Raw genomic sequence first — 72,089 nt, 5'->3', positions numbered from 1 at the left:
ATATTTTATTACCAAAATTTTATTTAATATTTACTTTTGTAGTACTAAACTCTTTGCAGGAACTCAAAGATCAGTGAAGTTTCCAAAATTAACCAACATTTCAAGAAGGAATTTCATTAGTGAGATTATTTGATTTAGTGAATCTTTTGTCATAGACCCAACCTTTGCAAAGTTGAGTATAAATTCCTACCTTCCCTGATGTGAAAAATCTGAGTCCTTCAACATTATATCAGATGTTTCTAGTTTGCATTGTGTAAGTGGTCCTGGAAAATTTCAAGTCAAGCATTTTTAAGGGAATCGTTTAAAATGTAATAGGGAACTTAGAAATAAAATCACCAGTAAATTCCTTATGATATGGACAAGGCTCTATGTCACACGTTTTATAGAATCGATATTTCTTGTGTCAGATTTTTGTGAAGAGGGATGGAAATGATCGCAAGACTGAGTTTTTTTCCTTAATATTATAAATGAGGTTACAAGACACTGTTCTTAAATATCATATGTCTTCCTTTCAATTGTTAAGAACCATTTCTAAAGATCTAACACAAGAGCAGATGAGCCACACTGGCTGGATTTGGGGATAATTGGATTTTCTTTTCTCTTCACAAAAATTATGCATGCCTGGAAAGAAAGAATGGTAAGAATAAACTTCAACCTACTAATTCAGCCTACTAATTACCATCAGCTAGTGTCTGGCTTTTGAAATCTGATTTAAGAAAAAAAAAAATGAAATGAAACCACAGGCTTGGCTGATAGAAAACTGTATTATGTTTAAGCAGTGATGGGGGAAGCCCAGCCTTAAGCAGGCTAGACTTTGGACCAAACCCAACTGATGTTTCCCATCCTTGTTTATTTTGTTACTTGACATGATTCAACTCATTAAGGATTTCAAAGGTCCAAGGGAAAGTCCTTCTACTTTGCCAAGGGCACCCTTAGTTGGAATTCCATTATCTTCCATGATCCAAGACAGGGATTTCCTCCTACTCAGTTCTGAGTAATTATGTGTAAGCAAACCCTTGGTGTTCTAGCAGTGACTGTGCTGAGTTGATGGCTCACCATGAATCATTCATGTGGCAGGCATCTTCAGTGAGAGGGTAAGGAGGGATAACATTGATTTGCAGTGTTTAGATGAAGTATGGCTTTCTCATTCATCTCATTTGTTTCATCAGAGTTGACGCTTATTCTTATAAACCATACCCTTTCCTAAAATGATTACAGGAAGAGAGAACAAGCAGATTCAATCAGTCCTTCCTGCTCTACTGAGTCTAATTTAGATTACACCTTAGGAAATGCTGCTTCCTACTTTCAGAAATCAGGAATTAGTGTTCTCTCTCTCTCTCTTTCCTCTTCCTGTCCTCTCTCCACTCCTCCTTTCCCAACCAGTGAAACAAAATTGTTTTAAATTAGGAAGTGGTATTTTTTTTAAAGTCTGCATTTTCTATTTCAAAAATTTAAAGCTTACCTCTTTTTTCTTTGGGGACGGGTGCAATAGATTTCTCTGAGACTGTGATAAAAGAACCTCCTTCCAGAATAATTCATAACCACATATTCACAACTGACATACACCTTTTGGAGGGCTGCAGTCTGAGGTCATCTATGGAGCCTTCCATCATGCCCCTTCCCTCCTTCCCACGCCAACGATGTCAAGTTACACCACTGCTCTAACCGTCCCAGTAACGTATCCAACCAAGATTTTCAGGCAATGGGAGCTGAGACCATTTATTCTTCTCAATTTTTTGGTAACATATCCTGTCTGGGCAAGTAACAAGGTTCAAGGAGAACAGCTCAAAGGAGAACCTGGTAGGGTTCAGGATTCTGGGCCCTCCGTGATTCTTAAGTGACTCTCAAAGCTTTTTAAGAGCTTCAGATATAAAATAACAATACATCATAGAAATTCCCCTGGCAAATCCTCCGGCCTTTCCCATTCCTTTTTAAAGCAGCTTTATTGAGATATAATTCACATACCACACCATTTATCCATATAAAGTGTTCATTGCTATTCAGAGCTACAACCATCACCACAATCAATTTTCTAAATTTTTCATCAGCCCAAAATGAAACCCGGTACCCACTGGCGGTCACTCCCCATTTCCCCCCCACCCCTCCCAAAGCCCAAGGGAGTAGACCAATCTACCTTTTGTCTCTATGGACTTGTCTGCTCCAAATGAGACGTCAAATACGAATTGCCCACTGTGTTACCCTTAGTCAGGACTGTTGCCCCAGGTGACCATAAAACTGCTCACTTGAATTAAACAGTTCATCATTTGATTGTCTAATGGGAGCAAAGCATTATTTTAGGTATGCACAAGTTTCAAAGGTGAGTTTTCAACCTAGTTATGGGAATTATTCTAAAAAGAAGTGATCGATGTTATGAGAGCAGTACACAAGGGATACTGAATGTGTTGCTCTCCAAAGCTGGCAGGCCCCATCCTCACCTCTAAAAGCCAGTGTTCACCAGGAACTACCCCAGACATGGGTTCCTATTTATGGTCAACTTCCGGAACCATTCACTGGAATTCCAAGCAGTTTCTGATTTCCTCAGATACTGATCCCCAGAATTCTTTTTTGTTTGCAGACTCACAATATTCTCTTGGGTCTTGTGATGGAGATGGGGAGTGTCTTCCTGCTTCCTTCGTGGCTTTCTGGTCATGCTGTTTCTTAAGTTCCTTCTCAGCTACGTGCCTTTGCATATGCTGTTCCCCTTCCTTACTCTTCTCGCCTCTGACTTCCTGACTTCCCACCAGCCATCCTGCAAGCCTAGGCTTAAAATGGTACTTCTTAGTCTGATTAGGTCAGCTTCAGCCTTTAGGAAAGCCTTGTGCTCACCCTTCATCTCTCTTAGCACAGTTATCATTTCAATTATTTCTATGATTATTTGTTAAATATCGATTTCTCCCACTAAAACATAATGCTGGTAATCACATAATTTCACAATCGTATTTCTAGAACCTAGAACAGTGCCTGGAATAGATTATACTCTAATATATATTTGTGACTAAATGGAGGGCAGGATATGATCAGAACTGCTATATCTATCTGTATCTATACCTATATCTAAGGCAGTTATATATACATATGTATTAGATTAATATATGAGGACAAGAGACAACCAATGCCCTAAAACAAGCAACAAAAAGAGACTTAACATGCTATACAGAAATTATCCATTTATTTCTATTTCCACTATTGAATAACAAGTTTCTCAAGGCCAGCAATGTATGTATTTAAATGTCTGACACATATTAATCACTTATTTTTGCAATCTGCATAGCAGTTTACGTCTTAAGAAAGTATGTTGGCCCTTTGTCTTAATCTGTTTGCCCTCTAAACTCTCTGTCTTTGGTCTTCTCCACAGCTGGTAGTTCCCAGGCCCACTGACTTGAAGACTACCTGTAGGCTGATGACTCAGCAGCCTGTAGTCTGATGACTCACCAGACTGGAACTCTATCCCTCATTTCACTCCTAAGCACCTATGGTAACATCTCAAAGGTAAGAGAATCGTTGGTTCTCTCTTTCCTCTAACCCTCCAAAGCCGTTTGCTCCATTTCAGAAAATGGTATTACCATCCTTCTAAGTGCTCAAGATAAAATCCTTGATACTTGTCTTTCTACCATGCCCCATGTCTAAACTGTAAGTCAGCTCTTAAAAGACATACCTAGAATCCATTTATCATTCTGTGTACTTAAAAGACATACCTGAGATCCATTAGAGTATTTATTTTAGTTATGATCACTATCTGAAATTATTTATTTACTTGTTTTCTAGTTTTTGACCATCTCCCGTCACTAGACCAACAGCTTCTTGAGGCAATGGATCTTGTTTTCTTTTCACTATTCTTACCCTAGCGCTCAGAACAGGCCCTGCACCCTAGCGAATACTTGTTGAATGGTTGAGTGAATGAATGGATGGAAAATTAACATTTTGGGGAGTAAGCTGAACTGAATGAGAGAAGCAATGGCAGTGGGGGAAGTAATAGCATATCCTTGGAAAAGAATTGGTGAGGGGAAAAACCAAAGGAAAAAAGGTAAAAATGAAATAAGAAGATCCATTCTAGATGCTAAATGTTAACAGGTTTGGGTTGTGCACCCCTTTGTGAATATTATGGTATCACTCGGCATATAATTTCCAGGTATTCTCTAGATACTCTGAATCTCATCCAAGTTGCTATCGGAAGGGGTCATGAAGGCCTGAGTAAAAATTTCTAGAGATTGATCAGTGATAGCCTTATCTTCCCAGAGAACATTTCATTCTGAAGGTCAGCTTCCATCTAATATTGCCACTTTTTTGACAGTGCAACCATTGTATCAAACTCCCCATTACAATGGGCAGAAGTGAGAGTACACAGTCGGGACTGTGTTAGTTGTGCAAGATTTTAGGTTAGGCAAAGCCACGCAGGGCAAAATACAAAGCCAAAGAATTGCCCCAAGAATCCTTTTTCTGCAGCGGAGTTCCTCCAGATATAGCCAGCTCCTCTAAGATCTAGCCTTAATCTTAACTAAAGTTACTGAAATTTCTCAGGATCCACACTGTGTTCATAGCTTCCAGCGAGAAGTAAATTACTATCAAAGTCTGTGGGGATACAGGGTCTTTAAAAGGGATCCATTGGGCAAATGCAATTTTTCCATTGGATTCATCCAAAGAATAAGGAAAAGTGTGTCTTCATAGCCACTTAGCTTGTACACAGCAAATATGTAGTGTGTGAAGCCATTGGCGGCGTCGAACCTCCTACCAGCCAGGTTACACTGGAATAGTGTCACATTTTACTAAGACTCCCTAGAAAACTTTACTTGACTGTACTGCCTCGCTTTCATGGGACAGTGTCCAGGATAAGCAGGGAAATATTTTCCCCCCTATTTTATCTGAGTTTGCTCAAGGAACTGAAATCATCATGTCTTGAGCCACATGCCATGTGCAAGGCCTCCGACTGGCACACAGAAAACTCTAAGGAATCGTCACTCAGTGACTCTTGCCATTTGCAAGCCTGTGAAATTCAGGTGCCCACAGGAAGGAGTGGAGAGGTTTTTCCAACCTTACCGTATCAGCCGTCTCACTACAAGAACCTTCTGTTTTGGCTGGAGTCCTTCTATCAGACTCAGGCTGTTCTTTACAGCCAAGTGTGAGTTTAACGTGTCTGATTTACTTTCTATAAGTGCTTGTCTCATTCACAGGCTCCTCTCCTCATATCCAATGGCTTGAATGCTTTGTATTCATGCTAGGTTTTCAGAGGAGGTGGGATAGTTGGACACTGGAGGACATAAATTCTAGAAGTTTAACTTCAGAGTAGAAATTAATGATAATAAAGAGAACCACAGGCACTAGTGTTCAGCAGAGAAAATCAGACAAGTAGGATCAATAATGTAAGGCTGTGGGAGATGATTCAACAATAAGGTGGGTATGGGATGGGCAGTAATAGTATTTGAAATTTTCTGGTGAATTAAGCAAAGGTTTTGGTAACTATCTTTTTCTCCTCTTTGTGAGATGTAGGTTGCTGTAAGCTATAGTACTGTGGCAAAAAAAAACTTGGTGGAGAGCAAAACAGTTTTAAAATTTTTCTTAGAACCCAACCCACTGGAATTATGAAAGCAGCCTCAGTAAGTAAGATAGACGTGCATGCCTCCAGTTACAGAGGTGTAGGGAAAGGAGTGACTTCAGTTACTGGAAAATCGTATTTGCATTGGACAACACGATTATTTGAATTGGATGGTGCAGGGAGAGGTGCATCTTAACTTTATCAAACACATTACAGATGTAATTTTTAATTCATCTGCTCAAGGCCATTTTGTTTGTATATACAGGATGACTGGTAATATTTTTTAAACACGTTTTTAAAATTACCTTTAAGCTCCTTAAGTATTCTAAGAACATTCTTAAGCTCCTTAAGAATTCCAAGAATAATTTGTTTGCAAGTCAAAGACTGACACCTGCTAATTCCATCATTGATTTTTTTTTAATAAATTAAGAATACATAGCCTTCGATGGAAGCATGCCCTGCTACTCTTTTCTCGGGTACATAAAAAGAATCAGAGGGGCTTCCCTGGTGGCGCAGTGGTTGAGAGTCCGCCTGCTGATGCAGGGGACACAGGTTCGTGCCCCGGTCCGGGAAGATCCCACATGCCGCGGAGCGGCTGGGCCCGTGAGCCATGGCCGCTGAGCCTGCGCGTCCGGAGCCTGTGCTCCGCGACGGGAGAGGCCGCAACAGTGAGAGGCCCGCGTACCGCCAAAAAAAAAAAAAAAAAAAAAGAATCAGAGAAACCCATTTGATAAAATATTGTTTCCCCTCACAGAGAGTAAAAGGCTGGGCAGTGTCCATCTAACACACAAGGTAGTTTTCCTTTTAAGGCGACATCCTCTGGGATGTAAAAATTATTGTTTAGGTGACTTAGATGGTGATTTTTGAAAATTACTCAGTTACAGGTAAATGAGTCATCGTCCTCCAAATAAATCAAGCTCCGTGTTTTACGGGCTTGCTTCTCAGAGTTCCCTTTGTCTTCCATTTTTATCCGCTAGAAGGAGAGTGAGTTGTGCTCACTGATGGGGGCTAGCCGACCCTTCCTTCTGCAGCGCACGAACCTGCAGGAAGGCTGCACGCTTCCCTCCCAGGCGCATCACGCTCCAGTCCCCGAGGAGGGTGTGCTGGAGGTTTGAGCGCGGGGGTGGCAGGGGAGGCGTTTCCCTTCTATTTTGGTTTCTCCTACTGACTGACTGCTCAGCTGTTCATGAGTCACCCTAACCTCAAAATCTGTCATTAAAACAGAAATAATGATACCTATTTTCTGTGCCTTATATGAATTGCATGAAGATGTTATTCATATTTCTGAAATACATGTGAGAATTAGTCAAGGTTAGATATTAGGAAAAGTACAATGGGGTTGTTCTCAAGCCACAATGAAGATGCTTTATTCGCTTAGACTTTGAGAATTCTCTGTGCTGAAAAATGGAAAAAGATCCTAATATGGATTAAATTTGACGAAATATTTATGTGACAAACTGGATCAAGAATATATGTGATTTGAATAACATATGGCATTATAACTTACTTATTAAAATGTTCATTAAATAAAATTTTATCAAGCATCCTGGCACTAAATCAGACATTAGGGATACCTTATGACACAGAACCTCTCCTAAAAAGACCACGTACTGGAAATAAGACAGTAAATGACTCTGGGTAATGGCACGTGTAAATGTGGTGGTATTTGGGATATTTTTCACATTAATGTCATCAAAACTAGTGATTCTTAAAGCACTGGTTAGGAGCTTCAGAGAGCATTCACCTTAATAGTTGACATTTATCTAAAGAGTTTACATTTATCTTAAATATGTTTTTCTACAGTATAACTTACCTTACTTAGTTATTCTTTTTCTACACTTGTGAGTTGAATGTTTAATTTCTTTTTTATTCATTCATACGTAGAAATAAAAATATTAAAGAACATGAATTTGTCTCTGGACAGCATTTTGTCCACATTCCATATAATGTTTTTACTATTTAGTGCTGTCAGTATTATGTAATAAATGCTCTATAATAATAATTTTTATTAGGTGATCCTATTAAAATTCCAAAATAATAATCAGCCTACGCTTCAAGTTTTGCTCTCAGTATTCAGCGAGCTTACATAAGCAGATTTGTTTGTGTAGCCGTTTCTTTTGCCTTTGTCATAAAGTCCAAGTTCCTCATATGGACTGCTGTATATTTTACCTCTGAACTAGGAATAGTATTTTATAGATGCTCTATTGAGTTCTTCCTAGTCCACCCACACACAGGCTTCTACCGTTTAAACAGTCTTTACAACAGGCTTCTACAAACAGATTTCTGCCAGACTGAACAGTCCTTAGGACAGGTCCCTCCAAACAATAATAACAGGTTTATTTATTTGGGTTTGGGGAAGAGAAAAGAAATAGAACCAAATACCTACCCTTCATTCTCCCTTCCAGAGTCCAAAGGAGGATACCCCCATGTATTGGCATTCTCCTCCATGGGATGGATGGGAGAATTCTGAATGTGATATTATTGGCCTTTCTTGGCCCAGAGCTCAGTTTTGCAGTTCCCCCCATTTCCTGTCCCCGGGAGAGATGAAAGAGTAGCATTGAGTCTCCGTGCAGCACATCCAAACGCTGTGGCTGGAATCCCAAACTCTTAGCCTCAGTCCTTTTATCACACTGCCCCGCTCCTCCCAGCAAAGCGGGCTCATCACTGATCCCTCTCTCTTAACCTTGTCCCATGAGGTATGGGGGCTTTTCTCTTAGAGCTTTTTTTTCTCTACCAAAGATCTAGTTGTAGAGAAGTGAAATTCTAATTATTATTGCCACAACTGTTTTATCTCGTTTAGGAGAAGAAAATGTAATAAATGGAATTATTCTTCTAGCTAGATCTTACTGACCAATATATGAAGTTATTTTTGATTCTTGCTGTATTTTAGGTCAAAACATCCTTGCCGTATGAACTCTGAACACACTAAGTAGGATGTTTCTCTTTCTTTGGCCCTGGGACAGACTTCATCATAACATTTTGTGCACAAATCCACATATACAGGTGGACATTTTCTTTTCTTTTTTCATTCCTCAAAGTAAGATGAAGGATTTTTCTTTTAATCTGCACAAGAACATGATTGAAATTAAATTTCTTAAAAATTACCTAATTGGGGCTTCCCTGGTGGCGCAGTGGTTGAGAGTCCGCCTGCCGATGCAGGGGACGCGGGTTCGTGCCCCGGTCTGGGAGGATCCCACGTGCCGCGGAGCAGCTGGGCCCGTGAGCCATGGCCGCTGGGCCTGTGCGTCTGGAGCCTGTGCTCCGCAACGAGAGAGGCCACAGCAGAGAGGCCCGCGTACCACAAAAAAAAAAATTAGATAATTGTCTCCTTCTATTTCATAAAATTTTGCACACTCCTTGGAGCACTCTTTTTTTTCCACTTCACAGCTTCTTCGTTCCCATCATACAAAATGATCCTAAATGATGCTAAAAGTCTCAGATTGCTTCCTAACCCCCATTCCTCTACCCCCCCAATTAAATCCATCAATATATTCAGCTGAATTATAAATGTTGGAACAATCCTTTTGTTATTGAGGGAAATTGAAAGAGCAGTATTTTAGTAGCTCTGATTAATCAACATTAAATGAACCTCGTTTACCCTTGTCTTGACTTGGCTTCTGACCTGTTCCAGTGACAAAGTGCCCCCCCTTTGTCACCAATAGCTGAATATCAGACATATTGACCCATCGCTGAGTATTTACCTGGATAACCTACTCATCCTTTCCAGTTATCATCGTTTCACTTGTCCATTCTCTTATGTACTGTCAGCCCTCCATATTGGTGGTTGGTTGAATCTGATGCAGAACTCACAGATACAGAGGGCTGACTGTACTATGCCATTTTATGTAAGGGACTTGGGCATCTGCAGATGGTATCGACGGGGGTCCTGGACCCAATACCAAAGGATAACTGTGTTGGCATCCTATCTACTATCTCTTCATTAGTTCGATGGTTGTTTCTCCCTGTCTACTCAGTCTTCCTAAGGCAAACTGTCATCCTGCCCAACTCTCTGCCCCTCACCTGCCTCCATTTTCTCCATTATCATGTTCTCACTGACTTTCTCCTGAGATATCACTTGTGTACCCCCTTTAGAGCCTCCCTTACATCGAGGATCTGTCTGAAATGTCATCTATTACCTGCCACCGTACTATTTTACTAGTAGGAATATTGGAAACTACTCTGAATATTTATCAGATGTTTTTAACATAACCCTAACTTTGATGGACTACTTCTAAGGGTCCGTTAGAAGGGAAAGCCAAACCACAGAGGAATAAGTAAGTTCATAAAGATTCTCAGTGTCCTTATTTATAATAGGAAAATAATTAGACAATTCCAGCAACAAAGGAATGTTTAAATAAAGAATAATAAATTGTATGATGGACATTAATGCAAAAGAGAGAGTGCTGTAATAATATGGAAACATCTTTACACTAAATTAAATTATCTAATTTAAATAAAGTTAATTTACTATAACTTAGTGGTAACTTTAAAAAAAAGCAGAATTTATTGTGTAGAATGTGATGATCATTAAGTTTTTAATTTTTTTTTAACTTATGCATGGAAGCCAAGACTAGAACAAAAAGAAGCAATAATATAAACATGGCTGCTTGACTTTCTGTCACACTAATAATCTTCTTTTAATTTTTCTGCATCTTCTAAATTTTCTCTAATGATTGGTGTGAAAAGCAGCTTCTAAGATGACCTCGATCCTTCCTACCTCTGGAATGTACAGCTTTCTATAATCCCCTCTTCCTGAATGTGGGCAGGACTTGTCTCTAAGCAATAGAATATAGCCAAGATGATGGGTTGTCACTTTCATAAGATCACAAAAGATTTTGACTTCTGTCTTGCTAGCAGACTTTCTCTGTCACCTTGTTGACTTTCATGCTTTGATGAGCAAGCTACTATGTGGGAGAAGCCCATTGTGCCAGGAACTGAGAACAGCTTCCAGTCAGCAGCCCGTGAGGGACAGGGGGCCTCAGGCCAAATATTGTAAGGAAACAAAGGCTACCACACCACTGACTGAGGTTCACAGTGGATCCTCCCTCAGTCGAGCCTTCAGATGAGATCCTGGGCTGAGGCTTTGATTGGAGCCTTGTTAGAGGACATGAAACAGGGGACCCAGCTAGGCTGTTTCCAGATTCCCACCCCACCCCTGAAAAACTGAGATAATAAATGTGTGTTATTTTAAGCTGCTAAGTTTTGGAGTAATTTGCTACATAGTAATAAATGACTAGCACATGAAAGTATTATTTTAATAAACATAGCAGTAAATGTCTTTTTAAAAAGGACATTCAAATAAAAAATGAATTTGAGATGCTAAAGGACTTTGTGAATGTTTCCTGTACAATTACCCTTAGAAGCTGACCGTTTGCCCTAGGCAAGAGGGAAATGGAAAGGGTGCAGGTGTCATCACTGCATAGCACAGAATATTTGCACAAGCTCACAGGGGGAAGGGTCACCGTGAAAACTTCAGCATTTGGGTTTTTATCCTTCTGCACTCCTAGAAGACTGAGTGATCTGGAAAAAAGAGCATTCATCCTGGAATTAGAAACCTGCTTATAAAAGTAGTTACTTTGAATATATTTGGGAGAAATCTTCAATTTTCTGTAATGGTTTACCCCCCAGGAAAGAAGAAAAAGGAGGTACTGTGACACTGAAGGTTTCTTTTCTCCACCTCATAAGACATAATGGAATTAAAAGGCTTTAAAGCTGACCATGTGATATTATCTGTACAGATAATATCAGATAACAGGCTGTACAGAGCAGCCTGTCAAGAATGGTGACCTTCTACTCTCTACCTCTGGGGCCTCACCCCTGGAGGACCACCTGAGAACTACCTTCAGGAACTACTCCCTGAAAGTAATAGTGGTAGAACGGGCAAGGAATGTTCATCCTTGACCGCTGACTACTTTAGCCAGGAGAGAAGACATTATAGTGGGGGAAGGAGTAAGAAATTGCATCCAAGTGAGCATTCTATATGGCTTTGTATGTCAGAATTTTCCAGAGCCAGGCATTCTCAGCTTTTGAAACTATATGTGTAATTATGTATGTGTTAAGGTTGAGCAGGCATTCAAAGAGGAGGGAGAAAACTCATAAGTGGCTGAGTGGACCTAAGCACAGAAAGGGGGATGGGGCTCTGGTCCTTCTGTGTATTAATTCTCCTCCTTCTTCCTCCCATTCCTGGCCCTACCCTACCCTGAGTAAGTTTCTCCTTCCAGCAGAGCATTGACCCCTCACTGGAGCTGTATCCACTCCAATGTCCATCACCACTCCGCTTCCTAGTGGAGAACTCATTCTCAATCATACCATCATTTGGCTACAACTCTTGAAGCACAAACATATGGACCCTCCAGTAGAAGGGAAACAGCAAATATACCTCTTTCTAGAGATATGATTTGCGTTCTGGAGACACAGTTTGTTCTAACATACAAGGCAGATGGGAAATACATACTTAGTGCCTGCCTGAGTCACCGACATTTAGATGTTTGCTCTCAGCAGTTGTCACACTATAGCAAAAATGCGTCACGTTGCAGGAGTGTGTGAGGAGCAGTTGAGGATTAATAATCAGACACTCTCAGAGCCCCACAATGGATTAAAACCAAAAATCAGAGATATAATCTCATTTCTACAAACATTGCTTATAAATGATGTGTTAATTTTTTTCCCCCCTCCTCTGGTTGACTTTGTAGTAGTCAGCTTAGGCTACCATAACAGAATACTATAGACTGGGTTGTTTAAATAATAGATATTTATTTTCTTACATTTTTGGAGGCTGGAACTTTTAGATCAGAGTACCAATATGGTTGGTTTATGTTGAGAGTTTGAGAACTCTCTTTCTGGCTACCTTCTCACTGTGTCCTCACATGGTGGAGAGGGAGGGAGGGAGGGAGGGAGAGAGAGAGAGAGAGAGAGAGAGAGAGAGAGAGAGAGAGAGAGTTGTGGGGGGGGAGGAAGGTTGGGGGGCTTGCGGGAGGGGGCAAGCTTTCTGGTGTCTCTTCTGGTAAAGGCACTAATCCCATTATGAGGGCCCCACCCTCATGACCTCATCCAACTCTAATTACCACCCAAAAGGCTCCATCACCAAATACCATCGCTGGGGGTTAAGGCTTCATCACATGAATTTTGGGAGCACAAAAACATTCAGTCCATAGCAGATTTATCGTCCCCTCTGTATTTTTTCCATACCAACTTTTAACTACCTGTTTTCTAGACAGTAAAGTTCAAGCTGTTCTTTGTAGAGTATCTCCTATGTGTCACAGAATTTTGACATTTAAAGAATGATTTCTGGTAGTTGTGATTGCATTCAAACTTTTAGTTTGTAGGAACGCAGAAGCAAAAAAAAAAAAAAAGTAGATTGTATAGCATTAAACCTTTAAAATAATATCTTTAAAAAATAATACTGATAAAAAATGCTGCAATGCAGGCAGGGATCATGTATTCAAATATAGTTTTAAGGGTTAATAAAATGTATTTGGCACAGAGCAACATCAAACTGTAAAGCTACACTCTCTTAAAAATCCCAGTTACCTTATATACGAACATTTACGCTGAGTGGCCTGAAATAAGGTCATTATACCCTGATGCTTTCACAACCTTCTCCTTTTCTTTATAACAAGTGCTCACTATTATGGGAAGAATGCCTGCCTTTTCTTTGCAGCTTTGCAGAGCTTTAAGGAAGCAGGGTTTTTAATCACACTCTTTTCTTGCTTGCACTTCTGACTTCTCTGAGTTGGCAAGAGAATTTTAAGTTCATCTCCGAGATAGCATCACTCTTTAACCTTGGACAGTTTAAAAGTCTCTACCAGGGCATTTCTAGGCATTTTATTGCTTCATTCCTTTATTCTCATGTCAAGGATAAGTGGACTTGAGCCAACAAACAAAATTAGAGCAGAGCCCTTACTCTATTTCCAGATCAGCTAAACCAATTAATACAATTTAATTAAAACTTATTTTCTTTCCTCTCTGCAGAAGGGGCTCAGAGAGCAGCTGTTGCAACTGGGTTTTCAGAATGTGGTTCCAGCTTCATTTAACTCTTAAGGGACATTTTCCGAGTGAGACGTTACAGGCATGTGACACTACTAATTGATTTCACTTTAAATTTCCCGTGTAATACCTCTTCAAACTATATATGTTCTTCATCAAAAAGGGGAAAGTTTATTTCATTCCTACTTTTTTCCCCCTTGGGATTGAATGCTTTAGTAGTACTTGTGCCTACAGTGAGCTACTCATAGTTGGCAGGTCTCAACCAATTCATTTGAACAAATGTAAAAGACACCTGCAACAATGAGAAAAGTCCTCTATCACAACACAGGATGTATTTTTTTTATTGAAGTATAGTTGATTTACAGTGTTGCGTTAGTTTCAGGTGTATAGCACAGCGATTCAGTTATATGCTCGCGCACGCATACACAGACACACACACACACACACACTCTCTTTTTCATATTCTTTTCCCTTATAGGTTATTACAAAATATTGAGTATAGTTTCCTGTGCTATACAGTAGGTCCTTGTTGGTTATCTATTTCATATACAGGAGTGTATATATGTTAATCCCAAACTCCTAATTTATCCCCCCACCTGGATGTATTTTTACCTTGAATGGAGTGAAAGTTTGTAACAGTAATAGTTCCCACTTTCCCCCTGTAATATTTACCTCGAGCATTCCTACAAGTTATATGTATGATATTGATAAAACAGTCTCTGATTCATTGGGATGTAAGAGAAATCCAGCAAGAGCTTCCCTCTTCCCTTGGATCCCCACATTTACCTTGGGTTTCTAGAGGTCCATCCTGGAGTTCAGCCTGAATTCTGGGGACAGAGTTCAATTCCCTTCTCAAAAGTACACAGTTGTAACTTACTTTATTGCTCTTCTCTTCCACTCCTTTTTATGCCTCCTTAGACCATGAAATCTTTATTGAGGCTAGGGCAGAAACAGTTGCTTTTATTTTGTATCAGTTAGAACTGAGTTTGATTGCAAGTAACAGAAACTCCAACAGAGGTTTAAGGGGCTTATATTGCTCATGGAAGTCTGGGGAGGAGTAGACTAAGCTGATACAGTAGCCAAGACCACCACATGGGACGCAGGCTTTCCTTTTTTCTTATCCGCCAAACCTAATGGATAGCCTTCAACCTTATGAATATAGAACAGTTCTAACAATTCACTCACCCCATCTACGTTCCAAGAAGGAACAAGGGAAAGGAAACAGACAAAAGCCTTATGCCAGCAAAGTCTGTCTTACTTTTTCCTGGAAGCCCCTTTTAGTGATTTCTTCATACTTCTTTTGGACTTCAGGTAAGTACAGAGGAGTCTGGAAGGATAAGCATCTTATCTTGACACGGTGATTCTTACAGTAAAAAAGAAGATGAAAGTATATACATTTGGTGGACAGCTAGTTATATCTGCCAAAGTCTACCCCTATGGCTACCCCAAATCCATATATACATTTATTGTAGTAACCTGCCTCTTAGGGAACACTGTAAAATGTGTGAAGACATTTCTACTTGTCAAGATGACTGGGGAAGGGCAGTATGTTCAAGTAGTATTTGCCATCTAGGAGTGTTGTTAATTGTCCTGTAACCTGTGGCATATCCTGAATAACAGAGAATTATCTCACCCAGAATCCCGGTATTGACTCCCATTGGGAAACACTTTCAAATGCAGGAATGCTACTCTCCTGAAAGGGGATTTTATCCTGAATTTATAATTGTTCTTCTTCTAGGTCAAATAAAAGACATTCTGGGATTGTGTAACTTTTACTAAATGTAACATCTCATTAACCAGTAATCTAGTTTTCCACTTGCAAAACCTCCAGTATACAATGGTGGAGTAGGAACAGCATTAGCTGCAACAAAAAATTTACATGTGGAAAAAAAATGAAGTCCATGACTCAGGACGTATATCAGATCCTGCCGATAAGAACTGCAGCTCTTGTTTGATTCAGCTGGTCGCCCCAGTTTGGGTACTTTGGGAGATCTCTCTGGTCTGTCATCCTTCACTGCAATATTGAGCCCTGGGGTAGGTAGGAGTGTACCTTCAGGGCTACATGTGCTTTTAGTGCAGTTCAGAGTCCAAGGATTGCTTTGGGGGTAGAACAGTCACAGGCAGATATTGTCCTGTCCCAGGATGTTTGTTTAGTTGAGATAGTCTCTCAAAATTTAGTAGGCTTTCAGGCTATTTGCTCCAGTCAATTCTCTGACTAACAATAGCCAAGGATCTTAGGTGGGCGTAGCTTTATGCATTAAGTCTTTTATCTACTGGTTTCTGTGACCTGACCATTTTCCTACAGTCCTCCTGGTCAGTGCCTTGAGGTAATTAGAAACAACCTTGGATGGGGATACAAACATTTAGAGTAACAATTTATTTTTCTAATACTTTCTCCCTGTATTTGGCAGAGAATTTTTGTAGAAGGGTTGTGGGCAAGGCCCAAGGTACCAATTTAAAGCTGCCTCTTCTAAGCCATCCTCTGTTTAAGATGGAGAACTTGGCTTGTTCTATCTTTGAAGGTTCAAACCATAAGAGTTTCACTCAACTTCGTTTCCAGGTCATTTGCAGGAAGTGCGTCTCTCAGCCAAGTTAGTTAATCCGTCTCTGCTTGCAGATGGTCTAATCATAGTCTGAGCTCATTTAGCTCTTGTAGGACTTGGCTCAAAGAGGAAAAAAGAAAGAGTAGATCCCACCATTCTTAATTGTTCCCACCACTTTCCCTAACACAACAGCCTTGGTTTACACATGGCCAATACCCCACATGGTAACAGTTGAACAAAATGTTTTGTTATGATCATTTTGTAATATTTTCTATAGAGACACCAAGAAGATAATTCAGTCTTTTTCTCCTGCAGTGTTGATTTTTTTTTTAATTTATTATTATTTACACTTTAGATAAGTTTTTTTCAGTTGCACAACATGGTATTGATAATACTGCTTAAACATTTAGGTTTGTATCAAGTTTGGAAACTATCAAATTTCTGTCACATATGAACTGTAGACTTAGAGGGCATTTCAAGTATTCTTGTGTAGTGATTCATTTAGCTGGAGACACTCATTAGGTGACAGGCTATGGATGTGATCACGTTATTACTCTGGGTGCAATGGCACAGTAGGCAGTGGGAGTGCTTACACCAGGACAGCTAGCAATGACTTAACTGTACACAGAAGTGACTGTAAGCCATAAAGCCATATCCCCCAACTTGCCCAGCCCCCAAAATGTTAACTCCCACTTGGGAGGGAAAGCGGGGAAGGGCAAGTGTTGTGAACTTGACAGATGTTGGAATAAGAAATGGCAGCCAACTGGGATTGAAATGTCTTAATTTTGCAAATTTTAGAAACCTTACGAATATAGCACCTCATTTGCAATCACGTCCAGTATAGTTCAGTTATTGCTAGCTGTCCTGGTAAAGGAACACTCCTATAGCCTTCTGTGCTGGTTCACTTAGAGTAATAACATTATGACATTCATGATCTATCTCTTATGTAACCCCAATTAAATGTCTCTACACAAAAAAACCTGAAATGCGTTCTAATGGCTTGCTAAGGCCTCTCACACAGTTGGGTAAGGCCTGAAGTTAAGCTCCATTAGTGGCACAGGAAATCCTTCTCTGGTAAACTATTATCAGAGTAGAGTCTAACAAATCAGTAGGCAATCACCAACTAAAACTAATCAGAAAGTCACACCTCCTGATTGCTCTGCAATCCCTCTGCTTATGACAGCCTTTAAATAAGGGAGGATGAATAACTTGCAATTTTGTGTATGTCTCATAAAATATCCTTTATTTGATAGGGAATTTTGTTATTTTTTAAGTTATAAATTTGCTACCTTAGCTAAGTAAATGTTTGGCTTTTAATTTTTTTAATTTCTTTCTAAAAATTTTATTTTCTTTATTACAGATTCAAAGGCAAACAAATGGTAAAAACCATGTCACAGTAATACACGGAAGCAATCAGGAAAGTACAAAGCTTAACAAACTAATTGAACCTTAGGGTAGAGAAAGCTCTGTTACACCCAGAAGCTTAGCTTTGAAGGAAGTTAATACTTCTTCAACAGTTGTACTAAGAACATTAAAAATACTTTTGCCCAGGAAGGGTATCAACACTTTAATCTACCTTACACTGATAAAAAGAAAAACACACAGCAGGGAGGCAGCAGGGGCCGGTTTTCATGAAGCCACAGAAGGGAGAAACAGAATGTCCTTTGTCTGGAGAACATTGCACCTGCATTAAATTTACTGCTGACATCTCTTCGTAGAAATTTGATTTTTCTCCCATTCCCCCACCTCTGATTGTTTTCAGCACTGAAGAATGTGAAGCATGCCAGTTGTCCTCCTTGTATTTGCAACATTTCTGTTTTCAGCTATGAAAGAGAACAGGGCTACCTCACCCCCTGGCCATCAGCACGTCATTTCAGCAATGCACCTGCACCCGTAACACGACACTGTACCATGCAGAGTTTCATACTTCTGTGACAGACACAAGAGATCAATTTCCTGCCTATTGGGCCTCAAAGTTTGGGTCCTGTTCTGACAAGGAAGGTCTCTTTCAAATAACCCTAACTACTAAGGGCAGCTCAAATAGAGATGAAAACTTTTAGAGGAGTTGTGATATCGGTATCATAAAGGGAGCAACTTCTGACCATATGACCAATGACCATAGGCACAGTGATTGTGGGGTATTTCTTAAGGGGAGGGGCATCCATAACCTCAATGTCCCTGTAGTGGGTTGACTGACATTTTATGTTTTCTTAATATTCCATATAGTTGGAAATAATGTAAGTGCGATGGATAACACGTAGTATGGGTTTTGTTCAGAAATTATTTTACCTGTGAAAGCATTATATATTATAAATTAGTTCAGCTTTGTTTCTTATGTTTAGGCCCTTTTAGCTTTCTGTCAGCCATTGTAAAGGCAGAGTTTATCCCACCTCTGTACCTTGTGCTCACCTCTACTATTGCACCTGTAATTCTGCGTGGCAGTTATTTAGCTCTCATCTCCTTTCCTATGTGTGAGTTTCCCAGGACAGAGCCAGGCTGTATTCCCAGGTTGCCAGTGCTTACACCTGCATCTCCATCTTGGCAAATCCCTATTAAATGTTTGGGTTTTTTTAATGTATTAATGGATTGTCAATCACGTTCGTCACCTCCTGGGAAATCCTGAAGGTACAATAATATATACTTCATATTGAAACTATGTCAGTTTGGTCTTGACTTAGAGCTCAGAAATTTATCTTTTTTTTTTTTTTTTTTTTTTTTAACATCTTTATTGGGGTATAATTGCTTTACAATGGTGTGTTAGTTTCTGCTTTATAACAAAGTGAATCAGTCATACATAAACATATGTTCCCATATGTCTTCCCTGTTGCGTCTCCCTCCCTCCCACCCTCCCCATCCCACCCCTCCAGGCTGTCACAAAGCACCGAGCCAATATCCCTGTGCCATGCGGCTGCTTCCCACTAGCTATCTACCTTACTGCGTTTGTTAGTGTGTATATGCCCATGACTCTCTCTCGCCCTGTCACAGCTCACCCTTCCCCCTCCCCATAACCTCAAGTCCGTTCTCTAAGAGGTCTGCGTCTTTATCTTTTTTTTTAAATCTATTTTTTAAATTGAAGTATAGTTAGTTGATTTACAATGATGTGTTAGTTTCAGGTGTACGGCAGAGTGATTCGATTATGTATGTATTCTTTTTCAGATTCTTTTCCCTTACAGATTATTATAAGATATTGAGTATAGTTCCCTGTGCTATACAGTAGGTCCTTGTTGGTTATCTATTTTATATATAGTACTGTGTATATTTTAAGACCAAACTCCTAATTTATTCCTCCCCATCCCCTTCTTCTTTGGTATCCATAAATTTGTTATCTATGTCTGTGACTCTATTTCTGTTTTGTAAAGAAGTTCATTTGTATTGATTTTTTTTTTTTCAGATTCCACATATAAGCAATATCATAGGATATTTGTCTTTCTCTCTCTGACTTACTTCACTTAGTATGAGATCTCTAGGTCCATTCCTGTTGCTGCAAATGTCAGTATTTCATTCTTTTATGGCTGATTAGTATTCAGTGTGTGCATGTATATACCACATCTTCTTTATCCATTCATCTGTTGATGGGCATTTAGGTTGCTTCCATGTCTTGGCTATTGTAAATAGTGCTGCTATGAACATTGGGGTGCATGTATCTTTTTGAATTATAGTTCAGAAATTTATCTTGAGTTGGGTAAGAAGAGAAGAAAGTGGAGGAGGAAAAGAAGGAGCAGAGGAAAACGAATTGTGTTATCTTAGAGTCAGAAGGCCTGGGCTCCAAAGATGGCTCTAACACCTGCAAGTTATGTGACTTTGAGAACTGAGTTAATATCTAAGCATCATTCTCCTTACTGAAAAATGGGGATACTAATAGCATCTCGGGGATTAAATGAGACCATTAATGTACAATGCTTAGAAGTGCTTCTTCCGGGCTTCCCTGGTGGCACAGTGGTTGACAGTCCGCCTGCTGATGCAGGGGACACGGGTTCGTGCCCCGGTCCGGGAAGATCCCACATGCCACGGAGCGGCTGGGCCCGTGAGCCATGGCCGCTGAGCCTGCGCGTCCGGAGCCTGTGCTCCGCAACAGGAGAGGCCACAACAGCGAGAGGCCCGCGTACCGCAAAAAAAAAACAAACAAAAAAAAGAAGTGCTTCTTCCAGAGAAAAAATTCAGTAAAAATTAGCAGTTGGTACTAGCAGGGTAAGAAAAAACTTTGGCTTCAGCTTATCAAAGATGTTATCATCATATCATAATTTAAAAGAAAGTTCCAAAAAGGCAGAGGCACAATTAGGAAGCCTTAAGTTAGAAGATGTGCCTTAGGCCACCTGCTCTTCCTATCCACTCAGAAATCACCAGGCAGGGTCTGGCTTCTACTCTATTGTTTGCTTTATGAATACCTGCAAACCTCTCTCTGTCACTGCAAATGTGCTCCAGGTTAATTTACTTTTGGCAAAGGGCAGAATTTAAATGGAAGCCTTTTACATGTCATGTCATGGATCTCGGAACAGAAAAAAGAACATCAGTGCAAACTGGTGAAGTTCAAATAAGAACTGTTGCTCATTTAGTAATATTGTACTGATGTTAATATCTTGTTCTTGACAATTATACTATGACTCTGTAAGATCTTTACACAAGGGGAAGTGAAGTGAGGGTATAAAGGAACACTTTACTATGTTTGCAACTTTCCTGTTAAGTCTAAAATTGTTTTTTAAGTTTGTTTTGTTTAGCTGAGAAATAATCTGCATTAATCATAGAGGAGGCTTCAGCAGATTTTCATTCGTTCTCAAATCACTCACTACAGACATTTGGACACACATGGGCTGACTCTTCTAAGACCTCATGGAGACAGTATCTTGCAAGCACATAAAATTGTAGGGCATTTACGGAGTCCACATGATATAGCTCTCCCCTGAGGACAAGATGATTGTGACGCTAAAAACTAGGAGCTGAGGCGATGCTATTGACCAGGAAAAGCAAAGCAAACAGCATTCAAACCCTTCTGGTAAGAAATCCCTTTTATCAACTGTGGAAGACCTTAGTTTGAAGCAGATACTTCATTCCATAGACATAGTTAGGCTTTCATACAAATAGGTCAGGTAATTCCTTCCTCAACTATGTGGTATTTTATAAATGGAATGCTTCATACTTTATAGATTCCAGTGATGGTGACTACAAGGCAAACAAACAATTATTTGCATTGTTAAGCAATTCAAAGAAACGACTACAGAACATTTATTCATAAATCCATGATCGACTGAGCAAGCACTATGTAGGAATCTGAATCCCTGCTGCTAGCATATAATGAGATCAGCTCTTTTTCCATGGAGACACTGCTTTCGTGACAGGCTCAGTGTAGGCTTAGGATAGGGAGAGATTGGAGACAGAGGTATGAGGTTATTGCTGGGTTAGGTAAGATAGAGTAGGGGCCTTACCTGAAGCAGTGTAAGGAAGGATAAAGAAGATGTCATGAAATTAAGCGATAAGATCACTAGCAAGAGAACAAAGGTATATGATGACCTGTCTCAAATATGACGTGCAATGGAGCAGCAAAGGAAGAAGGAGGATATTGCGTGGGAAGAGAGTGTGGATGTGATGAGGTTGTGTAAGGGAGAAAGGAGGTAGGAAGAAAGGCAAGCTGATAGAAGAGAAAGAGAAAGTACATAATTAAATTTTTAGGCAATAAAAAACAACCTTGCTTACCAAGAATCCTTGGTTTTCCTAAACTTTTCTATTTTTATCTTAGCCAACTCTGAATGACCTCTGTAATACCCAGACAACCACCACCATAATTCTAGGTAATATTGGTCCCAGGCATTATAGTATCAGTCTTAATATAATTTAGACCCTACAGGCCTCTACCACTTTTTTTTTTTTTTTTTTTTCCTGAGAAAGTTATTAAGATGCAGTCAGTTATCCGGGAACAGTGTCCTTCATTAGCTACAGGATGTTTTTAGGAACTCAGATATACTCAGTCACCAATAAATAAACAAAAGTGGCTGAGTTATACTGATATGAACTAAACTCATGTTACATTGTTGCTATAACAGTGGTGAGTGGTCATGAAGCAAATTGCTAGTGATAATGATCAGTTTGAGTGGATCCTGTGTATTTAGGATGCAGAAGACAGAAAGTACATGTATTCATTCTTTCAGGAAATATTTATTAAGCCCTACTATGCATCAGGCAATGCTCTAGATTCTGGGGATATAATGGGGAATAGGAAGGACAATATCTCTGTTCAAAAAAAAAATTGTTTTCACTATAATAAATGTTAGGCAGAAAATAAAGCAGGGTAGATAGAACCTGACCCACCTGGGGAGAGGGGCAGAAGGAGGAGTGCTACTTCATTTAGATGATCAGTTCTCCAAGGAACTGCCATTTGAGCTGAGACTTGGCAGGAAAGCAAAGGCAGCCATGAGAAGCTCTAGGAGGAGTGGGGGAAATGCTCCAGGTGGAGGCATCTTGTGCTGGTTACAAGCACAAAATCAGAGCCAGACTCTGTGGGTTTGAATCATGACTTCCAATTACCAGCTGTTTGGTCTTGGACAAATTCCTTAGCTTTTCTGTGCCTCAGTTTCCTCATCTATAAAATGGAGATAATAAGGGGACTGAATGTATTAAATACTTGAATAAAGTGCTATGTGTGTTTGTTAAATATATACATACATACATACAGTCAGCTTCAGCGTGGGGTTGTGCTTGGTGACAAGTAGTAAAGAAACATTTTTAAGAGTGTAATTGTTATGCTGAATCTTGAGGTTTGGAGCAGAAACTCTTGAAGCAGAGGCAAGAGTAGATAGAAAAGCTGTTCAAAAACAACTTAGGCTGCTTGGGTACTTAAGTAATTTAGAATAGATAGGGGCTCAGGGGTGTTCCAAGTCAATCTTCTGGTTACCTGTCGCTATATGACAAACTAACCCAAAACTAAGTGCTTAAAGTAACTTGTTATTATCTCTCTTGATTGTGGAGCTTGATGGGCTCACCTGGGGGATGTCGTGCAATTGCGGTAAGATGGTATATGAGTCTGGATTCATCTGGAGACTTCTTACCTAGAGGTCTGGCTCCTGGGCTGGAATGGCTGGAACAGCTAGATGTTAGTTAGGTGTCTCCCTTTCCATGGGGCCCTTCCTCGTGGCTAGCTTGGGCTCTCTCACAGAATGGCGGTCTCAGGGTAGTCATACCTTTAACTTGGCAGTTTCCCCTAGAGGGACAGTTCCAAGAGATAGGAAGTGAAAGCTGCTAGTTTCCTAAGGCGTGTATTTGGAAACTGACACAATGAGATTTCCACCATACTTTGTTGGTTAAAGGAGCCACAAACCAGTCCAGATTCAGGGGAATCTGGGTTTTTTTTGTTTGTTTTTCTTTTAATTTATCTATTTATTTATATTTATTTTTGGCTGCGTTGGGTCTTCGTTGCTGTGCACGGGTTTCCTCTAGTTGCGGCGAGCAGGGGCTACTCTTCATTGCGGTGCATGGGCTTCTCATTGCGGTGGCTTCTCTTGTTGTGGAGCACGGGCTCTAGGCACGTGGGCTTCAGTAGTTGCACCATGCGGGCTCAGTACTTGCGGTTTGTGGGCTCTAGAGCACAGGCTAAGTAGTTGTGGCGCACCGGCTTAGTTGCTCCAAGGCATGTGGGATCTTCCCTGGCCTAGGGCTCAAACCCCTGTCCCATGCATTGGCAGGCGGATTCTTAACCACTGCACCACTGGGGAAGTCTTTGATTAGAGAAGAGTCAAAGAATGTGTGGCCATTTTGAATCTGCTTCAAGGGGTGATGAGAAGCAGAGCTGTAGACGTGGGGGATGAGAGGCTGCCTATATTCAGGAGGGCCTTGTATGACATTCGATCATGTTCAAAATTTATCTGGTAGGCAATGTTAGAACCAGTTTAGGTTTTAACTATGGAAATACTAACATCCGGATGTTACAGCTGAAGACAAGATAAAACAGATTCCTTTCTTCTAAAGTTGTGGTGGAAACATGAGAACCAAAAGGGAAGGTAAAGATTAATGTAATAGTCTTCAATTCTAAAGGATTATAATGTTCTTCCAGTACTGCTCCCCTGCAGAGAAATTCTCTAATGCCTACAGATGGGTCCTAAGAACAAAGAGATGCAATTGTAACCAGGATGCATTGTGGATAAGAGGTGAGATTGGAGAGAAGGCCTTTTGCCTAGTACTCAGAATTTCTCATTTAGTTTTATTGCTTTGATTTACGCAGAGACTATTTTGGGGTGGGAGGCTTAAACAATCTTGGGAGATGGGTGTTGCCTTTTTTTTTTTTGAGGTACGCGGGCCTCTCACTGTTGTGACCTCTCCCGTTGCGGAGCACAGGCTCCGGACGCACAGGCTCAGCGGCCATGGCTCACAGGCCCAGCCTCTCCGCGGCATGTGGGATCTTCCCGGACCGGGGCACGAACCCGTGTCCCCTGTATCGGCAAGCGGACTCTCAACCACTACGCCACCAGGGAAGCCCTTGCCTTTTTTATATAGTGCAATAGTAACTTACCTTAAAGGAGCTGATCTGATTCTGTAGTAATTCATGAGTAACTGGTTCTATGAAGCATGTAGACAGAGTCCATTTTCTATACACACTTACATAAGCATTGATTAACACTTTCTAAACCACCCCCCCACCATGTCTATTTTTAAAATTAGAGCCAAAGAATTTCAAAAGTTGCTCATGGAAGGAGCATTTATAAAGTTATGAAACTTAAAGGCAATCTGACTTTCAACAACAAAATCCCATCTGGGATTGCCACGTGTGCGATTTCTGTGCTAAATGGGAGAATTCTTATTTTATGTGTCGACTTCTAAGTTCCAGGACTAAGTACCTGGTATGGATAACATGTTTCTTTCTTCACCATGAAAAATGAACCACATACCTCAAAATAGTTTCTTCTTCTCTAATCATTTTCCCAAGCCATAGGGCTTTATTTATTCAACAAACACTTCCATCCTGCTCATGATGTGACAGGTGTGATTTGAAGAACTTTCTAAATATTAAGTCATTTTCTCATCATTACTACCTGAGGAGGCCAGAGCTGTTATCATCGTCCTCCGTTTTGTAGATAAGCCATAGAGCAGTTAGGAACACAGGTAGTAAATGACAGGGCTGGGACATGAACCCATACAGCTGGGCTCCAGAGGTCACATTCTCAAACACTATGCTTGGTTGCCGCCATTTTTCCCTTAACACCGCTATTTTAGCCTCTACATAGCTCTCCTTTAGCCTTGACCCACAGTATTACAATTTTTGTAAGCTCTCCAAGAGGAAAAGTCCTGGTCTATTCTTCTGTGAATCCATGGTATCTGGCATTGGACTTAGCAAACAGAAGGTACTCACTAAATAGGTTTGCCTAAATGAATGAAACTGGGTTAATAATCAGAGGTATAAATGATTCTTAGACCTTCGTATCTATCATTTAGCAGGATTGTATTATCCAATAATTATGATGTCTACACATGCTTTTCACTTTCACTCACATTGGCATAAATGTATGTATTTGTCCCATTTCTCCTGTATGTCTAAGCACTCACATTTTCTTGCTCTCTAGGAAGGTTCATAGGAAGTCTAATAATTTAAATTTGATTCCAGGACAAAGGTTAATTGGCAAGTTTTGCACAAGCCTTAAATATCATACATGAATCACAAGGTTAGTTGGCATTTCTGAATCATATGGCCCTTATCATAATGAAAGTTTTCAAAGAAACGACATCTTGCTTACTAACGGTTTTTTGCCCTATTGAGAAATCATTTCTTTAACATTAGTAGGTTAATCAAGATTGATATCTGTGAACTATAAACTCCTAAGTATACAATCTAATTGGGGGCATTGTTGACAAAAATGTCTATTTTATAGGCAGGGTCACTGAACAAACATCACTTGCAAATATGTCACAGACATTTGAAAAATGTATAGGATTCAGCAAATATTGTTCATTTTTTTCACTATCTTTTTATAGTGGCAATGCATTGTAAGATAGAAAAAGCCATACTTTAATCACTGAACTACACATACTCAATTTTAAAACAAGCCTCTTGACAAATAGAAAAGTTTAAAAAAAAAGGAAGAAAAGGGAAAAAAGTTTAATTTTTCCCTAGGTAAGAGGGCAGTTTTATGATAAAGTCACAATTGTAATCCTGATTTCTCAAGTTTATTGATTTGAGTTCTTAGAAGAATTCAGCCATATTTTTTCTACTGAGAACAAGACAAACAAACATATACAAATGCATACATATATATATACAAATATATATAAGAAATACTTCCAATATTTGAAAGCTATTTCCTCTGAAAATTCTTAGTTACAAATGTACTGTTTTACATCTTTTCTGAAAATGAATTTATTTAAAAAGTGAATCATTTTATTGCAGGATTTGTATATGTAATATTTCTTGTATTCCTTGTACAAAATGAAACAAAATCTTTTTTTTTACAAAAACCAAACTCAGAGACTCTGAAAAAATAAACATAAAAAGATAAAAAGGCAATTTCAATATTGTTTTAATAAAAGCATGTTTTTCGTATTAAAGTTTTGGGATGGATTTAAGATGCATAAAGCACCAACCAGGAATATTTGAGCTGGGACAGCACACACTTTGGGGACCTAATAAAACTGCAGACCACAAGCCTCCATCTCTTGCTTCAGGGATGTTATCTGAACTCCTAAGTGTGGCTGTGGGTCTGACTAGTCAGCTCTCTCTGCATTGGACCAAAAAAAGACCAACCTCTACCTCACTTCTCATTTGTAAATATATGTGGGGCTGGGGATTAGTGGAGACAGCACAGAATATACCAGATGAAACAGTATATTGTAGGAAACTAGTTTTGCTATTCTATCTTTTTCTTCAACTAGGGAATCACCCTATCCATGACGAAGGTTCTGACAGCAACCAAGGCAGATCCAACAGTGGTGAGTCAAGTTGGTAGTTAGATCCTAAACGCAGCAGAGAGATGTATTTAAAGGCCAGAGACTTGCGAATAGACTAAAAGGAGAGAAGCTGTAAATTTGACAACTAAAGACCCCAGTACAGAGATGGCTTTGGACATGGTACCTGGTAACTGAAAATGCACACCTTAAGGAAAAATCAGATGTACAATAACCTGTCTTCCTGTTTTCTGATCCTGAGGTTTCTAGGTCGGAGGCCAAAGAGAAAGCTCAGCTCCTAATCATCTTACGTCTGCTTTCCTTAACTTTCCCAAAGACACCAGGCTAGGAACAGGAATCATTTATGGAATAGACTGGAAGAGAGCTTCAAGATCATGAAATTGTTCTCCCCTCCTTGTTTTTCAGGTAGAGAAAAAGCGAGGTCCAGAGTGGTTAAGCAAGTCATCCAAGATGCACAGCTCTTTAAGGTCTAGTTCAGATAAAACCAGAGGTGAAGTCCCAAACTCCCAATGTCACCTTTTGATAACATGCACACAATAAAATGATTGCTAGAAAATTATCAAAAAGGCAAGGAGAATGTTATTCATATATGAGGGAATGATTCAACAACTTGAGTTGAACCCCTCTCTGCATTTTAACAATACTCATGCTGTTTACTCCTGCTGTATTTTTTTTTTTTTTTTTTGCGGTACGCGGACCTCTCACTGCTGTGGCCTCTCCCGTTGTGGAGCACAGGCTTCGGACGTGCAGGCTCAGCGGCCATGGCTCACGGGCCCAGCCGCTCTGCGGCATGTGGGATCCTCCCGGACCAGGGCACGAACCCGCGTCCCCTGCATCAGCAGCCAGACTCCCAACCACTGCGCCACCAGGGAAGCCCCTGCTGTATTTCTTTTTAGTTTCCAGCTTAAGAATCCAGTTACTGGGCTTCCCTGGTGGCACAGTGGTTAAGAATCCGCCTGCCAATGCAGGGGACACGGGTTCGAGCCCTGGTCCGGGAAAATCCCACATGCGACGGAGCAACTAAGCCCGTGGGCCACAACTACTGAGCCTCCGCTCTAAAGCCCGGGAGCCACAACTACTGAGCCCGTGCGCCACAGCTACTGAAGCCCGTGTCCCTAGAGCCCGTGCTCCACCACAAGAGAAGCCACCGCAATGAGAAAACCGCCCACCGCAACAAAGAGTAGCGCCCGCTCGCCGCAACTAGAGAAAGCCCACGCGCAGCAACGAAGACCCAACAGAGCCAAAAATAATAATAAATAAATTAAATTAATTTTTTTAAAAGAGAATCCAGTTACTGTTCCTGTTATCAAACCATAGGTTGTAACCTCTTACATGAACTGTTGAATGGATTGAAGCCTCGGGAGGTTGAGTGACTTGCTCATGAGCACGCAGTTAGTTGCCAAGAAGATACCAGGTAGATGAGTCCAGTCTTGCGACTTTTTCTCATGGTACCACATTTTGTTCAGAGACTTCCTCTTAGCCCTAAGAAATGCTGGACTCCCAAGTCCTGCAGGAGAGGACGATTGGGGGTAGATGCTGTAAGGCACAGTATCTCTTTCTCTGATCCAGGAGCCACCAGGGCTTTGGAAGTTTGGGAAAGGGCAATCTTATGGGCGCCCTTTCAGAGCCGAGGGCTTACCACCATTGACGATGTATTTAGGATAGTGCCTGGTGCCGGGATGTTTTGCTAAAAGGCCATGTAGTCACACTGCATGAAGCCCAAAGGTTGTTTTGGAAGTCCCCATGCTTGCTGAATTACAGGATTGAAGACAGTCTGTGTAAGGGGGAAATAATGAGATGAGTTTTTATCAAAGGTAAAAATGTAAGGGTTTGTTTATTTAATTATCTTCTGAACAGGAATCCATAAGCTCATTTCTCTGGTTTTAAAGCAAAAAGTACTCAAGAACATCTTTCAACCCAGTGCCAAAATTTGACATGAAATGGAAAAGTGAAGGCATAACTGCAGCAGAGTGTGAGAGGGTCACACAGGTGTGCCACAACTACTGGATGCTATTGCTACCTTTGCAGAGGGTTGAGGGTAAGGGACTCAGTTGCTACAGGCATTGATGAACAAACAAATTGGCCCACGAGAAGTCCACGTTGCCGGATCAGAAGATTTCAGCCCTCCAAGAGCTGAAATAGTAATACATGATGGGCCACAGTAACCTGTTATGGTTTTTAGGGCCGGGATACTTTGAGGACATGAACTGTACTATCATGAACCCTGAGAGTCTGCAGGATTCTGTCTCCAGTTAGTGCTCTAGTACATCTTGCCACCATTGACATTGGCATGCACTGTTCTGCCTGAGTCATTAGATGTCTAATTTGATCAAAATCAGACCCTATAATTTGAGTTCAAGCCAAGCCACAATCAAATCATAAAATTTCCAAAGCTGCCACCATCTTGGAAATGTCAAAAGCCGGGTGGGGGAGCAGGAAATGACTATAAAGGGAATAAATAGAGCCCATTTTAATGAATTTTGCATCTGGTCCTTATATGAGGCCATTAGATATAATTTAAATGTCTTGATAACATTTTATTACTTTACATGACTGCTGGAAAAAAAAAAAAACTGTGTGTCCATGCACCACCCATATCAAAATATCCTAAATTCCTTTGAGTTTTAAGGTGCTAAATATAGTGCTTTCAGGCTACTTAGATGGTGTCTGAAGTCTGCTCGATATTCAGCATAAAAAATAAACCTGAGAAAAAGGGTTGTTTTTCTATGCTCAGATCTAGGACCCGCTGGAAGCATGGCCTGCTTTGGCAGTCACTGTCGGACCTCCCGGGTGTCTTAAGGAATTGTACACTCCTTTCTAAATCCTTTCGGAAATTGCCAGTTTGATAGAATAACATTGCAGGAAACCACTCAAATTGAACATATTTGTTGTTTTATGTTCTGCCAGGCAAATGTGAGAACAATGCCAGGGGAGCGGAGTGGGTCAGAATTGGAGGGAGCAGCAGGGGAAGTGAAGGGAGGAAACCAGGAGCAAAAGAGACAATGAGAATAGAATGAAAAGCTATTTTAATGGGGAGTTTTAAACGCATAAAACAAACTCTTGATTTTGAGAATTAAAAGCAAAATAGATTGCGTCTTCTCAATTGTCTCGCGGTCCACAGCATGAGTTTCAATCTGAGAATTTTTTGTTGTAGAATTTAATAATTGTGGTCAACAATTTTCTGGTAAATGTCTATCCTCTGGTCAATATGCTGCCAACAGTGAAGACTAAATTGAAGGCTTACTTGGAGAACACACTAATGGAGGCTTATTCTTCCAGTTTTATTCCATTTATCTTGAATGTGCATCTACTTTACTATGGGGACCTTTGTTTTCACTTTGCATTTTTCAGTTACACAGCGTGTCATGTTAATCATTTGAATTAATTCGGGACAACAATTTGCCATAATCATTTCTTCAATCTCCTGTTTGAAGTTCCAGGGAAACTTTTTTTTATTTTCTAAGTCTGGCAGTATAATAGATCTTACTGGTAGTGATTCCGAGCAGTCCTGCAGGAATTGATTTTTCCAGAAAGATCAGCGTGAGGAAAGGCTGCATAAACGACTGTGTTAGCATTGCCTTTTTTTTTTTTTTTAAGTGGCTGACTCATAAATTAGGAACTTGATTCTCTCTCCCTGGCTTTGGATGGTTTCCTAATGAGCAGAAGGGCTGTTTTATTTATTTATTTACCAACCGGTGTGGACTCAAGCTCTTGATAGCACTTTAAAACCTTAGTGACTGCGGTTATATTAGGACTGCAGGCACTCGGTATTGGCTTGGTTACTAGAAAAAACTTTTTGCCTCATCCCCACTCAAGTATTGAGCCCAGGGCCAAACACATGCTCTCTATTTTTGCCAGATTATCATTACATTTTAGTACATTGAACAAATATGATACTGATTAAAATTGAATGTCACTTTAAAGTCAATAAATCTACTTTATTTTCCAGAGCAGTTAAAAAAAAAAAAAACAAGCCTGTAGCTTCCTTTCTAAATTATCTAAATACATTTGTTTTGGCAGCAGCCAAACAGTGAAAACTGTATCTTATTTTCAAATATGTAATAGCACACCCAGTCAAATTTTTTAAAATCAGAATGTGGATTACTTAGTCTTTGGAAAATATTAATGTTTGATCTTAGATCCATATTCATCTAATTGCTCTAAAACTGGGGATTTTCTTGTGATGTGCATGCCAAAATATTTTGTGTACTCTAAGAATAACTCTGGTACATTTGATGGTAGATATTATTTTTACTTAGCAGGAAGGAAATGGATGTGCAGAGGAAGTGAAGTGAGTTATGCAATGTCATAAAGAGTTACACCAATGGAGTTAAAGATCACCAAACTTATTGCTAAAGCATTGTTGAGTAAACATACATTTGTGATCTCATTTTTTTTCTGAACTCATTAAATTGCTTTGCCAGAGTAGCAAGAGAATAAGGGAATCATTTGCTACTTTCACAGGCCTTCAGGGGAATGGAGTAAAGTGAGAATTACGCACAGCTTATATAAGGAGTCTGTCCAGTTTCCTGGTAGGGAGAGTAGGTGCTCACATATGTTGTGTGATTGTAGAGATACAGAAAATTTCTTCCTGCTATGTATCCCCTAAGCTGCTTTTATTAAGGTTAGACAGCTTCAACAAGGTGAACTATCTTCATGCAATTTTTTCGATTACTCCTCATTGCTCATCAACTAGAGAGCTCCATAACCCACCCCACCCCATCCAACCCAATTTCCTTTTGTCTGATTGTATTTGCCCCCAACTCTCATTTTAGATGCTCGCTCCTCACAAGGTCTTCTCTAATGCCCTAGCTGTGACCATTAGCAAAGAATGAGTTTTACATTTTTAAAGAGTTGGAAAAAAGATCAAAAGATAAACATTTCATGACGTATGAAAATATAAGAAATTCAAAGTTCAGTGTCCATAAATAAAGTCTTCTTAAAACATACCATTGGTTGTGATATTCTGTGTGGCACCAAAGCCTAAAATATTTACAATCTGGCCCTTTACAAAAAGAAAAAGTTTGCCGGCCCTACCCTAAACATCTTAATTAAGTAAACTGATGCCCTTAAGTGCCCGTAGCACTGTGATGGCTTCTCTACTGAAGTTTAAGCTTCATGGGGCAAGCTTATATTACTCAGTGTAGTATCTCCAACACCAAGAGAATACTGGAGCATACAGTAAATACTAAATAATGGGATGTCAAATTACCGAACCTTCTTAAGAATGTTTTCTTCTTTGAATATCTTTGTAGATAATATGATTCATACTGAGTTCCACCTTCATCAGTCAGTTAAAAATTATTTTGCAGGTAACCCTGATCTTGGTTAAAACAAACAACAAACACAGAAACAAACCATGGATAAGCAAGTAAGGCAGTCATTAAATAAAAGCCATTGCCTAGAGTGGTTCTATTTTATTTCTTATCAATGATCAAGTAAACTAGGGTTAATATTAGGTATAGAATTTTTTTCACTTATTCCAATCACCCTGATTTTAGGATTGAAGGAAGAACCAGAACTTTGTGTTAAAATTTATTACTGGCTATCTGGGGAAATCTTCTAATAAAAATATTGTTTTAGTCCTCCATAACCATGGAGATGGCAACTTTTCTAGATTCTTGACATTGTTATTAAGACACTCATGAAAGAGTATTCATGTGGTCGGTCTGTTACTAACCTGTAGATGGTTAAGTGGCCACAAACTGTGAAATCTAAAGGTGACAGACAATAACTGTGTTAGCTTGCTCGGGTTGTCATAACAAGGTAACACAGACCCGTTCTGTGTTACTCCCAGTTCTGGAGGCTGGAACTCTGAGATCAAGGTGTCCACAGGGATGATTTCTTATGAGACCTCTCCTGACCTTGTAGATCAGCGGTCCCCAACCTTTTTGGCACCAGGGACTGGTTTCATGGAAGACAGTTTTTCCACGGACCAGGGGTGGGAGATATGAAGGGAATGGGGAGCGGTAGATGAAGCTTCTCTTGCTCACCTGCCTCTCACCTCCTGCGGTGTGTCCTGCTTCCTAACAGGTACTGGTCCGAGGCCCGGGGGTTGGGGACCCCTTGTTGTCAATGACCATCTCCCTGTGTCTTCACATGGGCTTTCCTCTGTGCATGTCTCTGTCCTGTTCTTCTCTTCTTACAAGGACACCGGTCATATTGGATCAAGACCCACTGCAATGACATTTAGTCTTAATTACTCTTTAATGACCCTGTCTCCAAGTGCAAGTCACATTCTGAACATACTGGAGGTTAGGACTTCAACAAATGGATTTGAGGGGGACACAATTCAGCCCATAATACCTATTAAAATGTTCAAGAAAATCTCTGTCCACAGATATGTGTGGCTCAAAAAAGAACACCCAATAAGCCATGCCTAAATTCTGCCACTTGGCATAGCAACCTCTCCAGGAAAAAGAAACATATCATACACCTTGATGTGAAATACAAATATCTGTTCATTGATTCAAATTTTTTGCTCATGTTTGTCCTCCTCACTCAAGTAATTGATTCTCTGGCAGTGGCATCCTAGTAAGTGCAATGGTATCCTATCAACATCAACAGTATCATATCATTTCCAAGGATCTAAGCAACTCTAGTGTCACAATGAGATATTTTGGTTCAGTATATCCAGTGATTTATTCACCTTAACATATTTAAATAAGGTGGTCATGTGAGGTGTCTCTAAGATGGTGATAGGGACTTACTGAGAAACACTCTGCACCAGGACCTCATTCCTATGGCAATTAGCCCTTTGCAGTGTAGATATTTTTCTCAGAGGGGGTCTTCTCCCCTTTTCTCTCTGCTCTTCAGTCCCTAGGGCCAGAGCCTGGACTGGACTGAATACCGTGGTATAAACTCAACACATTCTGAACAACCTTTGACTTACCAGAATGGCTGTCATCAAGTTTACACTGATAACTAGAACTAAACCTTCCTCTTTCCCATAGTTTGCAGTTATTTTAAAAGAACAGCATAACTAAACTTCAAACTTGTACCTAAATATTTTGTCCTTTCAAACCTTGAAATTTCACAGATTCCTTTTATCCACCATTTTTCTCAAAAAAAAAAAACAAAAAAAAACCCCTGTATTTCTTCTCTTTCAATGTATCCTCTCAGTTTGGAGACCCTAAAATAGTTTGTCGGGAGAGAAATTCTGAAGTGTAGATGTTTTAGCAGATCTTCCAGGTGAATACATTTTTAATTACACCAAGAAACCACCTGCTAAGGTGTCCGTAGTCCAATTTTGTTTTCTTCCTCCGTCATTCTTGCCCTCTTGTTCCTCATTCTTCTTTTAAACAAGTTTTTTGGTTTGTTTGCTTTCTAAGAACCCATGTTTCTTCTTTCAGACAACTGGTATTTCTGTTACTAGTTCTAATATGTAATCAAAAAGCATGAAGAGAAAAATTAAAACTCTTAACTACATAAGTAAGATAGAGACCAATATTAGAATATTAGACATTAATGGGAGTGAAGGGTTAGAGGTGGGGCTTGCACTCTGTATGTTTATTTATTTTTTAATGAGAGAGATCTGACTCAAATATGACAAAATATATCAATTAAATCTACGTGTCTGTTATATTCTTCATTTTTCTCTATATTTGAGTTCTTCAGAGCATGAGAGTTGAGTTGTGCTCTCCATTGACTTTGGGCCATCTCCAAAATCTCTCCATCTGTATCGGTGACTAGAGCGCCATTTAGTGTTGCTGCTGGACCAAATGAGTGGCCAGTCAGTTTGGGCTTTTCTATGAGTTGTACTTTTTTTTTTTTTGGACATCAATAATTCTGCCAGTGATAACACTGTGTCTTTTAAATAGAGAGTGATGAGTTTACCGGGAGGGAGTTGGTGGTGCTGGTGAAGACGGATGAGGCAGTTATGTCTCATAGAGTCGGGACTGGCCATCAACAGTTATCTTCAGTTCTTAGGGTGAATCATGAGGGTTTTCTAATATTGACTCAAGTATAATCACGCTTTGTTACACAATATTTGAGGTGGAAACGGCTAGCATGAATTTCATTCCACAACAAACATTTCTCCCTCCAGTACCTACAGAAGCTCTTCCTTTGTGGCCTTACATGGAACCTTCCTTGCTGCCTTTGGTTCTTTGACAGGTCATTCTCAACAACTTCTCCTGCCCTTTCCTCTTCCCTAACTGCTATGCCTGCTCTTGCCTTGATATACGGCTGCAGTACGTCATTAACTTATGCCCAACACAACTACAGGTCTGTGAGTGGGATGGCAATGATTAGACAAGAAGGTTGTAGGCTTTCCTTTTCTTCTTTTTTCAAATAAATCAGGCATTTTGTTGATTAGCAGTTGAGAAAGCTCCAAGCTTTACAACTTGGTCTTAGCACACTGAACACTAACTGGCTAATACTCTTAGAGTTATATTACAAATTTTTTATTATTTTTTTTAATTCTGGGTAGATAGTAGGCACCTGTAAATATTTGTTAATTGAGATTCAATTTTATAAATGTATGTATTCCTTCTTAAACAATCACCAATACGTTCACTTTATATCAAATGTATATGTCATCCTAGCATCTTAATGTTTTACGTATGAAATTTAATTTAAAATTTCTCTTATATTCAAAGTTTCAAATAAGATTAAAATAGAAGTACATCAGCGAGAATAATCTAAAACTAGAATTTAAAATTTTGTTTGTGAATAAATTTGTATAAGTGCCATGTTAAGTGTTAAAAAGCAGAGTGATTAAGTAGTACAATTTATTTACCTAGACATTTCAATTATTATTTAGATGGTAATTCTAGAAGAAATGTTTCTTTTTATTGGGAAATCAGAAGATAAAGCAGAAGAAAATGTGCACTTTTAAACAGTTGTTTTTCAAAAAGCATAAAAATTTTTTTAAACTAACATATAGATTTCATGATTAATTTTAATATATTGGCTCATCTGGGGTTAAATCTTATTTTCTCTGAATCAGTCCCCTTGATATTCTGGCATTCGAAATTGTGACAAAGACTTTAAATTGTTTTACTTTTAATGGATTGGAACATGGAAACTGGAAATAAAAGCTTCTCTTATAGCTCTTGAAGCATGGAGCTATAATAGAATTCGATCTTATGTAGTGAGTACTCTCTGAATGGTGATTTATAGCAGGTTATATTCATTCAGTTTATAAAACTATGGTTTTAGTGAGCTTGAGTTTTCCCAAAGACTTTTCAAAATTCATGTCCTTTTGAATGGAAAACTTGTCACATGATTGATATTTCACTTATTTGGCTTCTTAATATTCTTAACAGCATGAGTAATTGACATAGTGCTGTCCTGTTTATGAGGTATAGTCCCCTCCAAGTATTCTTCCCGTCTCATATATATGAAATAGCTCATATCATCACATCTCATGTGTCTAAAATATATTACTCGACCAACCAAAGTCACCCATTTTTTACTTTCTCTGTTGAATTTTTAAATTATGAAATTCCAGGGAAAAAATTAATTATAGAAATAAAAATCAATATTTGTAAAATCACCTCTTAGCTCTAACAAATCTTTTTTTTTTTTTTAATATTTATTTATTTGCTTGCTCTGGGTCTTTAGTTGAGGCAGGCGGGCTCCTTAGTTGTGGCATGAACATGAGATCTAGTTCCGCAACAAGGGATCAAACCCGGGCGCCCTGCATTGGGAGCATGGAGTCTTAACCACTGTGCCACCAGGAAAGTCTCTCTAACAAATCTTAACATTTAAAAATACTTCCTTCAGACCATGTGTCTGGATTCTCATGTATTTTTTGTGTTTTTCTATGTAGCTATATAACTATTAAAAGCAATATGGGGCTTCCCTGGTGGCGCAGTGGTTGAGTGTCCACCTGCCGATGCAGGGGACACGGGTCCGTGCCCCGGTCCGGGAGGATCCCGCATGCCGCGGAGCTGCTGGGCCCGTGAGCCATGGCCGCTGAGCCTGCACGTCCGGAGGCTGTGCTCCACAATGGCAGAGACCACAGCAGTGAGAGGCCCGCGTACCGAAAAACAAAATAATAAAAAAAATCTGGTCATATTATATATAGAGAGCGTATGAATCTATTTATGCAAAGTTGTAAAACTATAGTACATATTCCTTTTTTTTTTTTTTTTTTGCGGTACGTGGGCCTCTCACTGCTGTGGCCTCTCCTGTTGCAGAGCACAGGCTCCGGACGCGCAGGCTCAGCGGCCATGGCTCACGGGCCCAGCCGCTCCGCGGCATGCGGGATCTTCCCGGACCGGGGCACGAACCCATGTCCCCTGCATCGGCAAGCGGACTCTCAACCACTGCGCCACCAGGGAAGCCCAGACCAGATTTTTTTAAATGTCCATTTAATAGATGTAACTCTAATTTATTCATTCCATTTTATAATACTGCATTTATACATACAGCACAGATTACTTAATATGTTCTTCTGCAGATGGACATTTAGGTAATTTATAATTTATTATTAAATCAGCACAATTACAAAGATTATTGGTACGTGTCTGCTTTGCACATATTAGAGTGGGTTTCTTTCGTGGGGGGAAGCACAGTGGAGAGTTTTACCCCTAGAAGTGGAATTTGAGGACTTAGGATATATAGGTATATATATATCTATATCTAGATATATCTTCATCTATGTTAAATACTGTCAAGTTCTTTCCAAAGTAATTGTAACAATTTCCATCACAAGCAGCAAATTTTGAGAATTACTATTTCCAAATATGCTTGACAACACTTGATACTGGCAGATTTAAAATTTTGCCAATTTGCAGACTAGTATTTTCATAGGCACTGACCTGATTACTTATGACTTTGCAATCATTTTATATATGTCATCGTTATGTGTATAATCATTATATATATAATATATTAGAAATCCAAGTTTTATTTATATGAATTACAACTATTCACAACTTTGCTCATTTTTTCTCAATGTTTTATATATTTCTTATATATTCAATATATGAATCCTTTGTCATTTTTATGCTTTTATGCAACTGTTTTTGCAATTATTTCATGCAGTTATTTTTCCACATTTTTTTCATTTTACTTGTAGTTTATTTTTCTGTTCACATTATTTTTATTTCAATGCTGTCAAAGTTATCAATATTGTACCTTAACCTTTACATTTTTGTGGGGTTTGTGTCTAAGAAATCTTTCCCTAACCAATTATCATGTTGTCATTATCCTGCATATTCTTCTAAAAGATTTAAAGTTTAGCTTTTCATATTTATAGGTTAGATTCACTTGTAAATTTTTTTTATATTTTGTGAAGTAGTGTTTTAATTTACATTTTCCCACATAGAAAAATATCATCCCAGCATGATTTATTTAAAAGTTCCCAATGACTATTCATGCCATGTCTGCTATGTACCAAGTTGCATATATAGCTATCTGTATGGATCTGTTTCTGAGTATTCAAAAGGTAACTACTATCAGACTATCAGCTTAGGTCCTTGATATGTCAGGGAATTAATCATTAATTTTTTTTTAGATTGTTGATTTTCAGATTGTTGACTCAGATATTGCTTGGCACTGACCTCTTCACGTGTTTCTCAATTCCAGCTTATTCTGTTTCTGGTTCATTTTGTCCATTTTATTTTTGAGCTCAGTTAAATTTACTTAATTTTTTTCTTTCATATTTTTGTTTATTGCTGTGAGTCAGAAATCTTGTATTTATTGCTAGAAACCAAATTACGATCACTTGAGGCTGATGCCAGATAAGTACTGTCATATATTAACCCCAGCTTTTTCTGCAAAAACAGCTTAAAAAAGCACAGAAATGTCCTCCCACCCAGCCCCCCAACTAACTTCTACTCATTCCTCTTGTGGCATCGGCGCTTTGCTAGATATGCTGTTTTCTGCTGATGAAAGAAGGCCACAGCCCTCACCACTCTCTTTCTGGGAGAAGGTACCAAACACACTGCCCTCTCTTTCCTGAGCCGGCTCAGTTTCTCAGCCAAGACTAATAGGTCATGGTTAGTGGTACTCTGCTGAAGGTTCTAAGAGAAGGAAAGAGACCTTCACCAGTCTGTGACCATGCCTTTGGCTCTCTTTTCAGGTCACTTCCTTACCTCACTCTGGGTCTAACTCTATGAGGCAAGAGCTGCCTTACTCTCCACGACAGAGGTGTTCTGTTTATCTCCGTGGCATGGAGTCTTAAACAGGAGCTCTGACCCTAACCCCCACCAGGAGGAGGAGAAATTTGCAGTCTCAGGCTTTTCTCCTGAGTCCTGTCTTTCTGCTATTAGCTGACTCTTCTCTGGGGTGACTGATCTTCGGTAATCCACTGCATTTGAAATTGTATTCATTTCCCATTGCTGTTGTAACAAATTACCAAAAACTTAGTGGCTTAAAACAACACAAATATATTATGTTACAGTTCTGAAGGTCAGAAATCCAAAACAGGTCTCAGTAGGTTAAAATCAAAGTGTTGGCAGGACTGCATTCCTTCTGGAGGCTCTAGCAGATAATTCGTTTCCTTGCCTTTTCCAGCTTCTAGATGCTGCCTGCATTCCTTGGCTTGAGGAATCTCATCTTCAAAGCAAACAATGGTCTGTTGAGTCTCACATCACATCACTCTGATTCTGCTTCTGTTGTCACAACTCCTTCTCTGGTTCTTCTGCCTCTCTCTTCTACATTTAAAGGACCCTTGTGATTTCATTAGATCCACCCTGACAATCCAGGATAATTTCCTTATTTTAAGGTCATCTGATTAGCAACCTTAATCCCCCCTCATTATGTAATATAACATGTCCATGGGTTCTGGGGAGTTAGACATGGACATCTTTGGGAGCCATTAGTCTGCCATCTGCCTACCACAGAGACAAACCCTGCTTTATGCCCAGGATTACAAAATGGCTCTAAAAAGGCATATAACAGTTTAGTATCAATACATTCACCAAATTCCATGATATTTGTCTTAAATATCTTTACAGATGAGACATCCCTCACTCTGTCCAGGATGTGCTACATAAATGTGGGTCCACCTCCTATAGCATGTGGCCATAATATGAGGGGGACATCAGGTCTTTACGTCTTTCTCTCATATTCCAGGGTCTCCTCACCCATCCCCTGTAGGCAGCTGCTTTAGGCAACAGAATATACAATACATGCCTCCTAAGAGCAAGATACAGTATACATGTAAAAACAGTCTGGACCCACTCTTAGGAAAGGAAATGTGTCTCTCTCAGAAATAACATTTGCAGATTTACAATTGCAATTTACAACTCTAAACTGCTCAACCAACCATTTTGTTTGTAGTATTTCTGTTCGATTTAATTCCTTGCATCTAGCTCATCCCTCAGAACATAAATGGCCTCTCTGTTTTTCTCTCTCTATCTCTTTCTCTCCATATATATGTGTGTGTGTGTGTGTGTGTGTGTGTGTCCACTTCCAGTGTTAACTTTTTTATGGAAAAATGCAAAAGTCTGTCCCAGAGTTAAATTTAGTTCTTCACTTTAGAGATGAAAATCAATATGCAACATATAAATGAGAGTGTTTTTTGTTTAAAAATTATTGAGGTCCTATTTACAGTGTGCCCAATACACAAAATAGTCTCACCACCTATAGCTTTGATGCCCATGTGATAGATTTTGCAAGACTTTCTAAATTTTAAGATGTTTGCTCTTGTTGTCTATGTCCAGACTTGAAGCAATAAACGTCACCTATTTCTATCCTACCTTACATTTCTTTACTTTAAATATTGCTGAAAGAACTTGCCAGCAAGTTAATGTAACTTCTGCCCTTTGTCTCCTCTAAACCCCTATCTAATCTCATCTGAAGTTTATGTAAGCTTCTCCCACATCCTACAGTGTTTCTCTCCCATTTCCAGCTCCTACTCCAGCAAATTCCTTTTGCCCATTTAAGACATTTTTTTCCCCTGAAAGTCCAGCCCAAGCTTTTGTCATATTGAAATCAATACTGGGACCTCTCCGTGATGAGACCAAGAATACATTTGATCTGTCTGCCTTTCTCTCTTTTCCTCTTCTGTATTATAAATCATAAAGAACACTGTATCTTAATTGTCTAAAAATATAAATCCCGTGGGGGCAAGGATTGCATCTTTTTTACATTCTATAACCTTCAAACAATTGTGTGTAGAAAATGTTGGAGTGCTCAATTAACAAATGAATTAAGGCACTACCATTTCTTTCTTAAATGTCACATATTTTTACCCAGCTAAAAATATTTTTCTGTGGTCTTGGCATTTTGCATATGACATGGCATCTGCTCTGAAAGTAACAATAGAATTATAACAGACCCCTCAACTGCTATTTTCAGTAAACTATTTTGTCTTTGTGAAATCTTTTGTTAAAATGCAAGAAAAGATAATTATTCTTTTTTTTTCTTAACACTATTGTGAATAAAAGTGCCATGTACTTACAATGGAAAAATTATCCTTGAACTGTCTAATGAGGTCGATGTGGAGGCATTTAAGTAAAATGTGTTAATCCTCTTGGGACCACTTTATATTTTTTTCCGCACAAGTTATTTCTGCCTCAATAACTTAAACATTGCTACTCTGACCATAATCTGTCCCTCAGGCTTTTCTTCTAAGGGGGACAAATACATAATCACTTCCTTTCGTGCTTAAATAGGAACCTGGCACCACAGATATATCTGAATAACAGATTATTGCCACCGGGAAGCCTGACACAATGGAATCAGACCTAGGAACAGGCAGTGACATTTGCCCAGAGAATTTACTAGATTAAAATCCAAGCCTCAGGGGCTTCCCTGGTGGCACAGTGGTTGAGAGTCCGCCTGCCGATGCAGGGGACACGGGTTCGTGCCCTGGTCCGGGAAGATCCCACATGCCGCGGAGCGGCTGGGCCCGTGAGCCATGGCCACTGAGCCTGCGTGTCCAGAGCCTGTGCTCCGCAATGGGAGAGGCCACAAGAGTGAGAGGCCCATGTACAGCAAAAAAAAAAAAAAAAAAATCCAAGCCTCCCAAGTATTTCAGTTGCAGATGATCAAACTAAATAAAAATCAAACAATTAAAAGTGATCAACTCTTTTTGTATATAAATACCTGGATTACTTTTCTCCCATAAAATTGATGGGTTGCTTAATTGATTAGCAAGTTGTCGGCAAAACTGTAGAAGCAGAATACAATTGGTCTCAGAATTATGATTCTAGAGATAAGAAAAGTAAAGAGAAAATACAATGAAGTTCTTAAACAGGTAATTATGCATATAAAAACTGTGACAGAAAAGCAATCTGTTTCTTACCTGATTTCTGAGGATGTGTCAGTATCAATATAGTTTGCCATACAAGTTCTGCTTCTAGTTTACATATTTCCCCTAATTTTTCTTTTTTTAAGCAGCAAAACTAAAAGAAAAGATCAATAACTCTCATTTTCTACATTTCAAAACTATAAAATCTTTCCTTTATGTATAAGTTGTTTCCCTAAGCTGTTACACACACAAGCATTTGCATTTTAACATTTTCTGGGATTATTTCATCTTTTAAATCCATAAATATTTCACTCTACTCCATAACTTATCTGTATTTGTGTTTCTGTGAAAATGTTTGACCACCTTTGACCAAATGTTTGACCAAAATGTTTCCGAAGTTTGACCACCTTTGGAAAATAGAGCCATGCCAGATGAGATGAGTTCGTTTTCTATGTAAAGGTTTGCTGCTTTCCTATTTTATGTCTCACAGATAATTAAAATGGTCATTGATAAGCAAAACACATTCTTGATTCACCAAGCCTTTCAAAAATCTCCTCCTCTCCTAGATTTCTGTATCAGCCTGTGAAACTATACAAGCCTTAGGGTCTCTCTCCTCCCAGACACCCCACATCCAATCCACCTGCAGATAATGTCATCTCTGCATCCTACGTCCATCTGCTTCTTCCCATGCCCACTGTTACTGCCTAATCCAGCAACCTGAAATATCTTTCCTCCCTCACATCACTCAGATCTCTTCTCAAATATAGAATCTTCCACAGAGGTGCCCTCCCTGGCCACCCTTTCTGGAGTAGCACCCACCTTCCATCTTTTTCTATGCCCTTATTACTTTCTGTTGTTACCGAGTCGACAGGCCAATAAATCAGGAGACGGTATTGAGGCAAGGAATATGACTTTATTTGGAAAGCCGGCAGACTGAGAAGATGGCAGACTAATGTCTCCAAAAAACCATCTTATTGGGGTTTGGATGCCAGTTTCTTTTATAGAACAGAGGGGGAGGAGGTGGGGAAGTAAAGTAAAAAGGCCATAAGTCTTGCAAATATCTCATGGAATGGTCATCCTAGGGGAGGGGATGTATTAATTTCTTCTTTCTTGTAGCCATTCACAGGTGAACAGGGTCAGGATACTTCCCTGAACAAAGGCCCTTTGGTTTAACATTCAGGCAGAGGGGCAGTGTTCCCTGAGGCAGGCCTTTATGTATGGACAGTATCCTTTTAAGGAACAAAAGCAATGGGAAGCAAAGGTTAAAGTAAAAGAAACAGATCCAACATGGAGCCAGGATTGGCCCTTCCCTGTTACACTACTACCTTTATTACTTTTTCTTGATGAGCAGCTCCCAAATTCATCTCATGGTTTCCACTTTTGTCCCCTTACTAGCGTTGTCCTCCAAGCTTCCAGAGTGAGCTCCCACTAAAGAACAAAAGCCAAAACTCTTGCTGTGGTCTTTACTCAGGTGACTCCTTATCATGGTTTTAATTTGTCAGTCTCTCAGACATGTCTTCTCTAAGTCTTCCCAGAGACTAGTGTCCCTAAGACACCAGTCTATATGTTTGCCCCACGTTACTCTGTAACTCCACCCTATTTTATTTTCATTATAGCTCAAATCATAATCCAAAGACCCAATATTTTGTTTTGTTTCATTATTTAATTTTATATTTTTTAGCCATCCCAGGGGAATATAAGCCTTGCTTGTCTCATTCAGCACTGCAAGTCCAATGCCTAGTATAGTGTCTGGCCTATAATAGCTGTTTAATAAATATCTGTTAAATGAATGAATTGACCATGATTCAGTACAGCAGGTAGAGCACGTCCTTTAAAAGTGGTTCAGGAACACTATAAGAGTCAACCACAAGGGTAGAAAACAAAGCAGAGAAATGGCATATTGCATGTTTCTTTTTTTTTTTCCACATGGAAAATATGGGAGTGTATTAAGACACTAAATTCTGTCAGAGACTTATGCTTTAATACCATCATATTAAAAACTGTAAGAAGAGTCATTCAAAGATTACTATATATAGGTTTTCCATTTAAATGTAGAAATTAGCCTTGTGTGAGACTAATAACCCCATTTTACAGAAAAGGAAACTAAGGCTTAGGGAAAATTTGCCAAGTACACAAAACCAATTGCAGAGCTGAGAACTGATTCAAACTTTTCTAAAAGCTCTATTCTTTCCATTACACCATACACCAACCAGATTTTGATTCCTGTAGCCATGGGGAAGTCGAGATTGCTTTGGGCCACAGCTTCCTCATTAACGAAGAATGAAAACTAACCTTGTTTTACAGGGTGGTTCAAATTTAATCAAGATAATGTGCCTGCAGTTTACAGTTTATGTTTCCCTATCCTGCAGACACGATGGATACATTTCTTTGAGATCCATAAAATACCAGATAGAAAATAATGATTACTTTAAAAATAATCAGTATAATTTAATACAAAAAGTCCTCTATCATCATCTAACTTGAAACTGTAATTGAATTTATTGTAAAATCTAGGATTAATGCAGATGCAACAAAACATTTTGGGAATGATGGAAAGGCTGGGTTTTGTTTTATGAACCTGCCTTATGGTATATGCATACAAAGGCCTTTTAGCCTTGCAGAGGCCATGGGTGTCTTACAACTGCCATTCTGGCCCAGCGTTCTGGGGTTGAATGAGAAGCACTAAATTTGGAGAGCTTTTTGGATGCCTTTGAAATATTTCTGGCTTAGGAATGTTTAAAATCCTTTTATAACATTCTTAATAAGTTTAGTGGATATTATGATACTCCATAAAAGATGCTCTGCTGATAGCGATGGAGTATGTACCCTAGAATTTCACTTCATTCCTTGTGAAGATGTATGCAAAAATATATTCTGCCAGCAAAGGAAAACTGATCTTCCTTAAAAATTTTTTTTTCTTTTTTTTTCTAAATCTTTATTGGAGTATAATTGCTTTACAGTGGTGTGTTAGTTTCTGCTTTATAACAAAGTGAATCAGTTATACATATACATATGTTCCCATATGTCTTCCCTCTTGCGTCTCCCTCCCTCCCACCCTCCCTATCCCACCCCTCTATGTGGTCACAAAGCACTGAGCTGATCTCCCTGTGTATATCTTTTTGAATTCGTGTTTTTGTTTCCTTTGGAAAGATACCCCCAAGTGTAATTCCTGCATCATATGGTAGTTCTATTTTTAATTTCTTGAGGAACCTCTGTACTGTTTTCCATAGTGGCTGCACCAATGAACATTCCCAAGAGAATGCGTGAGGGTTCTCCTTATCCTCGCCAAGGCTTGTTATTTGTTGTCTTTTGGACGATAGCCAAGTTTTTAGGTGTGAGGTGATAATCTCATTGTTCTTTTGATGTGCGTTTCCCTGATGATAAGTGATATTGGTCATAGTTTCATATGTCTCTCGGCCATCTGTACGTACTCTTTGGAAAAATGTTCGGTCCCAAGTTTTAATTGGGTTTTTGGTTTTTGGAGGTTCAGTTGTGTGAATTCTTCATCTATTTTGGATATGAACCCCTTTTCAGACATATTGTTTGCAACTATTTTCTCACATTCGGTAGGCTTCCTTAATAATTTTAACATAAAGCCTTTAACTGTAAAAGTGACAAAAATTATATCCACCATTTCTTTTTTTTTAAGTTTATTTATTTATTAACATCTTTATAGGAATATAATTGCTTTACAATGTTGTGTTACTTTCTGCTGTATAACAAAGTGAATCAGCTATATGTATACATATATCCCCATATCCCCTCCCTCTTGAGCCTCCCTCCCACCCTCCCTATCCCACCCCTCTAGGTGGTCACAGAGCACCGAGGTGATCTCCCTGTGCTATGCGGCTGCTTCCTACTAGCTATCTGTTTTACATTTGGTAGTGTATATATGTCCATACCACTCTCTCACTTCGTCCCAGCTTACCCTTCCCCCCGTGTCCTCAAGTCCATTCTCTACATCTGCGTCTTTATTCCTGTCCTGCCCCTAGGTTCTTCATAACCTTTTTTTTTTTTTTTTAGATTCCGTATATATGTGTTAGCATATGGTATTTGTTTATCTCTTTCTGACCTACTTCCCTCTGTATGACAGACTCTAGGTCCATCCACCTCACTACAAATAACTCAATTTCATTTCTTTTTATAGCTGAGTAATATTCCATTGTATATATGTGCCACATCTTCTTTATCCATTCATCTGTCGAAGGACACTTAGGTTGCTTCCATGTCCTGGCTATTGTAAATATTGCTGCAATGAACATTGTGGTACATGACTCTTTTTGAATTATGGTTTTCTCAGGGTATATGCCCAGAAGTGGGATTGCTGGGTCATATGGTAGTTCTATTTTTAGTTTTTTAAGGAACCTCCATACTGTTCTCCACAGTGGCTGTATCAATTTACATTCCCGCCAACAGTGGGAATGTACACTCAGTATGTGCCAGATATTTTACATACACTATTGTCAATATCCCACCAACCATGCAAGATAGATATTATTAAATATTAAATGATTTGCTTGAGGCCAGATAGCTAGCAAAACTGGAGAACCTTGATTTTAATCCAGTCCTCTCTGATTACAAAGTCCTGGTTTTTTCCTCCCATTCCACAGTATCTCATTCATCCTTTCATTCACTGCACAAGAATTAATTTAAATCCTATTATGTAGGAGGCACTGTTTGAGCTATTGAATAAAACAAAGTCACTTCTTACAGGGCTGATAGTTTAGTTGGACAGAAAGGAAATAAACCAATATATAACATAACATAGTATAATATTAGGTATGTCAATATACCTACTATAAAATAAAAACAAAACAGGGGAACGAGCCAGGAAAGAGTGTTTGGTAATCAGATCAGAGAAGTGTCCTGAGGACAGACTGTTGAAGATTTTTGGGGCCATGAGAAGAGCTCTTGATTTATGTATCATAAGTTCCCTTTAAAGAATAGGAACCAATTGACCACAGAATCTAGGTATACCTATACAGACAACTCCAATAACATATTCTGCTTTATCCAGAATTAATTAAATCATTACTTTATTCTTTTGGAAAAATTTACGCAGAACTTTGTATCTATCAGCCACGGAGTTGGTGCTGGGGCTAAAACAATGAATAAGACATATTTCCTTCCCTCAAGAGGAAGGCAGAAATGTAAACAGAGAAATTCACCCACAAATTTTATTCAAAATCAATGACATTCATTCAACAACATTTAATGAGATCCTATTATGCCCTAATCCAACCACTGTGTGAGACATCGAAAATACATGAGAAGGTATGACCTCCGGAGAAGGGAATCTGGAGAGAAGCTACAGAGCTGTCTCCAGAGAAGACAAACGATGCTGTCTTAAAGGAGGAGTACGACTTTATCACACAAAGCCTGGAAGGATGGTCTAAGTAGAGAAGCTGGCAAAGAGGAAAGCAGGGAATTGGTATGTTTCAGAGGAACAGTGACAAGACCCAGCTGCTGGGACGCAGAGTACAAGAAGGGCACTGGCTGGAGATAAGGTAGTGGGTGGGGCTCAGCTCTGAAAAATAGGGTATTTAACATATGGATTCAGTCAGTGGACTGTGGTGAGGGACACTTTTAGTCTCCTTCCGCCATATTTTCATGGAGAACTTCCAGTGTCCCCTCAGCACACCCCTTTCGCACTCTGGAAGAGGAAGAGTAGGTTGGAAAATGAGTCTGGGGAGGGACTGAACATGCACAGTTCAAACACACTGGTCTTCCACAGGGATGCTCACGGGAGCTTGTGCCTGCCCCTACTGGAGGGGACTGGACTGGAGGGAAAAACCTGTCTAATTTAGGGGTGAAATATTAGAAAGACCCTTTGCCATGGATCTAAAGTCAACATCCCTCAATCGGTGTTATCACTAATAAAGCTGATATGTCTATGCCCTGCAGTCTGTCAGACTTCTGCATTTTCTCTCTCAGTTGTTTTCTGATTTGAAAGAAGAGTGACTTGACTTATTGGCTTTCCTAAAACTACAATGCATCTGTGGAATGCAAAATAATAGTCCTCAAAGATGTCTCCATCCTCATCCTCTGAACCTGAATATGGTACCTTATGTGGCAAAGGGGACTTTGCAGATGTGATTAAGGTTAAGGACCTGGAGATGGGGAGATTATCCTAGATTATCCTAGATTATGCCAATCTAATCACATGAGTCCTTAAAAGCTGAGTCTTTCCAGCTGGGTCAGAGAGAGATGCGATGATGGAAGAAGGGTCAGAGAGATGAGATGCAGCCTGAGAGGGATTTGACCAGACGTTGCTGGGTTTGAACATGGAGGATGGAAGCCACAAAGCAAAGAATGTGGGCAGCTTCTAGATGCTGAGAATAAACTCCCTGCCAACAGCCAGCAAGGAAATGAGACTTTGGTCCTACAACTACAGGGCACTGAATTCTGCCAACAACCCAGATGAGCAGGAAACCAATTCTCGCTTAGAGTCTAAAGGAAGAAACAGAGCCTAGCTAACACCTTGATTTTAGTCCAGTGAGACCCGTGTCAGACTTCTGACCTATAAAACTGTGAGGTAATCAATCATTCGCATTATTTTAATCCATTCAGTTTGTGGTCACTTGTTATGGCAACCACAGAAAACTAATACAATGTCACAAGTTGCCAGTGGAGGGTTTTTTTTGTTTTTTTGCTTGTTTGTTTGTTGTTATTTTTAAATTGAGATGTAATAGGCATGTAACATTGTGTACGTTCGAAGTGTACAGTGTGTTGGCTTGATACATTTATATTTTGTGATACGGTTACTACAGAGGCATTAGCTAATGCCTTTGTCACATAGTTGTCATTTCTTGTTTGTGCTGAAAACAATTAAGCTCTAGTCTCTTAAGGAACCAATGGAGGTTTTAACACAGAGTGATGACATGCTCAGATGGAGATGGCAATTCCAATGGCCAGTGGAGTCTGAGTTTGAAAACATTCATGCAAGTCGGCAGCATTTGGTGATGGGATGCGGATGAAGGAGAAAGGGTATTTCACCTTGGGAATGGGTGAATGGCCACATCATTAATCAAGATTGAAACTCCAGGGCTTCCCTGGTGGCGCAGTGGTTCAGAGTCCGCCTGCCGATGCAAGGGACACGGGTTCGTGCCCCGGTCTGGGAAGATCCCACATGCCGCGGAGTGGCTGGGCCCGTGAGCCATGGCCGCTGAGCCTGCGCGTCCGGAGCCTGTGCTCCGCAACGGGAGAGGCCACAACAGTGAGAGGCCCGCGTACCGCAAAAAAAAAAAAAAAAAAACAAAACTCCAGGAAGAGAAACAAGTTTGCATGAAATTATATTCAAATCATGAACTCACTATTGATATATTAAGGTTGAGGTATTTAAGGCCTCTGGGACATTCAGGACAACAAATTTACAAGTCTTTGGGAATGAGTACCCAAAGGAAAGCAGAGACCATAAATGCCTTGGAAGTAGATAAGACAATGCAAAGAGAGACATAGCTGTAGATCTAGTCATGATTTGGGTCATGAAAACATATTTTAAACAACTTACGTATATTTTTTTTCAGCACTAAACCAATCGTCTCCAACTTTACATAATGAAAATATGGCCAAAGACAACTTTGGAAATATATAAATGACTTTCTAGGGGTCACTCAAGAAACCTGTTCAGTTTCATGCCATATCTTAGACATTTTTATTTTTTTAATCAACATTGTATATTTAGACCTTCAAATCATCTGTAAGAAGTTTAAAACTTTTCACAGAATTCCACTGATAATCTCACCATATGCCACTCCCAGAATCACACATCTGCCACTGTTTTTGAATCACGTAAGCGTTTAATAAGATCATTGTTCACATGACATGATTACCCTATTTCAGTTTTTCCCTTATGCACTCATACCAAGGAAAATGTTATTAATTCCTCTGTAGCTTAAAGGGTGTTGTCCACAAAACTGCAGTTGAAGCCTCACCTACCATGTTAAATTCCATTGTTCTTAGAAAGTGTCTTTAGATAACATCTTTTTTCTAAATTTAAAGTTGAAAATTGTTTTCATTTGCTCTCTGTGAGGCCTAATTTAGCTTTGTATAACCAAAAACATCAACGTAAGTCTTACCTCTGAGTTTCACTGTAGGAGTTGTACTGAGGGCAAAATGATGAGGAGGTCTCAGGCAGAGACAGCACTCCTGATTGGTTAGATCATTTCTTTTTTTGGCCTCTTCCGTTGTGGAGCACAGGCTCCGGATGCGCAGGCTCAGCGGCCATGGCTCACGGGCCCAGCCGCTCCGCGGCATGTGGGATCTTCCCGGACCGGGGCACGAACCCATGTCCCCTGCATCGGCAGGCGAACTCTCAACCACTGCGCGACCAGGGAAGCCCAGATCATTTCTTTTGTGTAGTTGAATATGGAGAGATGACCCAAGACACAAGACTTCTTAAAAACAGGTGTAATTTTTTACTTTCTTTTTAAAATTGAGGTATAATTGACATAACATTAGTTGCAGGTGTACAACATTCAATATTTGTATATATTGCAACATGATCACTACAGTAAGTCTAGGTAACAGCCATTACCATACATAGTTTAGAAATTTTTTTTCTTGTAATGAGAACTTTTTGGATCTACTCTCTTAACAACTTTCAATAATACAATATAGTATTATTAACTCTAGTCTCCATGCTGTACATTACATCCCCAGGACTTATTCATTTTATAGCTGGAAATTTGTACCTTCACTCACCTCTCCCACTTCCACCCCCTGAAAAACAGATGAAATTTTGAAAGTTTAAAAAAAAAATTATTTTGAAATAATTATAAACTCCAGAAAGTTGCAAAAATAGTATAGAGAGGTCCTCTGTACCCATCACTTAGCTTTTCCTAATGGTAATATTTTACATAACCATAGCACATTTTTCAAAACTAGGAAATTGACATTGACACAATACAATTAACTAGACCACAGTCATTACTCAGGTTTTAGAGGTTTTAGTATGTGTTTTTCTTTTTGGCATATGTGTGAATGTAATTCTATGAAATTTTATTACATGTTGGTCATATGAGCTCCACAACAATCAAGATACAGAACTCACCACAAAGGGCTCCCTTGTGGTACCGTTTGTAGTTTCACCAACACATGGCAACCATTGATCTGTTCTCCATTCTTATAGTTTTATCATTTCAAGAATGTTATATAAATGAAATCACACAGTATGCAACATTTTGGTGTCGGCTTTTTAAAAAATTTAACATAATTTTCTTGAGATTAATTTGTGTTTCGGCATATAAAAATAGTTTGTTCCTTTTTATTGCTGAGTAGTATTCCCTGGGATGGATTATCACAGTGTTTATCCTTCACCCACTGAAGGACATATGGGTTGTTTCCAGTTTTAGGCTAGGACAATTAAAATTGCTGTAGACATTATCTATAGGTTTTTTGCATGAAACATACATTTTCATTTCTCTAGAATATGGGTACAGGAGTCTGATTGTTGGGTCATATGGTAAGGACATGTTTAATTTTAAAAGAAACTGACAGACTTCTAGAGTGGCTGTACCATTTTGCATTCCCACCAGCAATTTATGAGATCCAGTTTCTCGGTATCCCTGACAGCATCCGGTAATGTCAGTATTTTTATTTTAGCTATTCTAACAGGTACGTAGTAAAAAGCAGATGGATTGTTAATGGTATTTTTGAAACTATAGACACTCGAATGAGCTCTCCAAAGTGAACACAATTTCCTACTCCCATATGTGAACACGGTGTTTTTTAGATAAGAGGTAAAAGGACAGGAGGTTAGATATTAGCTCTCCATATTTGCAAGTGAAAATGAACACAAAAGCATGAAAATTTAAGACCATCGATAACCACAAAGCCCTGTTATTTGTAACAAACTCCCTTTTGGAATCTTTGTGGACAGTTTCATGGGAGAGCAGAATGGAAGTCATGGTTTGCTGTCTACCTTGATGATCTGATTCTCAATGTTCAAATGATAAGCAGTCCTTGGAAGCCTTTCCAAAGAGTTCCACATGTTTGCATTAGAGAACAATAAGATCTAGGGAGTCTTCTTGGTGCAACTCAGTGTTACTTTATTTACCAACAAAATAAAAATAGCTATTGGAAAATACATTCAGATACTAGCAGTCTTCTCTATTAAGGGAAGTTTAACTAGATTAATGCACTAAAAGTCAAAGGTTATAAATTTTTAGGTATTCTGTCTCTTTTAATCACATATAACTATAAATGTCCTATTTCTTTTTCTTTTATCTACTAAATTAATTAATGAACACTTCAGCTACTTAAAACATTACAGCCTATAGAAATCTTTCCACTTGCAAATGATTACACCAAAATTTCCCAACATCTGTTCTAAGAAGCAGTAGTTCCTTGGAATGCCAAGAAATGAAAGAGTTCCATGACCAGAAAAGGTTAAATAGCTCCTTTACAGCAAATCTCCTCAAAGTCACTATTAAATAGATGAACGGATGTACAAGATGACACTCCAAGAGGTCAATGGAATATTGAGAACTTCCCTAAAAACGTATTTGTCCACAGAATCCTTTATTATACTGACCAGCTCAAAGACTAGATTAGAAAGCCCTCGATGATATTGATTGAAAGTGTGATTAATACATGAATTATCTGTGTAACATTTAAACTGTAGTTGGAGAGGAAGCCATCAGAGATGCTCTTATTCTTACATGTGTCTTTTTGATATATCCAACTCCTAAAGAAATCTAGTTCAGATCAGACTGTTCACATCCTTTATGATTCAATATTGTTGTTTGGCCTAAATGTTGAAAAATATTGTTTATGAAAACCATAATAGGAAAAAAATAATGCTACAATATTTTTAGCTATTTTGTTGCAATTTTCAAGACAAGTTAAAGTTCTCTTAGTGTTGTGCCTTTGGGAAAAGCAAACTCCAAGAAGAGAAAAGGCTAAAAAGCAGAAGCAAAAGAGCCATGTTGCTGGAAGGCTGGATAGTCTTTTCACGCATAATAATTAAGAGGGTTAATTTAATCACAAAGTTGCACTCAAAATCTCAAACAAGATAGTGCTTTAAGAATAATATTAGTTGGGCTTCCCTGGTGGCGCAGTGGTTAAGAATCCGCTTGCCAATGCGCGCACCTCAACGAAGAGTAGCGTCTGCTCACCACAACTAGAGAAAACCCGCATGCAGCAATGAAGGCCCAACACAGCCAAAAATAAATAAATAAAACAAATTTTTTAAAAAGGAAGAAAAAAAGAATAATATTAGAGATTTAAAAGTTAATATCAGCACCCATGTTAAAAATATCAACACACTGCGAAATAGAAGTTTCATTTTATTTCAGAAAGAAGGACAAGGAAATCCGTGCTATTTCTCTACACTCTTGAGTGGAAATCCAGAATTTGCAAGCACTCATTCTGGGGAAGCCTAACTCTCCCTAATAAACCACATGGAATTAAACAGGACTGTTGAAGTCCTTGGAGCAGTAGGGATGTTTGTAAGTTAAGATAAAAATACTTGGGTTTAAGAGGTCTAAAAGCATTAACGAGTATATAAATATGTTTCTCCTTCTTGGGCAGGTGATACAATATAGTGGAAAGAGCTTGGACTTTAGATCTATAAAGACTAGAGTTGGGCTGATTTAAACTTACTGTGCCTCAATTTACTCACCTGTAAAATAGGTATAATAACATCTACCCAAGAGGGAGTTTGGAAGATTAAATAAGGTAAAATAAAGGCTATTAACATGGTGCCTAGGAAATAGAAGGTATACAAAAAGTGTTTGTTTCCTTTCTCTTTCTTCATAGTGTGCTAAGAGTATGCTATAAGCAATTACCTGAATAACCATGAAGATTCATGTTTTCTCATTTGATAGAACCACCAGTCATATGAGTGTCCATAAGTTTGGTTATCTATTCTAAAATGTTGTAACTTAAATGACATTATACTATAGCAGAGTTGAAATAAAAAGTCAGGTTAGACAATAATCTAGAGGATTCTCATTAAGCAAATGTGTTTCACATCTTTCTTCTAAATCTGTTACCTATTTGGAGAGTTACAAGGTTAGTGCAACTATGGAGCACATAAAACTTGAAGCCACTAATTAGAGTTTTGTGATGTGTTCAGATTGCATCCATTTTTGGTTGCAGTTCTTGCTGTGCAGTGAGGAAGGGGAATAGTTTGTGTAATTTGCATATATAGAGAATTGATGCTCAGAGAGAAATGATAACAATGGCTCTATGAAGCAACACTAGTCATTTTTAACATTAATTATAGACACAGCACCACCAGATGCTTTTATGCTAGATTTATGGAGAGAGTAGAAATGATTTGAAAATGTTTATATGAGCTTACACTTTGCAAATTCCATTATGGACTAGCAATATATAAATGTAAATGCACTCTTCTTAAGTGAGCCTGACTACGTAAACCCACTGTCAGTAATGACTCACTTCTGGTTGTGGTGAAGGATTAGAAATGATTCTTAACTTACATGGAGACCAAATACCATGTCACATCTCAGGATTAGTTTAGGGAAAAGAAGGGAGAAAAATTCAGTACTAGATACTAAGGAATTTCTGTTCAGTATTTCGATTAGAAGGGAGAGTATAAGAAGATACCGTAGAGATAATGATGGAAAAATCAATATGCACCATCTAAGAGAGCCAAGTCTCTCCATCAAAGGCAACATTGTCTTGTACTACCCAAAGCCTTGGGAACTTGCTGGATGTGATATACCAGAAGTCAGCACGGTGATCCTACACATTCCAGACATTTCCCTTTATAAACCGCCTAAAAGTATAGCTGGAGTGCTTCTATGAGAAACTCTTACAGGCCAAGGAGCCAGTACAAGCCTTGGGAGGTCTGTGTACAGTGACAGGCACTTTGCAAAGAATCCCTTTGAAATTGGCACGTAAGCCCCTTTTCCTCCAAATAACACTTAATCACAAATTCAGTATTATTTGGGAATTTTAATTCTTCACATAAATGATTTATCCTTCATTTTTTATTTTTTCTACTTCCCTCTCATTATTTTTGCTGTTAAAAGAATTGGGCAAATGTAGTTTGAATATAGATAGATAGATAGATAGATAGATGCATATAATAAATAATATGCAAATATAATTGAATATATATTTGGAATATATATTTGATAAATATAATTGAACATATATAACCCAAAAAGAATAATGGAGGGATCTACAGATTGGTTTGGAAGTCTCAAGAGATTGTATTGGCTCATTTTAGATTATTTATGCAAATATTCCCAAAGTGCATTTGCTGCCTTGAACAAGGCTATGTTAAACTGGAGAATTTATCTTTATCTGGATATTGATTATCGCACACATTAAAAGCCATAAATGATAGTCGAGGCTTTTATCTTTTCTCCATAGGAAATTAGAATAAGAGACGTAAGAAACTTTACTTTCTTAAAACAGGCTATGTTTGCCTTTCAGTTTTCACTGCTTCTTAGCCATTTAGCCATGCCTCATCTGTATTTCTCAGTAATAGGAGTATGACCCAAATTTAATAAAAAAGTGATTCTTCAAAGAAAAAATATATACGTTTTTCTTTTGCTTTATAAACAGGATTTTGAGAATTAACTAAAAGAAAGGTTGTGTTGGGTTAGTGAGAGCCCATTTGCCTCATCCACAGTAGAACCTCCCCTTGGAAGCAGTCCTGGGCCCAGAGTCCAATCTGGGTTTTTATACTGTGGCATCTGGATGTCTACAATGTGAATTTCCCGGGTTTCACATTTAGCTTATCTATGAACTATGTCATTTAAGTAGTAAGCTAACTTCCCCCAAGTTTATCACAACCAGCCAAGAAATAAGAATGTACAGATACTTTCTATTATGTTCTACTTTATTCATCAATATATCTTTGCTTTCACTGCAACAGGACACTTCTCCCATAAAATATGACAGATGTTAATACTGGCATATAAATACATTTGAACTTAATAATCTTTTATATACAATAAAAGTAGAATCATCCAAAGTTACCAAAGGGCAATAGCTTGCCTTTCTTCAAAGCAATATATATCAATATATACATATACACATATATATAAGCAATATATATATACTTATAGAGAGAGAATAGATTAGAAAACATAATTATTCTAGAACACACTAGAAATATTTTAAATTTGTCAACTAGTGCTAATGTTCATCAGAGCTGTAATCAGATAGGTCCCATACATTTTCTCAAGAAATACTTTTATTAGTATTTAACTTTACAGATATCAAATAAATAACCTAAAATACTTAAGTAATCATACCTGTTTTCTGAGACATATAGGTAAATGAACACACAATTCTGTGCCAACAAAGAGCATTTTACTTTCCATACATACCACCGATCATGACCACCTTTACACATATGGTGCTGAGGAAATGTTTTACTTTGTCCCCAAAGCATCTCACAGGACTTATTTTTTAAGTATTACATTATTTTTTACAGAGGAAAAGGTTTGATCCAGCTTATAGCTCTTTTTCTTTTAATCCTTGGTCTTTTTCTACGTTTGGTTCTTTTAGTGCTTATAACACATTTTTTCTTCTTTTTTAATCTGGGAAAATTTAGCTTTGGTGCACCATCTGTTTCATGGTAAAGTGCTTGTATTCAGCTTCCCAGATGGGTTGAATAAGAGAAAAAGGTTAAATGATTTTATTTGAATTCACACTGTGAGTCATCTGCCCTCAGCCCAGTCATGACAAAGTAAGAGATTTTCAAGTTTTTTTTTTTTTCCTTCATTACACTAACTCTAAAATCACACAACTTTCAGTGGAGCTTTCTCAAAACAGAACAGAGTGGCAAATATTCTCAGTATTGTTGGACAATAATTTGGATTTGAAATTTATATCTTACAACTTTTAAAAATTGAAAAGTAAACGCTTCCTTTTACAAGAAGTTAAAACTTAACTTTTTCAATATCATTGCTTCCTAGCTGGTGTTCCAATCTCTCTTTTCTCTCCTGTCCAGGCCATCTTTTACACTTCTCCAATATTACTTTGTAACAACACCCCTTTTTTTCCTTATCTCTGCCAATGAGTAGGCAGTTTTTCCTACCAAAAGTGCACAGATCACTAGCTTTCCAAAGAGTGCCCGAAACCCATCTTATTCAGTAGTTTTCTACTCTAAAGTGTAAGTGCTTCAACACAGTTCCAGAGTTTGCAGAGCAAAAGAGCTCTCATTATAAGAAAGAGTGCAGATAGCAGAGGATGCTTGTAGGGATAAAAGAATGTATATTGATTAAATTTATTGCATTTTAGTAGTATGAAAAGAGGGTCAAAGTTGATTTATTCAACCTTCAGTAAGTTTCACTTGGTGCAGAATTCTAGTCCAAAGACTCTGACAAAATTCAAAAGAAGTAGAGATGATGACTGCCCTTGAGGAATTTGATCTCTAGTAGGACCCACAAACAAGGTGTCCCCATTTAGGGCAGAAACAGATTATTTCATTAATGAACCAAATTCTGTGACTCTCAATTTAGCTAAAATTTTATGGGCTGAGTCTTTTTTACTGAGTCTTTTTACTGTTCTTTTTACAGTTGATCCAATTATGTATTTTGATGCAGTAAAAATACAGGAAGTTACCCTACCCTTAGTGTTTTGTCCTAGTTTCTTAGTTTACCATAAAGTTATAAGTTCTTTTTGATTGATATGTGGACATATTTTAATATCATATATTTGAAACTATAATGATTTAATACAACTTACCTACTTCTTAAAGAATTTAAGAAAACTCTTACTTTTAGGATTAAGTTTCAAAAATATAAAGTAACTTTAGCATAGAGGGCTTACAAATGCATCATAAAATAGTATATATATAAAACCCAGCATTATGCCTAGCTCATCATTCATGAGACATTGAAGTGTAGTATTGATCCATCCAACGTTTCCACCAATCTAGAAAATCAAACTGAATATTTATGTCCTACAGAAGTTATTAATAATAGAAGCAACCTTAAAGAGACTGAACTTTCAGATTTATTTTTGTGTATATGAGGTTTCAGATGTAGCTATATCCTCACTGAGCTTCACCTTTAAGTATAATTAGTTGCTCAGTTTTTTCTTCCCAGATTGATTGTAATCTCTATAGGGAAAAATGATCTCTGCTTATTCAATACTATCTCTGCAGCCCTCTAGCCCAGAACTAGAATCTGGAATATTGTATTATATTTTGTCAAGTTAAACTGCGTTGAAGACCATCTGCTTTCCATTTTAGGAGTTCACAGATTATAGGAGAGGCAATATTTTTAAAAATAATTTTAATCAAAGTAAATAAGCATTTTCTTACCAGTATGAATAGAGTTTTGCAAACAAAACAGAGCTAGGGTTACAGAGGAATTCACTAAGGAGAAGGCATGGGATGTGGGTCTTGATAGATGATTAGGGTCAACCAGGTGGAAGGGGAAGCAAGGTATTCCAGGCTGAAAGGTTGATTTTCAATAAATGGAAATGAGAAAAAGATCTCCTTTATCTTATTATCTTCCCCATCTAGCCAAAGAGTTGCAAAATGTTGAATACATTTCTTTCAATCACATACAATTCAGAAAGATGCCAGCATGACCAGATGGATGGTTTTCAGATTCACACTTCAGAAACACATGGTGCTTCTCTGAGGCAATTGTGTACTGTTTCTTTTAAAATAGCAGGAAGCATATGGGAACAGGATTGGATCTGTCAGCTACTATCAAAAGAATGGTGAAGCTTCTAAAATAAATTAAATCTAAACCTATAAAGTAACAAAAATTTTGATCGTATTTTGAAATTCTAAAGTTTTACATTTGTAATATATGGACATTTAAAAAGAAGAAGGTCTACTTTTTCATGAAAACCACAATCCCTGCAGCAGCTGCCAAATCTAAGGCAAAAAAAAAGAGAAAGAGCGAGAGACAAGGTCAGTGTAATGAGAAGGTCTGGAAGAATGTTATTGATCAACCGTTAAGTATTTCTACTCCTTAACAGTATTGCACATTCCTTTTTTGTAAGAAATGCACGTATAGAACATTTTGTCTGTTTCCCTCCAATATCTATTTCTTTTCTTAGCACAAACATACAAACAAACATAAAAGCAATTACAACTTCAAACACACATATGAAAACATCTGCTTTAGTTTAAGTAACTTAGGAATTATGGTTGTCCATTGCTTTCTATGAAGGCCTGTCTCCCTATATCCTGTTGGTACCTTTAAGCAAGTGTAGAGGTGAGTGGTTTTGCACCAATTCTAACCACGATGCTTCCATGAATGAGTTTTATAACCAGGTCAAATCTTCCTAATACTAGACTTTTAAAATTCTACCATACTCTATGTTTTCTATGGCCGTTTATCTTTTCCCAAGTTATTATTATGGGATTTGGGATGATTAAACATCAAGGAGAGTGATTTCATAGGGCTGAACCCAAGGAATTAAAGGAGCTTTAGATAGCACACCTCTATTTTAAGACAACTTTTTTTTCAAGGAGGATGACTTTCTTTGCTTTTTATCCATGCAGAGTCCTTGATCCAGATAAAGTAAATGGTTGTCTGGTGGTTCTGAAGTCATCAGCTATCCTTCACTCGTTCAGGAATGTGCATTACTCTTCTCGACTCCCACATGCACAAAGCTTTGCTGTTAAAATCTGTTACATGACCATATAAATTTGTCAATATTAATTATGGAGCGGTGATATAAAAATAACACCATCTGTTATTCTTATTCATTCAGTCATTCCATAAGCATTTACTGACTTCTGGGATAGCTGTTATGGAACATTCAAAGATGAATTAGATCTATATCATGACTTCATAGAGTTTATAGGCTGCTGGGAGAACTGAGGTATACAAATAGCTATAACACAAGGATAAAGTGATAAGTATAGTAATCACGGTACAAATAAAGTGTTACAAGAGCTCAGAAGAGCAATAGGTGGCCGCAGATGTCTAACATTCATAGACAATCAGCTGATTTTTCTTTTCAGCATATTCTGGAAAATCTTTTGACACAGTCAAAAGGTCAAAGTCAGCCAATGGAATGTGCACAACTAGCCTGAGATTTTACACCTTTACATGATACTAAATTGTCATCATTATCATCATTATCATCCCATCATCATCCCATCATCCAACTCTTTCCTATACTTTATCATAACTACAGGCAAAACTGAAAGTGATTAAAAGATAGCATGTACTTTATTTACTATTTTTTAATGGAAATGCCTGCATTTCAAATCCTATTTTTATGTATCTGAAACACCAATAAAAGCTATTTTTAAGATATTTCAATAGTAAATATCTAAATATTTAAAAAATTTTTGATATTGGTTTCAACTTACAGGCACAATGTCCTCATGATATTTGGTTATTAATGCCATTTGGTTATTAATAGATAAGCTCCATTTATGTTTTCAAATTTACTACTCTAAATTGCACTAGAAACTGAAAAGCTCAAAAGCTGTCATGCTAAGAAGCTGTGTAGCTCTTAAGTTAATGTAACTTAAAACTACTGAAGCATGTTCCTTGGTTAATTTCTTTGTACTGGGGCAAGCTGAGGTGTTTTCTAAAGCAGTATCGAATAGGAAAGAAGTAGAATTACTGCCAAAGGAACCAAGATGATAGAGAAATGGGCTCTGAGACTAGGTGACAAAGAAAGGAAATGGAAGAATAAAACCTTGAGGTTGATTCTGAAGATGATGAGAAGACCAAAATTTCAGTTAGTGAATAGATAGAGAAGACAGCTCAGAAAAAGGGGGTCTTAGAGTCTCTTCACATGCTGTCTGGTTCAAGCTGCTCAAGCTGGCACAGTAATTTGACGAAGCTGCAATGTTGAATCTATCTTCCTTTAGTTTCTGAATAAATATATTCCAGAGAGTCCTACCACCGAATATTCATGTAATAAATAATTGTCATCATCCATGCCATTTCAATTTCACACTCTTCAGCATATTTCAAGAAATAATAAGTGATCATCAAGTATTAGAGCCAGGCTTAGCCAGCTGTTATTCTCCTACCATGACTTTGTAAAGGTATCACCTCTACTTCCCAGGTTCTCAAATCAAATCATAGTGACCAGTGAATTTGCTACATCAGAGGCACTTGCCAAAAAAATAAAATTAGTATTAGATTGATGAAGACTTTATATCTAAATTCCAACTTTAAATAAAGCATGCTCCACAGAAAACAATAGCTCCAAGCCTAGGCTTTGGTAGTAGAAAAAGGAGCATCTAAGCTCTAAATTTCTAGTGGCTATGCCAAAGAAACAGTTCAGCCTTGCATATTCAATTATAATATACACAAAACACAATGTCACAAAGTAAATACATGCTAATAAATAAGCTTGTTTGCCATAAGTAATGATTTAATTATTTGAGAAATAGGGGAACTCGCATTTAATAAATTTACTTTAACATCAAGTATTTCATTGACCAGAATGTTGACCAGAATGTTATCGCATTCCACAGGTTTAAGCTCCCATCCTAAAACACAAATGGGAAGCCAAGTCTCCTTGCTTCCAAGAATATTGGCCTCTAGGTAGCAGAGGATAAAGAGTAAAAGAAAATAAATCTTTATATTAATAGCACAGTTAATACTGACTTCTGGAGAGATGACTGAAGGTCTTTCTCCCTTTCCTCACACTTGTGCATCTCAAAGTCACTCATGGGCTTTGGTGGAAAGTCACCTGCCCTGTTCCCTGCTGGTAAGGTTCCTGTGTTGGGAAGAGCCATGGACACGCAGCAGTGGACATGCAGCAGTGGACACCCAACAGTGGGTGTGCTGTCCCTGCATATCTCTCTCTCTCTACACGTTTGTCTTTTCTGCGCTTCCAGATGGTAACTGTGTCTCCAGTATAATGTATTACACTTCACTGAGTCCTAAAGTCAGTTGGATTCCCTTTACTGAACTGTCTTTCTCCAGGGCCAAGTCTATTTCGCTTTCTCATCCCCAAGATTCCTAGGACAGTGCCTTACATACTGTAATTAACAGGAGAGGGAGGTGCTTGTTAAATTCAACTAAGTTGCTATTAACTGTGTTTTAAGTAGCTGCCAATGTCTTGTGGGAGAATAGTTGGTTCCTCCACCCCTGCCTCCAAAACTCACCGTATGAGATTACTGAATGTCCCACACAGTTCTGAAAGCTCAGGAAGCTGACTTTGTCTTGTGGGCACACAGCCGCATTAATGTAGCCCAAGAAACCAATGAGTAAAATCAAAATGTCAGTGTATTACTTTGCACTGAAAAATATGCACTCACCCCTCTCAGCTCACATTCTGACTCAGAGCACTTTTTCATCATATTTAGCCTATAACATGATAGAAAGGTACACAAATTGTCTTTACTAGTAAGACTGGCATTAATAGGAAGAGGCAACACATTACTATAATTTAGGTTTAAACGACATGGTTTCCAGTAACCCAGCTAGTCTCTTAGGATTGTTTCCAAGGAGACAGTATCAATTATGGTTTGAGGAAAAAAATATTTCCAAATTAGAAAGAACTTTTATGGGGATTTAGAATTTACTGATTTGGTCTCTTTCTGTATGACTTTCTACCTAAATTAATGACATTTGTCTTTTCTTATTTGTTGCTTAATTGAGATTTTGTTCTATTTGAAGAAAAGCCTTCTAATTTTAGTATAATGACCTGGAAAGTAGGCATCATTCCTAACATAATAATGACATATAAGTTTTTATTTCAGGTAAATGAAAAATTATAAGAAGAGTTTTAAGCAGTAAGATAAAAGTCTGGGAGAGGGATATACCTTTGTGGAATGCATTTCTATAATTGCATCTGCTCTGCAGCTTGGATCAAGAACTAAAGCACATAAACATTTTTAAATTTCCACAAATTAATCATATGAAATATAGAGACGTATAATTTTATCACTAATTTAATCATGTACATATTTAAACAATATCCAATCAATGCCTTCTACCAAACAAGTACGCTCTCAGCAACAATTTTATGATATAGTTATTAGAAGTCCTCCATGCTATCAAAACTCTAGGTCACCTTTGATAAAGAACGTGAAGAGAGTAATTTTTATTCACTGCCCCACCACCTCCTAGTATATCAGTCATTTAAGGATTTAAGGTTAAGGCTTAACTAGAAAACAGACAAACATGTTCTTCACTAGTTTCTAAGACAGGAACCTCATAGAAGTTATCTAAGATAAATGTTATGGTCTAAACTGTGTCCCCCCACAATATTCATAGGTTGAAACCCTAATCTCCAATGTAACTACATTTAGAAATAGGGCCTTTAGGAAGTAATTAAGGTTAAAGGAGGTCATAAGGGAGAAGCCCTAATCCAGTAGGACTGGTGTCCTTGTAAGAAGAGAAAGAGACCCCAGGGATGCTCAAGCCCAGAGAAAAGGCCCCATGAAGACACTGCAGGAAAGCGGCCATTTGCAAGTCAGGAGAAACCTACTCTGCCGGCACTTTTTCTTGGGTTTCTAGCCTCCAGGACTGTGTGAAAATAGATTGCTGTTGTTTAAGCCACTCATTCTGTACAATTTTGTTATGGGAGCCCTAGAAGACTCATACAATAATGTAGCAGGCGCTTTTTGAGGAGTTTGTTCAATTCGTGCATCCCCTTTTGCTAAGAGCTATCCCTAAACAGAGTGGATCCCTAAACCTACATATGTACTGAAGGATCTTGGCCTCATGGTTACAGAGGCTCAGATCTGTGGTGGATTCCCAATAAAAGTTGGTGCCAATTATATTTTTTCTTCTGTGAAATTGAGCCTGGGAATCAGAAGTGCTCATCTATCTCTAGTGGGGCTTGGACTTGGGTCTACTAAGGTGGGTTTTGTGTTGTCCCTGTACATAGACTATCCCACGTGATCCACCTGCTATGCAGTGGGAACTCCCTTTTTTTTTCAGTGAGTACTTACTAGGTGCTAGATACTGCTAGTTTTGTACATACTAACTCATTTAATTGTTACAACAACCCCTGAGAGAGAGGTTTTACAGATGAACAAAATGAGTCACAGACAAGTGAAATAGGTTGCCTAAGATGAACAGCTGGTAAGTGGTAGAGTGAGTTTTGAGTCAGGCAGCTCGGCTCCAAAGTCCAAGTTCTTACCCACCATCTATACCGCCTCCCTCTTTGAAAAGGAAAGGGGAGGGGGGAAGGGAGGAAGGTGAAAAGGGAGAGGAAAAACTCTCCTGAAACAATTTTTTTTTTCCGGAAGTTCCTTTACATTCATGGATTTAGCAGTAAAGCATCCTAGCTCTTTGCAAACGACACTGAAAATCCACCATCGGCAATGACCTAGACCCACCTGAGTCGTGTGCTGTGGCAGTGCTGGCAGGACGCAGCAAGCAAGTGACAATGGCAGTCTCCCCTCGTTTCTGCCTCACAGCAGCTCTTGGACCCCCCAGATCTCATTCCTGTACAGCCTTTTTTCCTTTGTGCAATGACCATCAACTCAGGCACGACTGGATGAAGGCTAGGCGGGAGGCTGCAATTGGGGTGTGAGGGGAGACAGAAGGTGTTGCTGGGAATAAAAATGTGAGTCAGCAGAAATCCAGGATGGAGCATGCCCACACATTTCAGTACTTGGGAATTTGGTAATTGAGATAGTTTCCAGACATATTCCTGGAATGTCCAGAGTCTCACTAAGGTTTATCTGATTAGTCAATTAGTCAAGCTTTGAATGCTGTCTATCTGGAGTGCCCTCCTCCCATTTGAGACCCACAGCTTTTAACTGAGAGTTTGGAAAACTTTCTGTGTGGAAAACTCAAAATGCCTTAAGACACACTCATTTTTTAACTCATTTTACCTTTGAAGTGTTTTACTAAAAAAGAAAAAAAGTAAATGATATAAAAATCAGATCCAAGTATCTTTCTAAGACTAAATATGTAAAATTTAATTTTGGAGACATGATAAACTTATATTAGGATGGATTTCTTTGTTAACATACTGTTTCATTGGACTCAGTAATTTTATGGCTTTATGTTGAGGCTCTAGACTAATGTTACAAAGGGACACTTACACCATGCTTTTTAATACAACAAGTAACAAATCTGTAAACTGAGAAATGTCAGTTTCTCATGAAAAATAATAATTTTCAAACATCTGCAAATGTCAACATATTGAATTTAGAAAGTGAAAAAAAAAACCAAACATATTTGTAGGACATACTTGCCTAAACTAAGGGTCCCCATGAGTCAGGGGAAAAAAAGGAGGGATCTCTCACCCTCTTCCCTAAAAAGAACTTAGGCTATTTTTTGCCTCACACTGTGAAAGTGCCAAATAAACCAATTTATGGGTCTAATAGTTCATCAAGAGCCTGGATAGATGTCCATCTTTATGGAGTTGGAAGGAGGTAGAAACATAGAGAGAGAAAATGCAAGTATCTTCATATTATTTGAAGAAAGAAGAGGAATAATAAAGGTCGGCTCAAGACCTGAGAAGTAAATTTAAATTATTTGTCAAAGTAGGACAGCTTCTGCTGAGCTTTCCAGTTGGAGAAAGCCTGGAGATTTGTTCAGGCTACTGGAAAAGAGTCGGTTTTTGTTGTTAGGGGTGGTTTGTTTGTTTATCCCTGAAGCTTTGGGACATGCAAAATCAAGTTATACACTAATGGCTTCTTCTTTTCACATAGCTGCAAAGCTTACTTGAGTTTTTTTCAGCCAGCGGAGGGCATCCCATATGCTCCCAAAAGTAGAGAGTGATTTTGAAAATAACAATGAGAATCTCAGATCATTATTTAGATCTTGTTTGAACTGAATTTGGATTAGTTGACCTCTTAAAGTCTCCCCTAACCCATCTGTGTTTCCTTGTGATATTACATAGCAGCTACTCTATAGAATGTTTTTTAAAAGACTGCCCCACTATATTTTCAATTTGGAATTTTAATATCTCAAGATAGAAAAAGGATTGCTTGTCTTCACATACATCATATTCATATAAATTTTTTATCACAACATTCCTATCATCCTTCTGATGCATTTCACATAAACTGAGCTTAACCAATATTAACACCACTAATGATGAAATATGTTTTGTAGCGTCACAGGATTGACTAGAGCCCGATTGGTTTTAATTATGCACATGATTGTCATCTAAAAAGAGAGTGGTTGGGCTTCCCTGGTGGCGCAGTGGTTGAGAGTCCGCCTGCCAATGCAGGGGACGCGGGTTCATGCCCCGGTCCGGGAAGATCCCACATGCCGCGGAGCGGCTGGGCCCGTGAGCCATGGCCGCTGAGCCTGCGCGTCCGGAGCCTGTGCTCCGCAACGGGAGAGGCCACAACAGTGAGAGGCCCGCATACCACAAAAAAAATAATAATAATAATTAATTAATTAAATAAAGAGAGTGGTTGAAGGGAGAGAGAAAAGAAGGCATGTGAAATTATGAAAACCCAAGGCTATTGTTAATTTCAGTGCATTTTAAAGTCTTCTTTCCAGGCCATACCTGAAGTGCTAAACAGCCCCCAATCTGACACCTCCTTTTCTTGAGTTACAGACAATTGCATTCCTTAAGAGCAGTGACTGTCACAATGAAAGAGAAAAGGTTCTCAGGAGGAAGTAGCTGTCAAGGATGGCTAGACTGGAAATTTTACTTATCTTGACAGCAGTTTTGACTGTAATGGATTAACCTCCAGGATTAGTGTTTGCCTACTTTCACCTCCTTCTACCTCCCTCTCTTTTGAGCAAATGTCTGGATCCCTGTGATGTTGTTCTATTGTCTAGAGACATTTTTGTTTGTCACAACTGGGAGGGGGGTGCTACGGGCATCTAGTGAGTGAAAGTCGGGAATAATACTAAACATCTTACAGTGTACAGGAAAGTCCCTCCCACACACACAAAATTATCTGGCCCAGCACATCAGCAGTGCCAAGATTGGGTAGCCCTGTTTTAATTCCAGCTTATACATCAGAGCATGCGTGTCAACTGAGAGCAGCATTTATTATGCCACAATAAGTGCTCTTGTCATAATTTTGCTCCTTTAACAAAAACTAAAATGGACAATATATCCTTCTGTAAAGGAAATATACTTCTGTGCTTAAATCTTCCTGAGTGATAACAAATAAAATTACGTATAGCCCAGGAAGAGGCCCAAGAATGAAAATTGCTTGCCGCTGTTGGACAATAGTAATTTGCAGCTAACTAAGTCATCCTTGGCCCAGGTTGCACGTTATAATTACCTGGAGAGATTTTTAGAAGGCCTGGTGCCAGGGCCCCGCCCCCAGCAGATGCTGGTTTCATGGGTCTCAGTTTGGGACTGGGCTGTGGTGGCTTTTGGAGCTTGCCAGGTTATTGTAATGCACAGCCTGAGATGGGAGCCATTGATGCTAGCTGTGGGCACCGCCGCCATGGCAACAAGTTCAGAAATTCATTGGAGGGTCCAGCTCATTGGAAGTGAGCTAGGTAAATAAAAGTTTCAGGAGTTTGCTTGGTGTTCTAACCTTATCCGTTTTCTCTAGATGGCGGGGGTTAAAGAGTGAACCCCAAGATTTCCCTAAGGTCTGTCAGTACCTGCTAAGGTCCATCTGCAGGACGCCCAGAGAGAATCTAAACTCTCCAAATCTAAAAGCAACACAGCCTATGAGTGCGAGATGAGTACACTGGTGTAACTTTCCACGTGTGTTTATCCTTTCTTCGCGTTGTGCTTTTTGTGCCGCATGAAGTACAGGCGGAACTAGCTCAGCTCTTGCCTCTTAGGTGCTATCTCAAATAATACATTCTCAACAGTGAGGATGGGATGCTATTTACAACCAAAATACGAGGGACCGCAAATATATTTCCAAAGGCTAATGTTTCTTCTCTTTCTCTTCCCATAATCCCCTGGAATGGAAAGAATGTTTTTTTCCCCTTTGCGCTATTTCCCTCCTTCCAAATGCCAGCCTCTAGGCTAAGCCTTAACAAGTAAACGTGGAGATTGTTTCTATAAATTTGGAGGACCCCATGATGGAGGTCTTCCTGGTGCTATTGCTGAAATGTTAAGACTAGTATGTGCCCATGTGCAGGGAGGGGTGCTATAGAAGGAAGCAGGTGAAGTAAGGATTTAAACATTCCCAGCGCTGCTCTCCCTAGAGGCTGCCTTTCAAGCCCATTACTTTGTCATAGGATCAGGTCCCTGTTCTGTCCTATCCTGAAGTGCTAAGCTTGAAACTACACAAAGGAAATTTTACTTGAGGGAAACAATTTAAATGAACTGGTTTAATATTTGCAAAAATATTATTCCTGTAATAAAAACATGTACATACACTGAAGTTGAGTCGGTCAAACTCAAGAACTGTAGGCAAGCATAGTTGTTCAATATTAATTCCGGAAAACACCAGAGTATTTAATAATCGCTATTTTATTTGAAGGGATATCTATACCAAGTGCAAAGTGTAACATACACAAATCTGATATGAAACAATACTGAGTCAGAAATATTGCTGTCTCCTCACAACCCCAGAGAGTGTAGCCCTTCGTTTAGGACGCTGTGTCAAGTCTGTCCGGTCATCTCAGGATACACTAAGATTTGAGAAAGCCAAGAATCAAACCAATGAGTACGAAAGTTCTCTCAGGGCCAGCTGACTCTGTTCCCATTATAGCCTCTGCTAGTTTTAAGGCAACTCTCATCAGGAACTTGAAAAGAATGGGATGGTGTGAAGAATTCTATCACATGTTCTATCCGAGATCTATCCTGAAAAGTCATCGGGAACTTTTATTCCTTCAAGTAACTATGCCAGTCTAGTTACGTATCATGGAAGGTTTGGTTAGAAGAGGCAGTCAACACAGAACACAGAATTGCAGAGACCAATGAGACCCGAGAAAGTGTTGGTCCATACCTTTGATGTAGTTCTCATAAATCAGGAAGAGAAAAATGATTGTCTCAGCTTATTCTCAAACTCTAGAGAATAAGGAACATACATCCTCCTCTGAGAACCCAGTCTCTTGACTGACTTTTAGACATGATGTGTCTGGGTCCTTTTAATTTTTTATTTGTCAATATCTGCCTGTGAGCTGTGAAAAACGAGAGTACTAGCAAATCACTATACCTGCGAGAGAAAAATGCAATTGATTAATAAAAAGAAACAATATTTTGGAGTCAGACAGATCTAAGTTTCAGTATTGATTCTGGCACTTTCTAGCTGCTATCTTTGGCAAATTCTTTAACATCTCTGAACCTCAAGTTATTCAACAGGAAATAAGAAGAATTGGACACCTACCACCCAGCATTGCTGTGAGAATCACAGGCAGGGCACCTGGCACAAACTTGGCCACAGAGACAGCCTTCAAAAAATAGTGGCTGCTCTTGTGACCCTCACTGCATTCTTCTCTTGCCCACAGGTTCTACTTCCTTTACCTCCCTTCCAAGGCTCCTCGGGTCCTCTGCTCCGATAACAGAAGTGGGGTTTGACCATGCAGAAATAGGACTGGGTCAAATGACCCAGAAACAATGAGAACAGTAACTGGGGAAACTGGAAAGTGAATATTCATTCATTAGGAGAAGGAAAATAAGAGGGTTGATGGGAACCACAGATTAGAGTACTAAAACAATATCTTCATGTATTCCCTGCTCACTCTATGATAGAACATTTCATAGTTCTTAAGAAGTTCCAATTTTGAATTTTCAGGAGTGAAAAACAATATTGTATCTTTAGAGAAGTTTACCTTTAGAATTTCTATTAGAATTCTCCCTCTGATTGGATTTTACTTCCTAGTTTTATGTTTCAGTATTGTATGATATGCTACTGGAAGCATCTTTGTCTGTTAAAAAGTGATAACTTTCCTTTGTGACTGTCAAATTTGAGATAACTGACCTTCCACACTTTACTAATTACACATGTTTGGTTTGTTACTTGATAAAATTAGGATAACAATACTTACAACCCAAAATTGGTGTAAGGTTTACTTAAATATCTAAGTGTATATAAAGCTTGGAACATGCACTTGGAACATATTTAGTATGTGCTAAATAAAATTCATTCACTTCCATCTTCATACAGTGTTTTTACTAACTGCAAATGATTTGAAGAAAAAAAGGTAGAGATGTATTAATATTTCTTCAAATCCATAGTCCAAATTGTTGGTTTATCTTGCAGACATCCCTATAACTGAGAACTGCCATTAACTTAAAAGAAAAACTCTAAGAGAGACACGACGCTAAAATTTAGTATTTTGCAAGTATAATCTGTCACAGTATTTGAGATTTTCTCTCTCAGTAAGTTCTGACTAACTAAATGTATGGAAGGCTATTAAAGTTTGGATTCTGCAAAGAGAAACAGCTTTCAAAACTATCTTCTAAATTCTCCTTCTAAATTATATCTATTCTGGGGCAAGAAAAAAAATCTAGGTAAGCCTGAATTTTATTCTAAAAGGAAGCTATTTTCTGTCCTTTAACTTAAGTCTCATAGGAATCAATACTAAAGTCAATTAAGAGGAACTCTATTTGGAAACGAGCTGAATCCCATGTTTTGGAAAGAGGCAGTCGTCCCTTCCGCCCCCATGGATGGGGCTACCACATCATTTTAACCCTTAGTGAGAATTTTGTTCTGGGAACAGGGAAAGGACATACCTTATACCAGAAGGCATGCTGAATATTTTAAGTGAATTCAGTGCCATATTTCTATGCAAACACTCACAACATAACTTTTATTCCAGATTAAGTAAGAGAAAGGCAGAGGCATTGTTGGTGAGACACAGTGGAGTTACTGTTCAGAATGTATAATGGCTCCGAGGCTGATTAGGAGAAAATGTGTCCAGTTCCGGGACCCAGAAAAGATAATAGTCATCAAAAGTAATTCCAGATGTCCCACATAAACAAAATGCATCTAAATGCAGGTACTGGGGGGTGGGGAAAGGGGGTGAATGTGAAAGTCATGCCTTCACTTTTTAATTCATCTTGACATCTAAAGGTGGTTGGTCAATAAGGGCTCGTGCATTTAGAAAGGGCATTAGCGGGTTAAGTACATTATAAGGCTAGGAGATCAAGACTGATTCTCTTCTAGTTCTGTGGAAAATTCAATTGCCAGAATATTTATTTTAAATGCAAAAGTTAATGCGTTAACCATGAGAATAATAGCATAGAATTTTCTCTTGCATTTTTATTAGAAACAGCTCAAGTAAATACGCCTCAAAAATAGAGCAAATATTGCTTTCAGCATGAACTTATGCCTATTCCAAAACTGCCCTATGTTAATTAAAGTTGCAAAAATACGTAGTTTGCAGCTTTAAAATTATGTATAAGGAGAGACTGAATAACATGATGGGGACATCATTATGCTAACACGTTGGCTGAAAATAGAAAGAAAGAAAATTCTACATATGGTTAAGGTCTCAACAATCTATTTTTAAAGACGCTGGAAGAAAACATACAAAGTGTTCATAATGGTTGCCTTCAAATGGTGGTACCACGGTTGAATTTTTTCAACTTTATATTTCTATTTCTGTATTTCGTATAATCTACATGTTTTATTTTTACAATCCTTGGGGGGAGAAAACAAACGTTCTATGATATCATAATATAGAAATATCATATGCATATTTCTGTTTCGTTAGAGGTGACATTCACATCCCAAGGTTCTCGCAGCACTCTATCTTTTTCTTTTCACTTGCTAAATTAATCAAATCATGCCAAGATGTGTTTTTTTCTAAAATCTCAATGAGAATTTTACTTTGAAACAAGGAGCTCTAATTTTTTCCCCCTCCACCCTAACACAGCGTTTGTGCTTTTTCTGGAATCCAAATTAGATGCCTTCAACAAACTAATTTCAAAGGCGGTAGAACAACAGCCTCCATAGAGCCTTTGGGCATCACAGTCACTGTTACTTTAAGAGTAGAATTCCACCTCCCCCTCACACCCACATACTTGTCCTCTCTTTGCACAGCAAGTGCCAAGCAGTGACATCTACTATAGTTTCTAGGACACGATGGTCTCTGCTATACAGGGGGAAAAAGGGAGAGAAAGAAGGCGGGTGGTGAAAGAGAGGGAGGACAAACCCAGCTATGTTCCCAGAAGATGAGTCACTTCCTCGCAATAATCCTGAGATGCTGTTTACGGCTGTGCTGCTGATAGGCTGCCCGGCTCGGTTTCTCAGCAGAGCGGCGGGGGCAGCCTCCCCCCT

This window comes from Orcinus orca, chromosome 18 (assembly GCF_937001465.1).
Source record: "Orcinus orca chromosome 18, mOrcOrc1.1, whole genome shotgun sequence".
Taxonomy (NCBI): domain Eukaryota; kingdom Metazoa; phylum Chordata; class Mammalia; order Artiodactyla; family Delphinidae; genus Orcinus; species Orcinus orca.
This window is presented reverse-complemented; position numbering follows the sequence as displayed.